Source organism: Amblyraja radiata, chromosome 11 (genome assembly GCF_010909765.2).
Source record: "Amblyraja radiata isolate CabotCenter1 chromosome 11, sAmbRad1.1.pri, whole genome shotgun sequence".
Classification (NCBI taxonomy): domain Eukaryota; kingdom Metazoa; phylum Chordata; class Chondrichthyes; order Rajiformes; family Rajidae; genus Amblyraja; species Amblyraja radiata.
Window position 1 is genome coordinate 918,493 of NC_045966.1, and position 72,089 is coordinate 990,581.

Genomic DNA, 72,089 nt, shown 5'->3' on the forward strand with positions numbered 1-72,089 from the left:
CCCTCTAGCTGTCTCCTCCCACCCTCCCATCCGCCCGCCCTCGGGCTCCTCCTCCTCCTCCCCTTTTCCTTCTTTCTTTCCCCCACCCCCCATCAGTCTGAAGAAGGGTTTCGGCCCGAAACGTCGCCTATTTCCTTCGCTCCATAGATGCTGCTGCACCCGCTGAGTTTCCCCAGCAATTTTGTGTACCTTATGCAGTTCCTTCCTACATATTGAGTATAGAAGTTGGGAGGCCATGTTGCAGTTGTATATGATATTGATGAGGCCACATTTAGATTATTGTATTCAGTTTTATTATCAATATGTTGTCAAGTTGGAAAGGCTGCAAAGATTTACGAGAATATTGCCAAAACTCAAGGGTCTGAGCTATAGGAAGAGGTTGAGCAGGCTAGGACTTTATTCCATGGAGCGCAGAAGGATGAAAGGTGATCTTATAGAGGTGTACAAAATTATGAGAGGAATAGATCGGGTAAACGCAGACTTTTTCCCAGAGTAGAGGAATCAAGAACCAGAGGGTATAGGCTCCATAGATGCTGCTGCACCCACTGAGTTTCTTCAGCATTTTTGTGTACCTTCGATTTTCCAGCAACTGCAGTTCCTTCTTACACATAAGTTTAAGGTGATGGGGGAAAGATTTAATAGGAACCTGAGGGGTAGCTTTTTTTACACAAAGGGTGGTGTGTGTATGAAACGAGCTGCCAGGTGAAGTAGTTGAGGCTGGTACTAGAAACATAGGAAATAGGTGCAGGAGTAGGCCATTCGGCCATTCGAGCCTGCACCGCCATTCGATATGATCATGGCTGATCATCCAACTCAGTATCCCATCCCTGCCTTTTCTCCATACCCCCTGATCCCTTTAGCCACAAGGGCCACATCTAACTCCCTCTTAAATATAGCCAATGAACTGGCCTCAACTACCTTCTGTGGCAGAGAATTCCACAGATTCACCACTCTGTAAAAAATGATTTTCTCATCTCGGTCCTAAAAGACTTCCCTCTTATCCTTAAACTTTGACCCCTAGTTCTGGACTTCCCCCCGCCGCCGGGGCCCCAAGTCATCTTCCCCCCCACACCACCCCTGCTGACCCACACTGAGCCCACGCCACCCCAGCAGGGGTTAGCGAGGGTGGCGTGGACCCAGCAGGGTTGGCGTGGGCCCAGCGGGGGTGGCGTGAGCCCAGCGGGGGTGGCATGAGCCCAGCTGGGGTGGCGTGGGCTCAGTGTGGGTCAGCGGGGGTGGTGTGGGGGGGAAGATGACTTGGGGCCCCGGCGGCGGGGGGAAGCAAGGGGAGCGGGCTCCGCCGCAGCGGCGTCTGGTGTTGGGGTTACAGCCGTTGGGTTCAGTTTCAGCCACTCCCGCCCGGGGACGGGAGAACAGAGAAATGGCCGTTTCCAGAGTGGGAACGTTGATTTTTTTTGTTTTTTTATTCCAAATCCTTTTTTTTTCCGATTTAAAAAAAAAAAATTTCTGGGTGACTTTTTTCTTAGGGAAAAAAGGGGGGTGCGGTCGCACCCAACGCACCACCCCTTCGGACGGCCATGCACACTCATCTCTCAGCTGCTATCAGGAAGAAGGTACAGGAGCCTGAAATCTGGTACGTCCAGGTTGAGGAACAGCTACTTCCCCACAGCCATCAGGCTATTAAACTCGCCATCAAACAAACTCTGAACCATAACAGCCTATTGCACTTTATCTGTTTATTTATGTATATATGGTCTATGCTACATAGACACACTGAACTGTTCTGTATTTATGCTTACAATACTCTGTGTGCTGCAGCAAGCAAGAATTTCATTGTCCTATCTGGGACACATGACAATAAACTCTCTTGACTTGAGTATACAAGCCCAGCCGCTCCATTCTATCAACATATGACATTTCGGGTGGAGACCCTTCTTCAGACTGATGTCAGGGGAGGTGACGGGACAGAGATAGAGACAGAATGTAGGTGGAGGCAGCCAGACTGGTGGGAGCAGTGGGGAGGGGGAGGGGATGGAGAGAGTGGGAAAGTCAGGGCTATCTGAAGGTAGAGAAGGCAATGTTGATACCGCTGGGTGTAAACTTGTGCTGGGCCTCACTCTGACAATGCAGGAGGCCCAGGACAGAAAGGTCAGGTCAGTGTGGGAATGGGGTGGATGAGGGTGGAGGGGGTGCAGGTGAAGTCTGTCGCGGTCCTTGGATGGAGTCGAGGGGGAGGGTGAAGATAGAGGGTCTCCCACCCAAAGACCCTATAGCGGCTATAAGATCTTTGCTCCCACCTGAAACGTCACGGTCACCCATTCCTTCTCTCCACAGACGCTGCCTGTCCCGCTCACACCACGTGCCGGGGGGGGGGGGTGCTGGGTGACGGCACCACGTGCCGGGGGGGGGTGCTGGGTGACGGCACCACGTGCCGGGGGATGGGAAGAGGACGCTGCGCGGGGCACCACGGGATCGTGGCGGGCTGGCGCTGCGCATTGTGGGAGTGCGAGGCCCACTCACCCGTTGGAGCAGCGGTTGGAGGTAAGCGAGCGGCGGCTGTGGCGGGGCGGGGGGGCGGGGATGAGAACCTCCCTCTGTCCAGGAAAACTCGGTGGAGGAGAGGAACTGTTCGGTGAAGATGGCGTTAGAGGAAATCCGCCTTTGGCTGAGGCGGGAGTGAGTGAGCGCGACAACCGGCGGCGCTGTGTAATGGCCGCTAGTCGAGCCGAGCCGAGCCGCCACCGCCATTTTGTGTCAGAGGAAAAAGCGCAGGAGCGGGGCCGGGGGAGAGAGCGGGGCCGGCGGGGGGAGTGTCCGGGGCAGGTGGCGGGAGAGAGCGGCCGGCGGCGGCGGTCCCCAGGGCCAGGGGCGGTTAGAGGGGGGGGGGAAGTGAGCGGCCTGCGGGGGTCCCCAGGCCAGGGGGGGGGGGGAGAGAGTGAGCGGCCTGCGGGGGTCCCCAGGCCAGGGGCGGTTAGAGGGGGGAGTCAGTGGGGCAGGCGGCGGGGGTCCCCAGGCCAGGGGGGGAGCGGGGTGAGCGGCCTGCGGGGGTCCCCAGGCCAGGGGGGAGTGAGTGGGGCAGGCGGCTCCGGCGCGGGGAGGCGGTCAGGAGACGGAACAACAAGCGGCAACGTTAAATTCAAATAAAGCGGATCCGCAAACCCTCGAGAATGCAGTATTGTCCCCGGAGAATGGGCTATTAAACCGTAAAAGGTAATAAATAAATCTGGTGGAATCTCATAATCCTCGGGGAATAAACAATAAATATATCGCCCACGAGCGGTCCGTGATGACAGAGAAGCGAAAGGATCTCTATATGAATGTTGGGGACTTCGCACACATTAGAGCTTTTGTTTTAAAACGTAATTGGCCAGATAATGAAGCTCTCCGGGAACAATAAATAAATATTTCCGAAAATCGAGCTTTAAGGTTAAAGGCAAACCGCAAAACCAATCAACAGTGGTTTTAAAATATGTAAATCAAAGATAGGCTCTCTCGTTGCTATGGTAATAAATGATAATCGCATGTTATCACATGGTGCAAATAAATTTTAATAGACCACTTTGAGAAGAATGGGAAATCATCCTCTGTACCCTTTCGGAGCTTAAAATAAATTTTGATGGTCAGAGTAAATGCTGTACTCTGCCCATCTACCTGCTCATTCCGATAAAAACAACGTGTTCGAATTTGGTGGGTAGCGCAGCATCTGTGAAGGCTTTGGGTAAGCAATGTTATAGGTGATGGGGTAGGTGATGCAGGGACTTTGCAGAAGGAATTGGACCGGTTGGGAGCTGAGAAATGGTAGATGGAATACAGCGTAGCAGAGTGTGGAGTCATGCATTTTGGCAGTAGGAATAAAGGCGTAGGCTATTTTCTAAATTGGGAGAGAATTCAGAAATCAAAGGGCAAAGGACGGTGCTGATGCTGGATTCCCAAAAAGTTAATTTGCAAGTCGAATCGGTAATAAGGAAAGCAAATGCAATGCCAGCATTTATCTCGAGAACTAGGATATAAAAAGAGGGATGTAAGACAGCCCTGAGCAAAACTGAGCAGTTTTGGGCCCTGTAACTGAGGAAGGGTGTGCTGGTGTTGAAGAGGGTCCAGAGGAGGTTTACAAGAATGATCCCAGGAATAATTGGGTTAGCATATGATGAGTTTTTGATGGCACTGGGCATGTACTCACTGGGGTTTAGAAGGATCGGGGGGTGGTATCTCATTCAAACAAACCAAATAGTGAAAGGCCTGGATAGATTGAATATGGAGAGGATGTTTTCACGAATGGGAGAGTCTAGGACAAGAGGTTGTATCCTCAAAATAAAATGACATGCCTTTATAAAGAAGACGAGGAGGAATTTCTTTGGTCAGAGGATGGTGAATCTGTGGAATTCATTACCACAGACAGTTGTGGAGGCCATTATAGGTGATGGATATTTTTAAGGCGGATATTGATATATTCTTCATTAGTATGGGGGTCAGGTGTTATAATATTGGAGTAGACTTGATGGGCCGAATGGACCAATTCTGATCTTACAACTCGGAGACATTTCAGGACCCTGGTGAATAGTTAGCTTGATAATATAAAACATTCCCCTTGTCACGCATTAAATGTTTTTGCATTGGTAGTAATTTAGTGGGTCTTTGAGTATTTTCATTGGTATATTGAGCACCATGCAATAGGACAAACCTTTTGCAAGAGCTGAATATTATTGTTCCACGTGCAACTTGCATTTATATAGACACTGTGCTGGAGTAACTCAGCGGGTCAGGCAGCATCTCTGGAGAACATGGATAGATGACGTTTCACAGAGTGCTGGAGTAACTCAGCGGGTCAGGCAGCATCTGTGGAGAACATCGATAGGTGACGTTTCACAGAGTGCTAGAGTAACCGGGTCAGGCAGCATATAACCATATAACAATTACAGCACGGAAACAGGCCATCTCGACCCTTCTAGTCCGTGCCGAACACATAATCTCCCATAATCTCCCCTAGCATCTCAGGAGAACATGAAAAGGTGACGTTTCACAGCTTGATGGAGTAACTCAGCGGGTCAGGCAGCATCTCTGGAGAGAAAGAATGGGTGACGTTTCGGGTCGAGGACCTTCGTCAGACATTGTATTTATATTGCATCTTTAAAACATCTATAACATTTATGCAAAATTAATATTCATAGAAGCCACAGAAATCTTGGTTGATGGATTTTAGGGTTGCAAGTGAGGAGGAAATTTGTTAATTTATAGAACCCTAATTCAAAGGTGAAGGATATGGACAAATGAAATGGCAGCAAGTGATGGTTCAAGGAAAGAGTGAGCCTGAGGAGAATGGCAATAGCTAATACACGTGGCATGCAGTCCTTGCCTTTCTCATATGCTTGTATATTGCCTATCATGCATGCTACTGAAATGGCTTGAAATCTTGGTAGACATCCATAATGATGATGATTCTCATGAGGTAAAATACAAATAAAGACTTGGTTAATGAGAAATCACTTTGGATAATTCTTCAATTGGTATTGGTGATAAAATTGGTCCTACACAGCGTTAAATGTTTCAGTGGACCTTTCCTCCTGCATTGAGAGGCTACAGCTTGTTATTTCATGCATGTGAATACAGTTGGCCCCATTACAACCAAAGAGAGATTCGGACTTGAACCTTAGAATTGGCTAAGATAAATTCGGGTGGATTTCTGATAGTGCTGTAGTGTAATTGACAATTGGTAGAAAAATCATACATTAGGAAGTAATTTAATTTGGTAATGCAAACATTCACGATGAATAAATCATTGTGATATGAAGCAAGGCTCATCTAGACCGTACCAATGGTTAAGCCACCATTTAGATTAAGTTTCATTGCAAGACACAAGTTGCCATCTAGTTGTGGGTTTAAAAGCTCGTTTTGAAACTCTTCATTTTTACCATTTGTCATTTCATTTGCTTAAGATGAAGATGAATTTGTTCCTCCTTATTTCTGCCCCATTCCTGGCCTCTTAAATTTGTATTGAATCACTGTGACCATGTTTCTAAATCATTATAGAAAGTGATTTCCATTAGCAAATTAATCCAAATGCAATGTTGCTTCATGTACATATTCTGCAAGGTGAAGATCATTAATTGACTGCATTTTAACAAATTGCCTGTCCCTTTATATCCATGATAACGTGGTCCTCTGCTATTTGAATCATATTTTTCAGCGCCTATCATATTCACCGTGGAGTATGGTCACTGTACAGCTTCTGTTATCAGAATGCCTGTAGAACTCCTGTTGATTTTATAGCCCATCAAGTCCACATGCACCACCCTCCACTGAGCACATCATTTTCTCAGCTCTATCAGAATGACTTGTTAAGTCTCTTTTTGTAAGTTGTGTTGAAAATCTTTTTGGGCCTATTTCCAGACCCTCCCCCCTTTCATCATGATGATGATTGGGCCATTGTTTCTTGCTGTCTTCGATCTCAAGACTATTAATAACTATATTTATTGCTTTCCATACATACCCCATCTTTATGGTCCACCTCTTATGCAATTGCTATCCTTCCTGGACCCTATCTGTGACAGTGAGTTTCCATACCCACTGCTGCAACTATGTGGAATCTGCTATTTTCCATCTTGCCGTCTGTAAACATTTCAGCTCTTTCTCTTTTTGAGTAACTTATATTTTGACAATTCCTATTCAAATGAGAGGTTGAGTTGTCAGCTGACAACTCCCTTCTGCACTGGATAGTGTTCTTCTGCTTCCAGTCCTTTCACGAGCAAGAAACTGTCAGCCATGCTCAACTTCTACCCCATTACAGATTTACACCATTATTTCTGCCATTCAACATAGATCATTTTATGGTGGCACAGGAGGGGGCCCTTTGGCATAGTGATCTCTTGTTGAATTTTTGTAGGTCTTGCACTAAATCCATTTCCTGTGTCTGCTTTCAAGGTAGAGTTAATACCCCTGGAAAAATTCTACCCCAGCATTGTAGGAGATGCACCACCTCTCTGCCATTTTCCACACGATTGATCATGGCCCTGCAGTCACCTTCTGTCTGAGATAGCAATTTGCATTATCTGATGTATGAGATAGTATTTGTCTCTCCACATTTGGGAGGGCAAATGAAATGCAAGTGTCTTGTTTGTTCAGCTTCTCTTTGTAGGTACAACCACAAGGGACTGCGGTCCATCACTTGAATTCCTCCTACAAATTCCATTTGATCTCTTCTTAGCCTGGATCCTTCCTCAAAAATAATCTGGAACAATTGTTTACTTCTAGAAATCCTTTAAATCTGTGATCATAAGAATAATTTCAGTAATTTCAAGTGTTATATATATTCTGATGGTCAAGTCTATTGTCATTTACCTCTCCCAGGTTTCCAAACCTTTCATTTTCTTGCACTTTCCTCTCATTTCCATACTGTTTACATACATGTATTTCTCTAATTGTTAGTAATTCTTTTACTTGACTTGGACTAGTTATATCATTCCATTCTGCCTGCTATTTGTCGTTATGCCAATTTATATATTTATATTCTCCCACTTTTCTTACCATATTAATATTCCTGTCGATCTTCTTTTTCAGTTCTGAAGAAGGTACAGGCCTGAAATATATCTGTTCTCTCCATGGATGCAGATTGACCTACTGTGTTTCAATTTCTTTACAGCCATCAGTACATGGAGTATTTTACTTTTTATCTTTTTATGTACTACTTAACCAAATTGGTAGTCATAAGTTGAACACGATTTACTCTATTTAGCTAGTCCTTCCGAGTTTTGCCAAGCTTTGATTTGATCAGAATACACTTTCACAATTTTTAAGTAATTGATTGCATAAGTTGTTTATATTGAGTTGGATGTGATTCCATCTTTTATTCAATCACAGATCAAAATGTCAAAAAAATGTGATTGTCAGGGTAGAGAACCAAATCGCTTCGGGTCACATTATGAATGCAAGGTCTTTACAGATCACTGAATATTTTGATTTTATTTGCTGCCTTTTGTTTGACTGTGAAAGTCCAAATTTTTTCCAATTATTCCCTAACAACTATTGAATTGGAAGCATTGTGTTCAAGGCCAATTTTGTATTCTTTGGAGAATTCAAATGTATAACATTTTGTTATATTTTCAAATGTTGTTGATGAGCTGTGAATTTTGTCAGAAGCTCTCCAGATTGTTATCATAGCTCTGGCAGAAATAACAAAGCAGAGCAGGGGATGGCCGAGTAAATGTAACTTCTGTAGCTATTGGAAGGTAGACACAAAGTGCTGGAGTAACTCAGCTGAACAGGCAGCATCTCTGGAGAGAAGGAATGGGTGACGTTTTGGGTCAAGACCCTTCTTCAGACTAGCTTCTATAGCTATTACAGTTTTTAGATTTTACAACGGTTTTATAAATTTTTGGTGTGATGGGAGAGGGGGCAAGAAACAGCACAGTCACAGAGACAACGTGTAAACTCCACCTAGGGTCAGGATCCTACCCATGGCACTGAAGCTGAGAGGCATTTGTCAAGTTCCAAATCAGTAAAATTGCTGAAATAACCAGATATCTTAATACAAAGATCTAGGCTGCATCATAACCATAAACCTGGCACGGTAGTTTTGGAATTGCCTTCTTTTCAACTGATTTGGCACATTAACATTGGCAAATTAAATTTTGGAAGCAATTTTCTCCATTTCCAGACTTGGGGAGTGAAAATGAAGCACAAATCTTGGTTTCATTTTTCTGTATTTTCTGAACATTGTTTCAGATTTATGGTCCATTTTGCCCATTTCTATGTATTCATGGAAAGGATATAATACATTTTTCTTTTGAAAGCAATTTTATTTCTATGAATATTAATAATTAAAAATCTGTCCTAAAGTGATCCTTACTGCAATATGTCAGTATTCCTTTGAATGTTGGGTGCCTAGACTTACACTGAATATTCTTACATTTGGCACCAATTACGTAAGTATAGGTTAGATGATATATTCTCACATTGCTCACTTCTCCAAAGAATAAATCCTCCATTAACCTTTTCAGTCTTTTGGGCAATTTCATGCTCATTAGATGATTCCTGCGATTCTACCACAAAAACCTTTTGTTCCTGAGCCCAGCTAACTCGTTCACTCTTGCTTGTCATCTGTTTAGATCACATTGTACACCAAATAATTTTTCGATACTCAGATGGTTGAAATGCAAAATCTGTTCTAGTATGAGTATAGCACTTTTTGAAGATTGCAACAGAAGTGTTGAATCTTTAAGCTGCTTAAAACTAATAATTTTCTCCAAAAATAAATGTACTCTGCAATGAGAGCCAACCCATGGGGATATGTGTCCCTTGCTTTTATCACCAATCTGATTACATATTACTTGTACATTCTCTCTTACTTTATACAATCAACCCAGTCCATTGAAACCAGCACAATCTGAATGTTCTAAACTTATTTCTGAACAGCTATGTCATGCACATTTTCTATAGATAATTCTGTATAGCCAAAACATTCGTTTACATTATGCTTGCTTTTGAGTTCATTCATTTCGCAGGCTCGTGCTTTTAAATCGGCTCCAATTTGTGGCACTGTTTACTGTTTTTCTACACAAAATCATGCAGTGATTTTATTACATTTTACATGCTTGGTGACCTGCATTGTAGGTCAAAGATGATATCTTTCATAAGATTAAATCTTATGTGGATAACGTGATGGAAAAACATAGAAACTAATGTTCAGTGGACTTCATTTATCTTTTCCTTTTTAGGACATCCAAGGTGAAATATTTTTGAATCTTTAATTTCTTAAGTAGAAAGAAAGAGTGGAATTTAATGTATTAATGGTACTTGTAACCATTGTTATATGCACATTGCATAGAACTTTGTTCATGCTCTGACCTTGATCAAGTTTCCAGGATACTTTTTTGTCGAGTTATTTTTAAAGTTTGGGTTGCTTACACTATTCATCCAACTGCTGTATAAATATTACTCTGAATCCTATTTTAAGCTGCATTCTACAGATCATTTTTGAATTTCAAAACTGGAAGGTGACTCTAATCTCTTTCCTTGCGACTCTTTCATAATTCTTGGCTCTAATGTTTTTCTTTTAACTTTCAGCCTGACAAAAATTCTTGGAGAAATTACATCTCTATAGTTTATGAAATCGGCCAACTTTTTGACCAAGTTAGACAGTGAAACAACCTGTTAGACCTTCTACTGCCCACGAAAGAACCTAGTCTGCTTTTACCGTAATTGGAACATACACTTGTGCCAAAATGGCAAGTTATGGCAGAGGCAATCAAATGCGTGCTAAGAGGAAGAGTCGTTTTCATGATGCAGAAGGTGGAGGTCATGCTGCAGGTCCGTCTTTGAACATCCAAGCAGCTCTTGGGACATTGTGCCAGAATCCACACTTGGCTGGCTTAATAAATTCTGGACAGGGTCAGAACTATGGCCCGCAGGGTGTGGGACCAGGTCAGAACTTTGGTCCACAAAGTGCTGGCCAGGGTCAGAATTTTGGCCTGCAAGGTGTAGGACAAAGAGTTAAAGGTTTGATTTCTTCAGCTGGTGGGCCCTCACGATACAGCGATACTGCTAGCAATAGTTTGCCTTCCTTGTTTGGAGTTAGAAATCAGAATCAACAATCTCACGCTCATCAGAAGCAAATTGATGCAGACAGGGCAAGTAACATTTTAGCTGCATTTGGTCTTTCATCCAGGGATTTGGATGAATTGAGCCACTATCCTGAAGACAAACTTACACCTGAATCCTTGCCAGAAATTCTTATGGAGATTAAAAGAAGAAGGGCTAATGAAGGAGCATCTTCAAAATACAACAGAGGTGATGGTTCCCTACGACATGACCGTTCCTATAGAGCCTCTCATGATGACTGGGAGGAAGAAAGACATTTTAGGAAACATAATTATGCCAGTCGTGACTCCAGTCTTGACTCAGTGGTTGAATATGGCCACGGTCATTCTTCTCGAGAGTCAAGTTCTAGATATGACCGGAAGGACTATGAACGTGAACGATTAAGAGGAAATGATGACTTTTCCAGAGAGGAAATGCATCTCTCTGAGTCTTCGCATAATTTTAATAAATTTGATTCTGATTATGGAAGATCTGCTCGTCTTCCTTCTCCTCGTACGCATGAAAGGTCTCTCTTTGAGAGAAAACGAGGATCTCCTTCGTTGAACAACATAAATGATTACCATGGTTTTTTGCCAGCAGTCTTCCCATACTTGTGTTCGCTGTGTGATCTAACCATTCATTCTGTACAGGTGAGTGACCTCTAAATTCTTTCAGTTACATTAGAAAGAAGTATAAATATTACAGTTGCTGCTCGCCTTGGACTTGGAAAACATCATTTGGTTTTAAGGTTGTCTCAAATTACGTTATGGATAACCTTGGCTTCTGATGCATTGTTTGCCAGTTTAAAAAAATATGATGGAATTAAATCTCCATTTCTACCCATTCTTTTCTTTGGGCTGAGAGGCATTCATACAATTGAAGTTCATATTGGATTTTGAGCTCATTATTGTGTTTCATCTATGTTTGGCTTCTGTACTCTCCTTGCTAAATACTTGAACTTCACTTAGTTCAAATTCCTTCAGGTTAGAAATTCAAAATGCCATATGAAGTTTTCTAAGTCTATGCTTTTGATTATTTGAAGGTTTGGTTTTGTTGGGTGGACAAATTACTGAATGGTCTTATTTCCAATAAAAACGAAAGGGCCATGTAGTCCATTTAAACTTTTTTTTTCTTTTTCTGTCAGATATGGCAGCAGAAATCATTTTAAAAACACAAGCATTTGAATTTTCCTGTGTAAATGAATTGATTCTGTTCATTCTCTTTCCTATTTTCTGGTTGTAATTCCCATCAATCTTCCATCTCTAATGATGGTATTTCTTCCTGTGCACATTAGCATAGGTGTAATTTCTTGCTAAGAGTTTCATTTCCACTAACTGATTCCATGAGGCTTTCACTGCTTTACCACAAATTCATATGTTTTTGAAATAGTCAAAGCTTTGCTGAAACAATCAGTCATATTCAAGACAGAATATTAAAGTTCACCACCAATGACTGTATTTCCACCGCACAAATTACATTTCTCGTGCGTTACAAATATAAAAGGAATGTTTGGGTTTTCTTGTTGCAATACTATTTTAACACCATATTTTTAACATTGACCATTGAAATTCAGCTGTATTTTCATTGAAACTTTTGAGAGCCTTTGGCGTCTAAAATTTAAATGTATACTGCCGAATCTTATGGATTGGTGAGGAGCCACTAGAAACGACAGCCTTTTAATGCGCTTATTGATGAAAATGTTAACGTTACAGTAACATTGAACCTATCAACAAAGAAAGGTGAGTAATTGTATTGCTCACTTGAAAAGGTAATTCATCAAACTTGATCTGATTTCATTTCAATTAGTGTATCTAAACACTATGGAACTGAACAGTGCATTGACTTGATCTTTATTGCCAAAACTGTTCCCCGCTAATTAAACAAGGTTATATATAATGAGTAGGAAGGAACTGCAGATGTGGCTTAAACCGAAGATAGACAAAAAAAGCTGGTGTAATTCAGGGGGACAGTCAGCATTTCGAGAGAATGAATGGGTGGTGTTTCGGGTCGAGACCCTTCTTCAAACATATGAGTATTTATACTCGTGTCTATTTGAAACGTATCACGGTTAAATATACTAGTGATATTTAAAAGACGTTACTGTCGTACCGTCAGAACAACTGCATTGTTCATTAATAGCCAAAATCCTGCGAAGAACAAGTAAATGTCAAAATGGAAGGTTCGTTTTATCTCTTAATTCCTTGCATTTTGCCTCCATTTATTTTCTTTATTGACACATTGCATTGGCATATTTTGTTTATTTCTCATCACTTAAAATTTGAAAATTACCCTGTAAAGCTCATGATATTTTTGATCTCAAATTATTTGTTTGCTTTGATTTTTATTTCCCTCGTGATTTTATACACCTCTATAAGATCACGCTGCAGCTCTAAGGAATAAAGTACTAGCCTGCTCAACCTATCACTATAGTTCAGGCTATAGTTCGGGTCCTTGCAATGTCTTGTAGATCTTCTATACGATCTTTCCAGCTCAACTATATCCTTCTTATAGCAGGGTGACCAAAACTGAATGCTGTATTCCAAATGCGGCTTCACCAATGTCTTGTACAACTGTAAATTAATACCCTGATCGAGGAAGGCCAATGTACTGAAAGCCATTTTGACACCATGTTCAGGGAACTATATACTTGCACTCCTAGATCCCTTTGCTGCACAACACTCCCCAAGGCCCAGCCATTCACTGTGAACATTCTGCAGTGTTTTAGACTTTGTAAAATGCAACCCCATGCACTTATCTGCATTAAACCCAATTAACTAGTACTCAGCCAACTTGCTCAGCATATCAAGATCCTGCTGTAGTTTTTGATAACCATCTTCACTATGATACCATCCATTTAGTGTCATCTGTAAACTTATTAATCAATAATTGTAGGTAGACAAAAATGCTGGAGAAACTCAGCGGGTGAGGCAGCATCTATGGAACGAAGGAATAGGTGACGTTTTGGGTCAAGACTCTTCTTCAGACTGATGTGGGGGGGGGGGGGGGCTGGAAGAAGAAAGGAAGAGGCAGAGACAGTGGGCTGTGGGAGAGCTGGGGAGGGGAAGGAGGGAGAAAGCAAGGACTCTCTGAAATTGGAGGTCAATGTTCATACCGCTGGGGTGTAAACTACCCAAGCAAAATATGAGGTGCTGCTCCTCCAATTGTGGTGGGACTCACTGTGGCCATGGAGGAGGCCCAGGACAGAATGGGAGGGGGGGTTGAAGTGCTGAGCCACCGGGAGATCAGGTTGGTTAATGCGAACTGTGCGGAGGCGTTGGGCGAAGCGATCGCCAAGCCTGCGCTTGGTCTCACCGATATAGAGCAGTTGACACCTAGAGCAGCGGATGCAATAGATGGGGTTGGAGGAGATGCAGGTGATCAATTATTGTACATTCCCATCCAAATCGTTGATATAGTGCACAAACCATAATGGGCCCAACCAATCACTGAGGCACACCACTAGTCACAGGCCTCCAAAAACCCTTCCACATTTTATCTATCTATCTATCTATCTATCTATCTATCTATCTATCTATCTATCTATCTATCTATCTATCACTTGCTAGGCTTTGTCCTGCCCCATCTCTCTTATAGTTTTCTTCCCCCTCCCACCATAATCGGTCTGAAGAAGGGTCCTGTCCCATAATATCCCCTATCCATGTTCTCCACATATGCTACTTGACCCGCTGAGGTCCTCCAGTGCTTTTATGTCTTTTTTTTCTTCTCTCTTCCACGACTGTTACCCTTTGCTCCCTTCCATAAGCCAATTCTCTATCCAGTCAGCTAGCTCTTCCTGGGTCCCTATCATGTGGAACCTTATCAAATGCCTTGCTGAAGTCCATGTAGACAACGGGTATTGATTTGCCCACCTCAACTATTTTGGTTACTTCTTTGAAAAATAAGATTTGTGAGACACAATCTCCCACGTACAAAGCCATACTGACTATCTCTAATCAGCCTGTCTTTCCACATGCATATATATCTTATTCCTGCAAATCCTTTTCATTATATCTCTGGTGACAAGTAAAGAATATGGAGTTATAACAACAGGTAAAACAATTTTGGTTCTCAGTATATTCTTTACAGGATTGACACTTTGACACCTCCAAACTCATTGTCATGTTTCAAGCTTAGAAAGAAGAATGTTACATGTCTGTTCTTCAGTAAAATGGTTATATCAATGACGGCTTGGTTTTGAATTTGAAATCAGTTGCAGTCTATAGTGCATTCATCGGCAGCTATCTGATCTGCTAAATCTTTCAATGGGTCTTGAACCCAGGCTTGATGTTGTACTTAATGTGTTTATATTTTGCATCTTAAAGTACATAAACTCTTTTTATAGCTCTGCTTTAGAATTTACTCAACACAAAAAATTTACAAGAAAGGTACAGCAACAGTGTTCCCCTTAATTGTTATTATAGGTTTTGGTGGAATGAATATGATTGGGTTAGTTATATTTTGTAGCAAGGTAACTTGGGGAAAACCCTGAAAATGCTATATTCTGCTGATGGGAAAGTCGCCTTAATTGCGAAGGAAATTTGAGTGGAACTTTGACTTTATAATTTCGATAAATATAATTTGACAACTACTGGTTAAATATAACTTTTATACTTTGATAATTTATTTTTAAAATATAATATTTTGTTTGTTGTCACGTGCACCGAGGTACAGTGAAAAGTTTTTGTTGCGTGTTAACCTGTCAGCAGCAAGACAATACATGATTACAATCGAACCATCCTCAGAGTACAGATACATGATAAAGGAAATCATGTTTAGTGCAAGATAAAGTCCAGTAAAGTCTAATTTAAGACAGTCCAAGGGTCCCCAATAGCAGCTCAGGACCACTCTCCAGTTATTGATAGAATGGTTTGGTTGCCTGATGACGGCTGGGAAGAACCTGTCCCTGAACCTGGCGATGTGCGTTTTCACACTCCTGTACCTCATGTCTGATGGGAGAAGAGAGTGGCCGGGGTGAGACTGGTCCTTGATTATGCTGCTAGCCTTGCCGAGGCAGCATGTATTATAAATGGAGTCAATGGAAGAGAGGTTATTTTGTGTGATGGTATGGGCTGCGTCCACAATTACGTCTAATTTCTTGTGGTCTTGGTTGGAGCTTTTCCCAAACCATGCATCCCGATAAAATGCTTTCCATGGCGCCTCTTTAGAAGTTGGTGAGAGTTGTTGGGGACAACTCCTGAAGCTAATTGTAAAATATTCTTTTAAAATGGACTGATGACAGTGTTTTCAAGTTACCTTAAACCAAATTATACTGTTAACTTCAAAAGACCTATACTTTACGGTGGGGTTTAAAAAAAAAAACAATTTAAGTAGACAATTTAAGGTACAGAAACTGTTCCCATCTGGTAGAGGAGGCAAACTGCAAACAAATTTATTCTTCCAATTACAACAGTAGTTGCTGGAAATCTGAAATAAAAATTGAAAGAAGTGCAGACCAGGTGGGTTTGGCAGCATCTGCGAAAAGAGAAACAGTTAGTGTTTCAGGTTCTTGACCCTAAGACTGCAAGGGCCATTCCTTCCCAACTGCATTTAACCATGGTACCGGCTTCTGGAACACGCACATTCGATCATTGTGTTAAAGAATCTTGGCCATAGTTGGAAAGGTATGGTTGAACCAAGAGTTCAAGAGAGTTTTATTGTCATGTGTCTCTGATAGGACAATGAAATTCTTGCTTTGCTTTAGCACACCAGAACATAGTAGGCACGAATAGTGAACAGATCAGTGTGTCCATATACCATTGCATAAATATATACACACATGAATAATTAAACTGATAAAGTGCAAATAAACAGATTATTGGCTACTAATGTTCAGAGTTTTGTCTGAGCCGAGTTTAATAGCCTAATGGCTGTGGGGAAGAAGCTGTTCCTGAACCTGGTTGTTGCAGTCTTCAGGCTCCTGTACCTTCTACCTGAAGGTAGTGGGGAGATGAGTGTATGGCCCGGATGGTGTAGGTCCTTGATGATGCTGCCGGCCTTTTTGAGGCAGCGACTGATAGATCTCTTCGATGGACGGGAAGTCAGAGCCGATGATGGACTGGGCAATGTTTACCACTTTTTGTAGTCTTTTCCACTCCAGGGCGCTCAAGTTTCCGAACCAAGCCACGATGCAACCAGCCAGCTTGCTCTCCACTGTGCACCTGTAGAAGTTATAGACAGTCCTCCATGACAAAACGACTATCCGTAATCTTCTCAGGAAGTAGAGGAGCTGATGTGCTTTCTTTATGATTGCATCAGTGTTCTCGGACCAAGAGAGATCTTCAGAGATGTGCACGCCCAGGAATTTGGAGCTCTTGACCCTTTCCACCATCAACCCGTTGATATAAACAGGACTGTGGGTCCCCATTCTACCCCTTCCAAAGTCCACAATCAGTTCCTTGGTTTTGCTGCTGTTGAGGGCCAGGTTATTGGTCAGTCGGTCGATCTCACTTCTATACTCTGACTCGTCCCCGTCAGTGATATGTCCCACAACAGTGGTATCGTCAGCGAACTTGATGATGGAGTTCGCACTATGACCGGCTACGCAGTCATGAGTATAGAGTACAGCAGAGGGCTAAGCACGCAGCCTTGAGGTGCTCCCGTGCTGATTGTTATTGTGGCTGATACATTTCCACCAATACGAACTGACTGTGGTCTGTGAATGAGGAAGTCGAGGATCCAATTGCAGAGGGATTTTTGCAAAGCACAAGCACAACCTGAGGAAGATTGAAAAGAAAGCCTGGGAGACAAAAGTTTGTGAAGAAATATTGGCAAATAAAATTAAGAAAAGCTTTAACCTATTTAATAAACACGAGAAGGAACAAAAGGAAGAAATCATTGTCTATTAGAGCCCAGAAGAGTAACTTAAGTATAGAGGTAAATAACATGTTACAATGTTGAAGTATTTAATCTGTGTTCACTGAAGAGGACTAATTCAATCATGCTGCGATCTCTACTACCTTGGGGTGCATTCATTATGTGGCCATTAATCAATCTTATAAGTGAATACCAGGTCTTGTGTAACCTGCTCCATCCAGTGTGTGTAGTTTTAAGAGTTGAGTTGGATCTGCTGCTAATTAAGAATCTCTTGCTTTGCCAGTTCACATCATCACCATAATATAATTATTACCCCAACCCTGTCTTTCCCTTCCTCTGGTAATGCTGCCTCAAACTGCTTTATAGTTGTGAACACAATTTCTCTCAGCTAGGCTCCTGTTGGATGGTGGATCAGCTTTGGCTTCCTGGGCATTGAAATCTGTATTTGCAAATCTGATCAAAGGTTTTCAAACTAAAGATTAATTGTTTCTCTTTCCTCAGGTGCTGCCGTCATTGACTACTTCCATCATTTTCTGTTTTTATTTCAGATTTTCAGTATCTGTAGCTTTGTTTTAAAGAAATCACTCACAAAGGCTGCAGGTGGAAAGAGGATGTTTTTTGTAGTAATAAAAAGGAACTGCATATGTTAATTTATACCAAAGATAGATACACAATGTTGGAGTAATTCAGAGGCACTGGAGAAAAATAATAGATTAGGTTTCGGGTCAGCACTCTTCTTCAGACTGATTGTATTAGGGAGAGCGAGGTAAAAGTATTGAATGCAAAGAGGGGGGTGGACAAATCGCAGCAGGCAACAGATGATTTCAGGCGAGGAGGTTCCCTGATAGCAAACTGTTGGATAGAAACAGGTGTGAACATTGCTGTGAAGCTAGTGAATTGTGTGCAGTTCTGTTGCTTGCCAGAATGCTGTCTGTATTAGGAGGTATTTAACCACAGGGAGAGGGTTGGACAGACTAGGATTGTTTCATTGCAACTCCGGTTCAATGATACTGCAGGGAGACCTGCTAGAAGTGTGTAACGACAGTCAGAATGGAAAAATCAAATACTAGAAGGCAGGGAGGCAGGCAGGCATGGGTTATTGATTGGGGACGATCAGCCATAATCACAATGAATGGCGGTGCTGGTTCAAAGGGCTGAATGGCCTCCTCCTGCACCTATTTTCTATGTTTCTAGATGACATAGCCTTAAGGTGTGAGGGGCAAGCTTTAAAGGAGATTTGCCAGCAACTTTGTTTACACAGGATTGTGAGTACCTGGACTGTGGTTGGTGGTTGATGCAGATAAGGTAATGGCATATAAGAACATTTTGGATAGGCATATGGATGTGCATGGAATGGAGTGATATGGATGATGTGCAGGTAAATAAGAGATGGTTTTAGACAATAGGTGCAGGATTAGGCCATTCGGCCATTCAATGTGATCATGGCCGATCATCCACAATCAGTACACTGTTCCTGCCTTCTCCCCATATCCTCTGACTCCGCTATCTTTAAGAACCTTATCTAGCTCTCTCTTGAAAGTATCCAGAGAACCGGCCTCCACAGACTGAGGCAGAGAATTCCACAGACTCACAACTCTCTGTGTGAAACAGTCTTTCATCATCTCCGTCCTAATGGCTTATCCCTTATTCTTAAACTGTGGCCCCTGGTTCTGGGCTCTCCCAACATCGGGAACATGTAAACCTACCCTGTACTCCCTCAATAGCAAGAATGCCCTTCCTCAAATTTGGAGACCAAAACTGCACACAATACTCCAGATGTGGTCTCACTAGGGTCCTGTACAACTGCAGAAGTACCTCTTTGCTCCTATACTCGACTCCTCTTGTTATGAAGGCCAGCATGCCATTTGCTTTCTTCACTGCCTGCTGTACCTGCATGCTTACTCATTGACTGATGTACAAAGACCCCCAGATCCCTTTGTACTTCCCCTTTTCCCAACTTGACACCATTTTGATAATAATCTTCCTTCCTATTTTTGCTACCAAAGTGGATAACCTCACATTTATCCACAGTAAACTGCATCTGCCCACTCACCCAACCTGTCCAAGTCACCCTGCATTGTCACAGCATCCTCCTCACAGTTCACACTGCCACACAGCTTTGTGTCATCTGCAAATTTGCTAATGTTACTTTGAATCCCTTCATCTAAATCATTCATGTATATTGCAAATAGCTGCGGTCCCAACACAGCCTTGCGGTACCCCACTGGTCACTGTCTGCCATTCTAAAAGGGACCCGTTAATCCCTACTTTGTTTCCTGTCTGCCAACCAATTTTCTATCCATGTCACCACGCTACCCCCAATACCATGTGCCCTAATTTTGCCCACTAATCTCCTATGTGGGACCTTATCAAATGCTTTCCGAAAGTCCAGATACACTAAATCCACTGGCTCTCCCTTGTCCATTTTCCTAGTTGCATCCTCAAAAAATTCCAGAAGATTAGTCAAGCATGATTTCCCCTTCGTAAATCCATGCTGACTCGGACCGATGTTTTGGCATCATGTTTGGCACAGACATTGTGGAATGATGGCCTTGTGGTCTACTGTTCTATGGAGAGTTCCAACTCCATCTTCAAATTTGCCAACGACACCACTGTTGTTGGACGTATTATAGATGCTCTTGATTCGGAGTCCAAATGGAAGATCAATCGACTGACCAAATGGTGCCAGAACGATAATCTTGCTCTCAACTCAGTAAAACCCACAAACCTGTCTTCATCGACGGTGGTGGGGAGAGTAAAAAAACTCATATTCCTGGGCGAACACATCTCTGAAGATCTGTCGTGGAACCAGCACTTTGATGTAATCATAAAGAAAGCCCATCGATGTCTCTCCCTTCCGAGAAGACAGGAGATTCGGTATGTCGGCGAATACTCTTGAGGATCTACAGGTGCCATTAGAGAGCATATTGACTGGTTGTACCATTGCCTGGTTCAGCAACACGAATGCCCAGGAACAAAGATGATTGCAAAAAGTGGTGATTCTCATAGACCCACACCACCCGAGCCACCTTTCCTCACTCCTGTCATTGAGAAGAAGATACAGGAGCCTGAAAACTGTAATGTCCAGGCTCGGGTGCAGCTTCTTCCCAACAACCATTAAGCTATAAAACATAACAATCTCCAACTAAGATCTGAACTGCATAGACATACACACTGAACATATTTGTTGTTTGTTCTGGTGTTTACAAGTACTGTGTTTCTATATCTGTTGTACGGCTGCAAGTAAGAATTTCATTGTTCCATTTCAGGACATATGACAATAAAACACTCTGACTCACCGCTATAAGGCATTAGGCTGCCAAAAATGAACATTAAGTAGTACCATTCATTGAGATACAGTGTGGATGAAGGTCATTTGGCCCATTGAGTTTGCTGAATACAAAATACAGAAAGTTATGAAGAGGTTGCCTGTGAGGCAGCTTTGGTTATGAGGAGAGAATGTTGAGGCCCAGAATAACAAAGTGAGATTTCATTGTAGAAAGATGCAGATTATTTTGGTGAAGAAATATTTCCCTTTATTAGAGAGAAATTCAGAATTGAATTTTGTACATTAAAGAGGAATGGAGGTCTGCACCCTTTTCTCTGAAAATGGTGGTGACAAGAATATATAAAAATGACAAAGTGCTGGAGTGACTCAACAGGACAGGCAGCATGTCTGGAGAACATGGATGAGGTCATGACCCTTCTTCAGACTTCAGATTCGAGAGGTGGAGGGGGGGACGGGGATGGTGGAAGATGGGAGAAAGGAGGACCTGTGCTAAGTCTGGCAACTAATAAGTGGAGAAACAAATATGTTCAGATGTTTAATCATACTGTAATTTATTCAATATCTATGTCAAGTATGTTTTGTTCATGTTATGTCGTGTACTCTACCTCATGGTCTCTGATCATTGCTATGTAGGAATATATACATATTATTGTGCCTTTTTGTGTTATATTGTAATGCACAAGAGTGACCAATTAAGCCATCATATATTCTAATGTTAAATGCTCTAACACAAGTGATATGTGAAAAATATCCTGAAATAAATTGTTGAATGGTGAGGAAAACATTGTAGATATTTCACACTTAATTTCCAGTAGCATTTTAATCAACAAGGTAATAAACTAGCACTTTACATAAAATGTTCAGTTCTTTTAATAGTATGCTTGTTAATATTATCTTTTCTCCTTATAGGATTGGAACCAGCACAACAATAGTTCAACTCACAGACGCCTTTGTGACCTCCTTGTGGAAATGTATGGAGATTTATAATTATTAAATGTGCTGTACAATATAACTACTAGATATGCTGGTTCACAAAAAAAGACACAAAGTACAATGTAGGCTTTCTTTATATCAGTGAGACTAAGTGTAGACTATGCGAGCGCTCAACCTGTTGCTAGTCGTTTTAGCTCATTCCCATATTGAACTTTCTGTCCTGGGTCTCCGCCATTGCCCGAGTGACAAACTGGAGGAACAGTACTTCTATTTCGCTTAGATGGTACACATACATCCTATATCCCCTTCATTTCTCCCACGTTTTTTCCTCTTCTTTTCCCTGTGCACCCATTTCTCCCCTTTCCCTATATCCTACCAAGATTCCTCCCTCTGGCTTCATATTTAGTGGCTCTTCTATCCATATCTCTCACTTTTTGTCTTTTCATCTGTGGCTGTCCAATCATCTGCCAATCAACCCCCCACTCATCATTTACCAAACTGACCCTCCCATTTCTCTACCAGCTTTCTCTGACATTCAGTCTGAAGAGATCCTGACCTAAAAAGCCACCTATCATGCTCTCCAGATGCTGTCTGACCTGACCCACTGATTTACTCCAGCACTTTGTGTCTTTCTTTACTCACTTATCTATTTATCAATCACATTAATGTTGACTCAGTAGTTAGTAAATAAAAACCGTAAACCTCATATTATTGTTATAATGTAAGGATGTTAAATTGTCTGGTAGAAAGTTAATAGTAAGCAATGTATACAATTGTTCACAGTGTTATCCCATGGTGATTTGCAGCGTTTCTTTAAAATTCCACAAGTGATGTGTGTATTTGGTAAAATGCATTTAATTTGCAGTAATAATTGAGGTTATTGCTCTGTGAATAATGATGTCCTCATTTCTAGATACCCAGAATGGAACCCAGATGTCTTCCCATCTCAAATGTAAGCGTAAACTATTTATATTCAAAAGCATTACATAGTGTGTGTTTAGCTCAGTCACAGTGGCCTCCATAATGTTAGGGACAAAGACCCATCATTTATTTATTTGCCTCTTGTACTCCACAATTTGAGATTTGTAATAGAAAAAAAAATCACGTGGTTAAAGTGCACATTGTCAGATTTTTAATAAAGACCATTTTTATACATTTTGGTTTCACCATGTAGAAACTGCAGCAGTGTTTAAACATAGTCCCCCATTTCAGGACACCATAATGTTTGGGACACAGCAATGTCATGTAAATGAAAGTAGTCATGTTTAGTATTTTGTTGCATATCCTTTGCATGCAATGACTGTTTGAAGTCTGCGATTCATGGACATCACCAGTTGCTGGGTGTCTTCTCTGGTGATGCTCTGCCAGGCCTGCATTGCAGCCATCTTTAGCTTATGCTTGTTTTGGGGGCTAGTCCCCTTCAGTTTTCTCTTCGGCATACAGTGCACTCAGAAAATATTCAGACCCCTTCACCTTTTTCCACATTTTGTTACGTTACAGCCCTATTTTAAAATGGACTAAATTCTTTTTTTTATCATCAATCTACACATGATCTGAGAGTCCTTTAAGTGTCTTTTGGCAAATTCCAAGCGGAGTGTCATGTGCATTTTACTGAGGGGTGGCTTCCGTTTGGCCACGACCATAAAGGCCAGAATTTTTTTTTATCACCAATACCCCAGAATGAAGAAGCAAAAACAGGTTTTAGAAATTTTTGCAAGGTAATTAAAAATAACTGAACTATCACATTTATGTAAGTATTCAGACCCTTTGCTTCAAAATTGAGCTTAGGTTCATCCTGTTTCCATTGAATTTCCTTGATGTTTTCACAACTTGATTGGAATCCACCAGAAGGACACCCATATATCTGCAGCACTCCATCAATCAGGCCTTTATGGTAGAGTGGCCAGACGGAAGCCACTCCTCAGTAAAAGGCACATGACAGCCCAGTGTTTGCCAAAAGACACCCAAAGGACTCTCAGACTATGAGAAACAAGATTCTCGTTTTCACCCAACAAACAGCTAACAATGGCCTGTTTCCTTTATCATCGTTACTTTTTTGCATACCTTTTATTCATTGTTTTTTGTCTCTCTACATCACCGTCTATATCTCTCTCATTTCCCTTATCCCTAACCAGTCTGAAGCATAGAAACATAAAAAATAGGTGCAGGAGTAGGCCATTCGGCCCTTTGAGCCTGCACAGCCATTCAATATGATCATGGCTGATCATCCAACTCAGTATCCTGTACCTACCTTCTCTCCATACCCCCTGATCCCTTTAGCCACAAGGGCCACATCTAACTCCCTCTTAAATATAGCCAATGAACTGGCCTCAACTACCTTCTGTGGCAGAGAATTCCACAGATTCACCACTCTCTGTGTGAAAAATGTTTTTCTCATCTCAGTCCTAAAAGATTTCCCCCTTATCCTTAAACTGTGACCCCTTGTTCTAGACTTCCCCAACATCGGGAACAATCTTCCTGCATCTAGCCTGTCCAACCCCTTAAGAATTTTGTAAGTTTCTATAAGATCCCTCCTCAATCGTCTAAATTCTAGCGAGTACAAGCTGAGTCTATCCAGTCTTTCTTCATATGAAAGTCCTGACATCCCAGGAATCAGTCTGGTGAACCTTCTCTGTACTCCTTCTATGGCAAGAATGTCTTTCCTCAGATTAGGAGACCAAAACTGTACACAATATTCTAGGTGTGGTCTCACCCAGACCCTGTACAACTGCAGTAGAACCTCACTGATCCTATACTCAAATCCTTTTGCTATGAATGCTAACATACCATTTGCTTTCTTCACTGCCTGCTGCACCTGCATGCCTACTTTCAATGACTGGTGTACCATGATACCCAGGTCACGTTGCATCTCCCCTTTTCCCAATCGGCCACCATTCAGATAATATTTTCCATTTCCATTTAAAAGAAAGGTTTGCAAAGCAAGGATAATCGTTCAATGACATCAGTGATAACCACTCTTTCTGAATGAAGCACTACCATTAGCCTCATTTCATATTTTTTGTGCATTCATTTTAAAAAGCTGAAATGTTATGATATAAAAACAATATATGGGCTTTGTTATCATTATAGTTATTTTAACATTAGAATGAATGTGGGAATGCCATTTCAGTTGACCTTTGTTCCTGATTGCTTGTGAGCTCTGTGTAAAATCCTTCGTGTTGCTTCTAGGGGCGATCCACTTGTTCTACAGTCAACAAATCTGGCCCCTGGTATTCTGGGGCCCCCGCCATCTGGCTCTTTTCTCACATCAAACCGAGGACTCGGAGGAATGGAATCGCATGGCGGTAATTTAACCAGATGTTAAAATATGGTTTTCAGTCTTGCATGTTGTAGGAAGGAACTGCAGATGCTAGTTTAAACCAAAGATAGACAAAATGCAAGAGTAACTCAGCAGTTCAGGCAGCATCTCTGGGTAGAAGGAATGGGTGACATTTCAGGTTGAGACCCTACTTCAGACTGTCAGGGGAGAGGGAGATACAGTAATAAGGAAGTGTAATGGGCCTGTTCCTCTTAGGCGACTCTTTAGGTGACTGCCAGGGTATAATTTTAATGGAATTCACCTACGACACCTGGCGACAACCTACGACAACACTTGCGTCAACCTACAACCGCAGAAATTGTCCCCACTGTCACCTGGAGTCGCCCAAAAAATTGCCTAAGTGGGACAGGCCCATATGGCGTGGAACAAGACCTAGGGCAGTGGTTCTTAACCTTTTCGGCCCCACGACCCCATCAGACATTCTTGGTCAGTACCATGACCCCCGAAACAAAAATTGGAGGAAAAAAAACAGCCCGATTTATTAAAACATGTCTGCCAATGCTCAGTCAAAGGGATGGCTGAAATTGTTTCGCAGCCATCAGGCAATCAAAACGAGGATGAATGCTTGACAGGCAGCACCTCATGTCAGCGTTGATCACAAGCCTATTGTTTCCAGAGTTACCATGGTTGAGAATCCAGCCTCACAGCGATAGGTTGAGGGGGATTGGACCAATAGGGTTGGGGCCCTCTTCGAAAGAACAGGACAGTCCTTCACTTTCAGCCAAAACGTGGCGAGCTCTTGTTCCATGAGTCACTCTTGAGCTGCACATCTTCACAAATTCGGTAAAATTCAACCTTCGCAGTCACGTCAGTATCGCTGATGGCACTGTCTTCAACAGAAAAGGGTCAAATGATCCACGAGAGCGATCGTCCAGTCCGGGGAAGTAACATTCGATGGCTTAGCTAATTGCCAGAAGGTGGGTTGAGATCTCTTCGTAGAAGTGGCAAACAGCATCTGGCGTAGCATCCAGGAGAGTCGTCATCTCAGGGAAGATAGTCGTGTCACCGTCCTGGTCTCTTCTCTGGTAAAGGTGCCTCCTGAACGCTAACACTTTGTCACGAGCCGTGTGTAGCATTGGGAGGTTTCCTTGAAGTGACAGGTTCAAGGAATTCACCTCGCGAAGAAGTCAGCCAAGTAAGCAACCGTCATCAAGAACAGTTCATCCTGCATCTTTTCATGAAGCTGATTCTCCTTCTCAGTACACCCTCTCTCCAAGAACAGCGCTATTTCCTCTCGAAGTTGAATCGCACGATTGAGAACTTTATCATGCGAAAGCCAGCACACCTCTGTGTGGAATAACAGAACAGTGAAATTGGCGCCCATTTCTTCACACATCGCTTTGAAGAATCTTGAGTTTGTTGCGCTCCCTTGGATGTGGTTCACAATCTTCACCCCATCTGAAAGCACTTATCGAAAACCAGGAGGGAGAGTTCATCACTAAAGCATTGCGATGTATCATGCAGTGGGTGAAGGAGTCATGGGGAGCAACATCCTTCCCGAACGCTTGGAAGCTGGATCTGCATCCGACCATGGAAGGTGCCCCATCTGAACACACCCCGACAAGGCGTTCCCAGCCAAGCTCATGTTTGATGAGGAAGGCTTCCAGCATTCTGAACACATCTTCTCCCCGAGTGGTAGTAGCCTGAACTTGTTTGACTGCTGTTCCCCCAGCTCCAATTTTGCTGCTTCGAGAAGGCATGGCTTGATAAACTCTTCACCGATGTTGTTAGGATTCTTAGTCTGTACGATTCGATAAGCAATCAATGAGGCTTCCAACGCTGCTTCATTTTGATGATCGCAGTGACCTGTCGATGTGGGAACCCTTGAGTGCGGCTTCTTTTCGTTTGAAATAGTCCACGCCCTGCCCCGCCAGGTTGCTGTGACAAGACTCCAAATGGATCCTCAGTTTGCTGGGCTTCATGCTCTCGTGGCTCAAAACCTTGGCACAGATAACACATTGCAGCTTGACCACGGATTTTTGAACAATGCTTGTGAAGACATGGTTCACAACACACACAGTTTGTGTGTGTATACGCAGGGCCTCAGATGAATTTTATCAGTGGGTACAGTTTCTTTTGGGCCCCCTTCCCTTCTCCATTAGTCATCCTGCTTTTATTCATTACGGTTTTATGCCATGCTCTGCTGATTTTCTGCATTTGAGGCCTTATGCTCCTATACTACCTCTATGATAAATATAAATAAATATAAATAAAATAAAAGGGTCAGAAGGCACATTTGTTTTCCTTCACTCCATCGATGCTGTCTCACCCGCTGAGTTTCTCCAGCATTTTTAATCTAACTTTGTTTTGAACATCTTTATTTATGCTACAATACAGATAAGGAGAAAGAATTCACATTGAAACATCCTTTTATATTTCAATGCAGATCAGATCATCAGAAGACATAATTATTAGTAAAAAGTAAAAGGTATTTAGTCTTAGGCCTTTTTTAGTGAATAATATCAAATCACAGCATGAAAATTTATTGTTCTGGCAATGTTTGATTCAATACTATTGATTCAATACGTTGACATCGTGGGGTTGTGGTCTGCGGAGCTTCTAGCCGCGGGCGTGGCGTGGACGTACCATCCGGAGCCTGGGATCCCTCGCCGGAGAAGAGCTCCGACCGCCGGCCTGCGGCCTATAACATCCTGAAGCCGCAGTCACCAGTAGGAAAGTGCCGAGTCGGACCTCCAAGTCGCAGAGTGTGTTTGTCCGTTCCGACGTCGGAGTTTGGATCATACTGACGAGAGGGCCTGTACATCGGGCCGACCATAGCGGTGACTGCGGAGGGTTCATGGTCCCGACTACAGGTGAACAATGGAGGAGGACCGGCTGAACCGTGTTGCCTTCCACCACAGTGAAGAATGCTGTGGTGGATGTCTGTGTTAAATTTTATTGTGTATTGTGTGTTCTTTTTAAGTGTATTTCTGCTGGAAAATTCATTTCACTGCACCTTCGGGTGTATGTGACGAATAAAATTGACTTTGACTTTGAATACTTAGCCTGGCCAAATCCACAAGACGTTCCTGAGACATTGTAGACCTTAAACAATTCTTAAACAGCTAAATGACCTCTCTGCAGAAGCTACTGTTGCTGGAATTGTTAATAGTATTCTTAAGCTGACACAAATATTTGGAAAGAGGTCACCAAGTCTATACTCTGTTAACAAGTTCAACAGATCTAATGGTTTTAACTGCATTTACAAAATTCAATCTCCCACTCAAACAAACAAACACACACACACACACACACACACACACACACACACACACACACACACACACACACACACACACACACACACCGACCCACACACCGACCCACACACCGACCCACACACCGACACACACACCGACACACACACACACACACACACACACACACACACACACACACACACACACACACACACACCGACCCACACACACACACACACCGACCCACACACACACACACACACACCGACCCACACCCACTCACCTATACACTCACACATACCCACCCACCCACACACACTGACCCACACCCCCCCCCCCCCCCCCCCACATCCCAACCCAGGCCTGAAACGGCCGCAGCTGCCGACTCTCGCCACCTCCCCAGGCGGGGCCACCGCAGCCACTGTCGCTGACCTTCACTGTCTTCAGAAAGTCACCAATGCTGCTTCCCATGGGCCTCCACCAGCGACTCCACCCACCGACCCTCGCCTCTCCACTGGCCGCCAGCGGCCAGAGCCGTCACCTCACCAGAGTTCCAGACGCAGCACCAGGCCCACAACCTCCACCATGCAGACAGCACGTGGTCTGTCTGCTCGATCCGAGTGCTCCCCTTCCCCCCTTACAGGGAAACCCCATCAGTAGCGATGCCTCTGTTGGGTCCTAGTGCTCTCCACTCCCCCCCCCCCCCCCCCCCCCCCCCCCCCCTACAGGGAAGACCCATCAGTAGTGGGCTCCATCCCATTCCCCCTCTTTTAATCAGGTTACCCCGACCATACACCCGCCAGTTAAAATTCCCCGCTTTATTATGGATCACAATTTCTACGAATTACGATATATAAAACTGTAGGCTCACACAAAATGTGAATGCCAGTCTTCGCAACATCTATGCAAACATTTTCTGAGATTTCAGGAAATTCCCAGCCCCCGCCTTCGGCTCCTAGGCCCCCTTTTGGACTCCGGGCCCTGCACCCCCCTCTCATAGGCCCTGTGTATACGTATGCGCATACGTGAACAAAATACCGTGTGTGGTATGTGCCTTTGTTAGGTTCTTAAAAATGGGTTCAACAAATTGATGTTATTTACAACCCCTTCATGGCCCCCGGAAAAACCCCAAACGACCCCCATGGGGGTCACGACCCCCAGGTTAAGAACCTCTGACCTAGGGGATGGTATCAAGGAAAATGTAGCATAGATCATTGTTAGCTAGGAGAAGGTAACAACAAAGCAAACAGAAATAAAATGTAAATGAGGACAGTCAAACTAGTCGGGGAACTGGGAAGGGGGGAAAGATGGAGAGAGGGAAGGCAAGCATTACTTGAAGTTAGAGAAGTCAATATTCATACTGCTGTGGTGTAAGCTGCCAAAGCGAAATATGAGGTGTTCCTCCAATTTGCGCTGGGCCTCACTCTGACAATGGAGGTCCCAGGACAGAAAGGTCAGTGTGGGAATGGGAGAGGGAGTTAAAGTGTTGAGCTACTGGGAGATCAGGTAGGTTTAGGTGGACTGGGTGGAGATTTTCAGCAAAACAATTGCCGAGCCTGCGCTTAGTCTTGCCGATATATAGGTGTACACACCTGGAACAGCGGATACAGTAGATGAGGAGGTACAAGTGAACCTCCACCTCACCTGAAAAGACTGTGGGGGGTCCTTGGATTGGGTCGAGGGAGGAGGTAAAAAGACAAGTGCTGCATCTCCCGAGGTTACATGGGAAAGTACCTGGGGTTTGGGTGGGAAGGGGCGAGTTAACCAGGGAATTGCAGAGGGAATAATCTCTGCAGAAAGGGATGGAGATGGGAAGATGGAATCACGTTGGAGGTGGCGAAAATGCAGGAGGATTGTGTTGTAGGCTGATGGGGTGAAAGGTGTGGTCTAAGGGGACTGGGTGGAGGGGGAAACAAGAGCGGAGCTGCGGGTTATTGAGGAGACCCTAGTGAGTGCCTTATCTATGATGGAAGAAGGGAATCCCCATTCCCTAAAGAATGAGGACTTCTCGGATGTCCTGGTATGGAACTCCTCATCTTGGGAACAGATGCGGTTTTGACAGACAAATTGGGAGTAGGCGATGGAGTCTACAGGAAGCAGGTGGGAAGAAGTGACATCTAGATAGCTATGGGAGTAAGTGGGTTTATACTATTTTTCAACGAGAGTTGGTCCTGGCATCGTGTTGAGCATTGATATTGTGGGCTGAACGGCCTGATTCTGTGCTGGTTCTAGTTCCTTAAGTAACCTTTTACAAAATGCAATGGAAGACATACTATTTATATGAAGGCAGAGCTTAATATCTGATTACTCACACATTCATGGATTATGATATTTTATTGTCTTACACTTAACAGCAGTTAAAATGTACTTTAGTCCCTTGATCTGTTTATGCTTAAACAGGCAATGCCAAGCAATGCAGGCATTTCAGTTGTGACAGTTGACATTATTTGCTTAATTTTCAGCCAAGCATTCTACATTATGGTACATTATTTCAGAAGTATAAAAATGTAAGCGGGGAAATAATTGAGTAGCAATTAAAAGAACAATAAATATTGTTTGATCTTTTTGTTTCAGCATCAAATAGGAAAGGTCCCATGGATAACAAGCAAGGGAACAATATTCAGAGGATAAAGAAGCCACTCAGAATGGTTAGTGTTTTGCACTCTTATGAACCATGTTTTAAAGTTCAAATTTTATAGCGGGCTTAACTAATCATATGATATATTAGCAAAATTGTAGTCTTTCAGTATCTATAGCGGAATTGTATTGAATTCAAGCCAGTGGGTATGAATGAAATATCTGCAGATATATTGCCGATATATTTACATAGAGGGTAGGGTGGTGGGTACCTGGAACACATTTTGAGGCAGATATGATAGTGGCACTTTAAGGTAAGTACACGGATATGCAGAGAACAGAAGGATATGGGTTATGTCGAGGCAGATAAGAGTTGTCTTGCCATTGCCTTGATCCTGTTCCATGATATTGAAATGGTACTAATGTATCTGATTGTTGTGATATCTATAGGTTAAATCTCCATTCTTTTTTCAAAATTAGATGCTCAGTTTAATGCTTTTTAACAATTAAATGTTGTGTGAAGCAGCAAGAAGCCAGGGGGGTTGCACCGTTCCATGTATGGATGGAATTCATAATCATAATCGTAATTTATTAGCCAAGTATGTTTTGCAACATACGAGGAATTTTATTTGTAAATGTACTGTTAAGCAGTCCAGGAAAATAAGCAAAACAAATTTATTTCATTGTTCAAGTGGCAAGGAATATCTCCAAAACAGGAAGATAAAAATAGGACAATAAAGAGTCTTTCAATGCCGATATTTTTATCGTATATTGAATCAATTCAAATTGTGTTCGAATCTGGTACATTTTGACTAATCAGTATTAAATTGAGAAATTTCAAATTTAAGAAAATAACGTCACAATTGTCAGTCCCATCTGAAGTTCACTTACCTTCTGTATTACTACTTTAATTTGCATATTTACTATAAGGTTAAAAGAAGTCAAGGGGTTGCATTGTTGCATGTATTGATGTGGCATGGTGGCGTAGCAGTAGAACTACTGCCTTATAGCACCAGTGACCCGAGTTAGATGCTGACTACAGTGCTGTCTGTAAGGAGTTTGTACATTCTCTCCTTGACCTGTGTGGGTTTTCTCCGAGATCTTCGGTTTCCTCCCACACCAAAGATGTACAGATTGGCTTGGTAAAAATGCAATATTGTCCCTAGTGTGTGTATGGTAGTGTTAATGTGCGGGGATCGCTGGTCGGTGCAGACTTGGTGGGCGAAAGGGCCTGTTTCCGCACTGTATCTCTCAATTTAAAAAAAAGTACTTTGTTTGAAGCAGCACATAGGTCCTGAGAAATAGTGATCTAAACATTACATAGCATTAGGAAGCATAATGTGACTTCACTAATGCATGGTTGATTTGCCTGATGACGATTAATAATTGTTGCTGCTTGAACCCGAGCTATGCTTTTTAATGTAGGATTCTGAATCCGGCCTCAATGTGCCATTGCAAATATGGACGTTGTTTGCCCAAGTATGTTTATTGATTGAAACATACGTAAATTAGCATTACTTTGCACTCAGTCATAATGTATGAACTTTACAGCTGATGCTTGTTTTTCTCTTCAGAATGTAAATGAAGATCCTGGGCGAGTGGTTCACATTAGTGAGTTGCAGCGAGGTAGATGTATGAATCGTGACTTAATCAAACTGGCTGAACCATTTGGAAAAGTTACTAACTTTTTGCTTATAAAGTCAAAGGGTGAGGTAAGCACGTATGAAAAGGTAATAGATATTACACGCTCATGTATATTATGTTAGCGTCAAAAACAGATTTGCAAATGAACACTCCCTCAAGAAATTTGTCATAGTGCGAGTTCCATCATCAAGTTCGCTGACGACACCACTGTTGTGGGACGTATCACTGATGGAGATGAGTCCGAGTATAGAAGTGAGATCGACCGTTTGACCAAATGGTGCCAGCACAATAACCTGGCTCTCAGCACCAGCAAAACCAAGGAACTGATTGTGGACTTTGGAAGGGGTAGGATGGGGACCCATAGTCCCGTTTATATCAACGGGTCGATAGTGGAGAGGGTCAAGAGCTTCAAATTCCTGGGTGTGCATATCTCTGAAGATCTCTCCTGGTCCGAGAATACTGATGCAATTATAAAGAAAGCACATCAGCGCCTCTACCTCCTGAGAAGATTACGGAGAGTCGGTACGTCAAGGAGGACTCTCTCGAACCTCTACAGGTGCACAGTAGAGAGCATGCTGTTGCATCGTGGCTTAGTTCGGCTACTTGAGCGCCCAGGAGCGGAAAAGACTGCAGAAAGTTGTGATCACTGCCCTGTCCATCACTGGCTCTGACCTCCCTACCATCGAGGGGATCACAGTCGCTGCCTCAAAAAGGCTGCTAGCATCATCAAGGATCTACACCATCCTGGCCACTCGCTCATCTTCCCACTGCCTTCAGGTAGAAGGTACAGGAGCCTGAAATCTGCAACATCCAGGTTCAGGAATAGCCGTCTTCCCCACAGCCATCAGGCTATTAAACTCAGCTCAAACAAAACTCTGAACATTAATAGCCCACTGCACTCTGTCTGCTTATTTATGTGTATGTGTATATATATTCAATGGTATATGGTCACACTGATCTGTTCTGTATTTATTTATGCCTACTATATTCTGTTGTGCTGAAGCAAAGCAAGAATTTAATTGTCCTATCTGGGACACATGACAATAAACTCTTGAATCTTGATCCTGTCCTCGGGTGCTGTCTTTGTGAAGTTTGCATGTTCTCCCTGTAGCTACATGGATTTCCTCTGGGTGCTCCAGTTTCACCCCGCAAAACATGGAGGTTTTGTAGGTTAATTGGCCCTTGTGTGTAGGGAGTGGATGCGAATGTGGGATAACATAGATCTTGGGTGAGTGGGTAATTAATGGTTGGCGTGGACTCGGTGAGCTGAAGGGCCTGTTTCCATACTGCATCTTTCAGTTAATCAATTAATTAATCATGCGTCAGTTTGCAATCAGTGTTTTTGTTTTTAATTACAGGGATTTGTGGAGTTGGCCTACCCTGAAGCAGCTCAAGCCATGGTGAAGTTTTACCAGATGAAACCTACTTTTGTGGATGGCAATTTTATTAGAGCAGAACTGTCTCAAAAATATAAAAAGTTGACCATAAAGGTATCTGTACATAGTACTAGGAGAGAATTATTGAATCAGTTTTATTCACATTTATACAATTTCCCTGACTGGGCACTCAGACTGGCAGCTGATTCCATCAGCCCTACCCACGGCATCTGACACTCCAGAGAAAACAATCCATGTTTGTCCAACCTCTCCTTTATAGCTAGTATCTTCCAATTAAGGCATCATTCTGGTTAACCTCTTCAAAGCTTCCACATCCTTCCTGTAATAAACCTGTTTCTGTGCTGTACTATATTCTATGTTCTATATTTTAATGGGACAACCAGAACTACACACACTACTTCAAATGTGGCCCAGCCAAAGTAGTATAATATTGCACCATGACTTCCTAAAAAAAAGGCACGGCTGGAGAATGGGGATAGGTGGCGTTTCGGGATGGGACTCTTCTTCAGACTGATTGTGGGCGGGGAGAAAGCTGACACAGTGAAGCAGCAACAAAAGGCGTGGCAGGTAATGAGTGAACACAGGCGGGAGCGGGGGCGGGGGGGGGGTTGATAGGCAGATGATTGGACAAAGGCAGAGATGAAAAAAAATGTGTGAGACAAAAGGATTGACGAGTTGCAAGTTATGAAGCCAGAGTAGACTCGGCGACTGCTTCACCCAAAACTTGCGCTCGGTCGCCAAGGTCTCTACTGGATCTCCCAGTTACTTATCATTCTAACTGCCTTCCTTCCCATTGTGACCTGTCTGTCCTGAGCCTCCTCCACTGCCAATGTGAGGCCACATGCAAACAAGAGGAACAGCATCTCATAACAATCTCACGGCTGTTCCTTTTGTTTGCCTGTGGCCTCACTTTGGCAGTTGGGTAGCAGGCTCCAATATTTGGTAACCTCTAATAAACCCCTTCCCCCCCTATGCCCCACCTGGACTCGCACCCATTTCATCTCTTCCCCCAACATTCCTAATCTTGGTTTTGCTAATGTGCAGGAGACCCCTTTGGGAACACCGGATGTTGTAGATATCCCAGCTTTTCAGCTCATTGCCCTGACCGATGAAAGCAAGCATACCGTGTGCTTTCTTCACCTCTCGACTGGTGTTTCCACTTTCAAGGAGCTATGGGCTTGGATCTCTCTGTTTATTAATGCTGTTACGGGTCTTGCCATTTTTTGCGTACATTCGACCTCCAAAAGTGCAACACCTCGCACTTGCTCAGATTAAACTCCACCTGCCATATTTATGTCTGTTTCTGCAGCTGGTTTATCCCACTATTGTTTATCCCAATATTTTGACAACCTTCCTCGTTGTCTGTAACTCCACCAATTTTGATGCGATCTGCAAACTTGCTAACTAACCTATCCACATTTACATCCAAGTGGTGTGAGGATTTAGACCCAGAAATGATGATTGAATAATAAAATATTTCCATCCAGCATGAGATCCCCCTCGGATGTGGAGTACAAGGTACAAATTACTTTTGGACTTCAATTTGAACTGCTATGACTCGTTCCAAACCTAATCAACCACTTTGTTATGTTCATATAATAAAGATGATATACTGTTGTGATAATTTGTACCTGATTTGCCCTTATTTAATGTATTTGGGATTGTTCCACTTATGCATTTTCACCCATTTACTTGTAGGGCAAAGAAAGTGAAGACCGCTGCCGAGTGGTCCACATCAGTAACCTGCCCTCTGTTGGTTACTCTGATTCAGATATTGTGCGCCTTGGTACACCCTTTGGCAAAGTGACTAACTACCTACTGATGAGAGTTAAAAATCAGGTACTGAACTATTTGAAATACTAGCAGTAATGTGAAATACTTCTACAAGTACAGTTACATTCATGGTACAGCCTATTGAGTTTTCTCAGGTTAGGTTCAGTTTGAAATATTGACATATAAATAAACTAGACTAAGTGGAACCCGTTGGGTCCCAGCATCACACGGGAGGGTTGTTCCCCCAACGCAATATTCCACCTCTCCACCAATTCCAATATTGGCGGCCAGTGGGGGGGGGGCTTTCTGGAGCGCTAGTATGGGTGTTGTGTGCTGAAGGGACTGATTCCCAGAGGGCTAGTATAGACATTATGGGCCGAATGGATTCTTGGGCTGGCGGCTCAGTCACTCAAGCCGGTTGTGCTAGCAGCTCATTCACTCACGGCTGGTAGGCTGGCAGTTGACTCACGGCTATTCCTTGAAATTCCAGTTCAAGCAGGGTGCAAGGCCACCAAATTCAAGTGCAGTTTCATACCATTTCAAGCAGGGTGTAAGGCCACTAAACACAGCGAGTCGTGACCTCTCCCTCCCACATCTTGCAGAGACTGAGCCACGCCCACACTTCCGGGTTTTATAGTCCTCCCCTCCCACCAGAAGGGGCGTGGCCTTCATGGCGTGATTGACAGGAAAGAGAATCTCAACATTTTTTAAACACTAATAACTTTTATTTTTCATCAATGGGAAAAATCCTCGGTACCTGATGAGCGGAGGGGGACTCTGAGTACGATGCCCAAAAATCACAGCCGTACGTGGTAGCGATTTTTCTAAAATCAATATAAAGCGCAAACAGCAAGTGGCCAAGATTAAACTTTTAATTATATATAGAAGGCAAGGCAACTTTAATTAGGCAAGGCAGCTTTAATTAGGCAAGGCAGCTTTAGCACTTTCAAACCAAAGGCAACACAGCTTTAGCACTTTAAAACCAAAGGCAACACAGCTTCAGCACTTTCAAACCAAAGGCAACGCAGCTTCAGCATTTTCAAACCAAAGACAACACAGCTTTAGCACTTTCAAACCAAAGGCACACAGCTTTAGCACTTTCAAACTACATTTTCAAACTACATTAAGGGCACTGACAGGTCAGTAAAACCACTCACAGTTTAGTAGACATGTGTTCAGTGTTATTCACAGCTCAGACTGAGAATTGCGACCTCTCGCTCCCCCATCTTGCAGAGAACTGAGGCACCTCCACACTTCCGGGTTTTATAGTCCCCCGGAAGGGGCGTGGCTTTCAGGAGAGAGAATCTCAACATTTTTTAAACACTAATAACTCTTTTATTTTTCATCGATGGGAAAAATCCTCTTGTCCTGTGCAGCGGAGGGGGACTGAGTGGGATGGCCAAAAATCACAGCCGTAAGTGGCATAGTTTTTTCTAAAATCAATATACAGAACAACAGGAAGTGGTCAAGATGAGACTTTTTGTAATATAGATAGCAGCGAATTCCACTTACTGACTGAGAAAATATTCTTCAATGCTGTGGCGTAAATTCGGCAACATGCAGAAAACATTTTCTCTTACTGGTGGCCTCCAAAATGTTTGTGCTATATTGTGAGTTTCTTAGTTTTGGTCCTACACGTTGTTAATAATTATATGGTTTGAATCATTTGGATAGTAATTCTTTAATGTGCAAAGGCATTTGGTTTGATTCAGCATTTAGTTGCTATTTTATGCTTTCAGCTGACAAGGCTGTTATTTTCAGGGTGTATTTAACTGTTGAGGACTGCTTGCAATTCTGGTGGTTGTGTCACCGGAAGACTGTGATTGCATTGGAGTGGGTGAAGGGGATTTTGGAAGTTGTTGCCAACAGAAAAGATTGGATAAACTGGGGCAGGTTTCCTTGAAGCAGAGAAGGCATTTCAAAGAAAATAATCATTTTAAGAGATTCAGGAGAGGAGTCTAACACTAAACACAAATTGAACTGTAATGTGTAGGAGTGCCACCTGCTGCACTGTTATATATGGATCCCTAATCATTGACTTCAAATGGCAAGATGGTTTGAGTACAAAAATTAAAACAGCTTCCTTCGATCACATAGGATCTTGGTGAATCCACATCTGGAGCATTGTGTACAATTGTGATGTCCTTATCCCAAAAACATGGCACACCTGCTATGGAAGGAATGCACAAAGAATCACCAGTTTGGTTCCTGAGATGGCAGATAGGTCATAGAAGGGGAATTGAGTGGATTATCTCTATTCTACCGAAATGAAAAGAATAAGATCTGATCTCATTGACATGCAATAATTTCTTAAAATGCTGACAGTCAGATTCAGGGAGGATGTTGGCGTGACTAACCATCTAGGCCAGGGGTCGGCAACCTACTGCCCCTGGGCCGAATGCGGTCCATAACCCGAAATCATCCGGCCCGTAGGCGTTTTTTTCCCCATAATTATCCGGCCCACAGACTTCCATCATCTCCGGTACCTCCCGGGCCCGAGACTGCGGCGCCCAGGCACGGTGAAGCAAGGAGGCCTGCGCTGGCAGCCGCAATGGTGGAGCCGCCAAGCAGCACCAAGCTCTGGCTGTACCGCATCCTGCGCAAAGCCACCTTCTGTGTTTGGGTTTTCACTGTCGGGATCGGGGTTGTCAATAGGCGGGGACGAGTGAGTGTGAGCCTTCACGAAAGAGCCAAGGCAATGTTGGTGAGCGCCCGTAACTAGGGGCTAGTGCTCCGGGGTGGCGTCTTCGAAGGGGCGGGATCTACGTGAACATGTGATTTAATGCCTGCGATCAGGGGCAGGATGGGGACGGGATAGATGTGGCCTGCCAACTGCTCACAGACATGCGTCCTGGCTCCTATGCAGAACCAGGTTGCCGACTCCTTATCTAGGCCATGGAGGGCTGTCTCAAAATAGTTACTTAAGACTGAAACGAGGAAAAATGTCTTCACTTGATGAGTTTTTGAAATTCTCTGTTCCGGCATTGCTTATGTTCACAAGAAATCATTAGATTTCTGAATATTAAAGGTATTAAATAATATAGGGACGTAGCAGAAAAATCCTGTTGGTAGAAGTATTAGTTACCATCTTGTGCAGTGATGCGGCAGGCACTAGAAGTTGAATGTCTAATATCTACTACACTATTCCTATTCCTTATGCTTTTGTTTTCTTTGAAAGTTTGTTAAATTTCTACCTATGGATTTATTATGTGACGTGGGACCCAGTAATTGAATTGAGCCTTAATTATGATTTCTGATTATCCTTGTATCGATTAATTACAGGTTTTCCTAGAAATGGAAACACATCATATAGCGATGACCATGATTGAGAAGTTCAAGAAAATCCCTCTGATGTTCCATGGCAGAGAACTGAAAGTGTACTTGTCTCAAAAATATAAGAATCTAGTGCTGAGAGTAAGTCATGTGATCAGGATTATGTTTTCACCATGACCCAGGCAGTACTCACATTTCAAAATGCTTTTATAATTTAAATTGTTATTCTGATATCATTCCCATTAACCAAAGTACCTTGAGCTGTTTGTTACCCGAGTAAAATCTTTCCTGAAGCAAGTGAAGAACTGGGTGTTTCTTTAAATAGCTGAATTAGCTGCTTCTGATGCATATTCACAGTTTTTCAGACTAATTTTATCGTGCGTGCACATTGGCTGCCTCTTGCCATTTGTGAAAAGCCTAAAGGTTATGGTTACATTTGATGTGGGATATCAGTCTTTTCAACAATAAAAATAACAAACTGTAATAAGAGAGTTCCTATTTAAATATGTTAGATATTACTACTTGACAAATTCCTTTCTATATTTGAAGAATTGTTGATGGTTCCAGAAAGAATTGTAATGATTTAATTCCTCTTTCAGAAACAAGGTAGGGGTGTAGACGAACTGCTCGGAATCAAAGAGCGAGAAAACAGGTAGGTTCCGCGCTAAAAACGATACATTTGAACACTGTTCAATTTACCTGTGCAGACTCTACAACGAATTGAAAATCCACTTGGGCTACAATGTAAAATATTTATGCGTAGGAAGATGTAATATATTTAGGCAATTTCAGCCATAAATACAGTGCCCTCCATAATGTTTGGGACAGTCCCATCAGTTATTTACTCCACAATTTGAGATTTGTAATAGAAAAAAATCACATTTTTGTTGCATATCCTTTGCATGGAATGACTGTTTGATGTCTGCGATTCACGGACATCACCAGTTGTTGGATATCTTCTCTGGTGATGCTCTGCCAGGCCTGTATTGCAGCCATCTTTAGCTTATGCGTGTTTTGGGGGCTAGTCCCCTTCAGATTTCTCTTCAGCATATAAAAGGCATGCTCAATTGGGTTCAGATCAAAGGGTGATTGACTTGGCCACTCAAGAATTGACCATTTTGTAGCTTTGAAACGCTCCTTTGTTGCTTTTGCAGTATGCTTGGGATCACTGTCTTGCTGTAGAATAAACCGCCGGCCAATGAATTTTGAGGCATTTGTATGAACTTGAGCAGATAGGATGTGTCTATACACTTCAGAATTCATTATGCTACTACCATCAACAGTTGTATCATCAATGAAGATAAGTGAGCCAGTACTTTCAACAGCCATACATGCCCAGGCCATAACATCCCCACCACCGTGTTTCACAGATGAGGTGGTATGCTTTGGATCTTGGGCAGTTCCTTCTCTCCTCCACACTTTGCTCTTCTCATCACTCCGTTATAAGTCAATCATCATCTCATCTGTCCACAAGACCTTTTTCCAGAACTGTGGTTGCCATTTTAAGTACTTCTTGGCAAACTGTAACCTGGCCATCCTATTTTTGCGGCTAACCAGTGGTTTGCATCTTGCAGTGTAGCCTCTGTATTTCTGTTCATGAAGTCTTCTGCGGACAGTGGTCATTGATAAATCCACACCTGACTCCTGAAGAATGTTTCTGATCTGTCGGACAGGTGTTTGGGGATTTTTCTTTGTGATAGAGAGAATTCTTCTGTCATTATCTTCCTTGGCCTGCCAGTCCCTTTGCAATTAGTAAGCTCACCAGTGCTCTCTTTCATATTAATTATGTTCCAAACAGTTGATTTTGCTAAGCCTAAGGTTTGACTGATGTCTCTAACAGTTTTGTTCATGTTTCTCAGTCTCATAATGGCTTCTTTGACTTTCATTGGCACAACTTTGGTCCTCATGTTGATAAACAGCAATAAAAGTTTCCAACGGTGATGGAAAGATTGGAAAGACTAGGTGCTGAGAGCTCTCATATACCTGCATTAAGGAGGCAATTAAACACACCTGAGCAATTACAAACACTTGTGAAACCATGTGTACCAAACATTATGGTTCCCTGAAATGGGGGGCTATGTATAAACAGCTGTAATTTCGCAACGGTGAAACCAAAATGTATAAAAAATACCCAACAATAAATTCTGACAATGTGCACTTTAACCACATGTGATGTTTTTTCTCAAATCTCAAATTGTGGAGTACAGGGGCAAATAAATAGACAATAGTTGCAGGAGTAGGCCATTCGGCCCTTCGAGCCAGCACCGCCATTCAATATGATCATGGATCATCCACAATTAGTACCCCGTTCCTGCCTTCTCACCATATCCCCTGACTCCGCTCTCTTTAAGAGCTCTATCTAACTCTCTTGAAAGCATCCAGAGAATTGGCCTCCACTTCCTTCTGAGGCAACGAATTCCACAGATTCACAGCTCTCTGGGTGAAAAAGTTTTTCCTCATCTCTGTTCTAAATGGCCTACCCCTTATTCTTAAACTGTGGCCCCTGGTTCTGGACTCCCCCAACATCGGGAACATGTTTCCTGCCTCTAACGTGTCCAATCCCTTAATAATCTTATGTTTCAATAAGATCCCCTCATCCTTCTAAATTCCAGAGTATACAAGTCCAGCCGCTCCGTTCTATTGACAAATGACAGTCCCGCCATCCCGGGAATTAACCTTATGAACCGACGATGCACACCGTCAAGAATGTCCTTCCTCAAATTTGGAGACCAAAACTGCACACAATACTCCAGGTGTCATCTCATTAGGGCCCTGTACAACTGCAGAAGGACCTTTTTGCACCTATACTCAACTCTTCTTGTTATGAAGGCCAACATGCCATTTGCTTTCTTCACTGCCTGCTGCACCTGCTTGCTTACTTTCAGTGACTGATGAACAAGGACCCCAGATCTCCTTTTCCCAACTTGACACCTTTCAGATAATAATCTGCCTTCCTCTTTTTGCCACCAAAGTGGATAACCTCACATTTATCCACTAAAACTACATCTGCCCACTCCCCCAACCTGTCCAAGTCACCCTGCGCTCTCATAGCATCTTCCTCACAGTTCACACTGCCACCCAGCTTTGTGTCATCTTCAAATTTGCTAATGTTACTTTGAATCTCTTAATCCAAATCATTGATGTATATTGTAAATAGCTGCGGTCCCAGCACCGAGTCTTGCGGTACCCCACTAGTCACTGCCTGCCATTCTGTAAGGGACCCGTTAATCCCTACTCTTTGTTTCCTGTCTGCCAACCACTTCTCTATCCATGTCAGCACTCTACCCCCAATACCATGTACCCTAATTTTGCCCACTAATCTCCTATGTGGGACCTTATCAAATGCTTTCTGAAAGTCCAAACACACTGGCTCTCCCTTGTCCATTTTCCTAGTTACATCTTCAAAAAATTCCAGAAGATTAGTAAGCATGATTTCCCCTTCGTAAAACCATGCTAAATCAGACCGATCCTGTTACTGCTATTAAAATGTTCGGCTATCTCATCTTTTATGATTGACTCCAGCATCTTCCCCACCACTGATGTCAGGCTACACAAAAATGCTGAAAACCTTCGATTTTCCAGCATCTGCAGTTCCTTCTTAAACACTAGTTTAATTGTGATCATGGCTGATCGTCCCCTATCAATAACACGTGCCTGCCTTCTCCCCATATCCCTTGACTCCACTAGCCCCTAGAGCTCTATCTATCTCCCTCCACTGCCCTCTGTGGCAAGGAATTCCATAAATTCACAACTCTCTGGGTGAAAAAGTTTTTTCTCACCTCAGTCTTAAATGACCTCCCCTTTATTCTAAGACTGTGGCCCTTGGTTCTGGACTTGCCCAATATTGGGAACATTTTTTCTGCATCTAGCTTGTCCAGTCCTTTTATAATTTTATATGTTTCTTAAAGCACACGGTATTGGGGGTTCAGTATTGATGTGGATAGAGAATTGGCTGGCAGACAGGAAGCAAAGAGTAGGAGTAAACGGGTCCTTTTCAGAATGGCAGGCAGTGAATAGCGGGGTACCGCTAGGCTCGGTGCTGGGACCCCAGCTATTTACAATATATATTAATGATTTGGACGAGGGAATTGAATGCAACATCTCCACGTTTGCGGATGACCCGAAGCTGGGGGGCAGTGTTAGCTATGAGAAGTCACCTTGCAGCCTCCTAACATCCTCTTAAGGGGCTGGACAGGCTAGATGCAGGTTGATTGTTCCCGATGTTGGGGAAGTCCAGAACAAGGGGTCACAGTTTAAGGATAAGGGGGAAATCTTTTAGGACCGAGATGAGAAAAACATTTTTCACACAGAGAGTGGTGAATCTCTGGAATTGTCTGCCACAGAAGGTAGTTGAGGCCAGTTCATTTGATATATTTAAGAGGGAGTTAGATGTGGCCCTTGTGGCAAACGGGATCAGGGGGTTGGAGAGAAAGCAGGTATAGGATACTGAGTTGGATGATCAGCCATGATCATATTGAATGGCGGTGCAGGCTAGAAGGACCGAATGGCCTACTCCTGCACCTATTTTCTATGTTTCTATGTTTTGATTGAGTGCCAATATTCCATTCGCCTTCCTAATTATTTGCTTTACCTGCATGCTAATTTTTATGTTTCACGTACAAGGAGCCCCAGATTCTTTTGTCCTGCAAAATTTCACAATTTTACTCCAATTAAACAATAAATTGATTTCATTCTTCTGATCTCATTTTGCTCATTTTACGCTCTTTTTGTCAATTTATCCAATTTCTGGACCTATCCATATATCTTTGCAAGCTTTATGTTACCATTCGTAACATTTTGTATTTTCAGCATTTAAAAAAAATCTTAGTCTTCATTATAGTAGATGAGTTATTTTTGATTGACAATGCAGAGATGAACCTTCTGGCCTTTTTGTATTTATTCTGTTAGATAGTCATGTCTCTATTCACACCACCTTATTATCTCAAACCCCAAGCATTCTTCTATGTTGACCTGCTATGTGGCACATTATCAAATGCCTTCCAGAAATGCAGGTACATAGTGTTTCGTGCTTCCTCTGTATCCACTTGGCTACATTTACAAAGATCAGGAAGTTTATCAAACATTTTATTACTTTCATGTAACCATTTTTCTCTGTTTCAATCAATTTTTCCTCTGAGAAATCCTTTCATTCTAGACTTCCAAAATCATAATTATCTGATTCAAGTTATCATTGCTTCGAAACAAATATTATACCGTCAGAGTTTTGATCATTTTCGTTAAGAAATCACATAGTGTTAAACTTATATAAATATTTTAACAATACTGATATTTACATTTTTTGATTTGATTTTAGGAAAAGGGGTCGTTCTCACAGTCCTCCTTCCAAAAGAGCACGGTCCCCCACCAATAAGAGAAAAGCTCAGGAAACATTGGACACTTCAAAGGAATCCGATCAAGACAGTGCACAGATGGGTTCGCCTTCGGGTGAAGAGGAAACGGATCAAAAAGAGATGGACGGAGTGAATGTGGAAAATATAAAATCAACAAGTGGTCCTTCCACGGGCACTGAGAACTGTGAGGAGCTGGATGGGTCAGTGGATTTACTGACTTACCACGAGTCAATGAACATCGAGTCTGATCTTAGTGGTAAAGAGGGTGACAAGGAGGTGGAATCGGAAAGAGAAATAGAAATTGGGCACTTCAATGATGGTGAAGTTAATGATGCAGAACCAAGCTCTCAGAATACAAAACCATTAAACGAAAAGGTAGGCATTATAGTCATTATTCCAGCAACCATTATTTAGGAACTTTCTAAATTCTAATGTAAAATCTTAAGAATCATACAAAAGAAAAAAAATAGTGGTTTGTAAATTCATGCCTTTTTTTAAATTTGTTTCACTGCATTCAAATGTACTGATGGGGGATGTTTGTAAAATAATAAGAATAGTATTTTACAAATGTTATGAAACAGAATGCCCAGCTTGTTGCTTACCTTTGGGTACATAGTGTTCACCTGCTTAATCAATCAATCAATCAATCAACCTTTATTGTCATCTTGCAAGCAACAGTTGTACAGTGCAAAATGAAAAGACGTTTCCCTGGGAATACCGGAGCATCGCACATGAAATTTAAAAAATTTCACACATAATAACACTAAAAAACAATCCAGTCCCTGATGGAACAGTATAAATAGTTAAAAGCAGGTAAAACACAACGTTAAAATACAATAAACCAATCATAAAAATGTCCGGGGCAGCTGATTTGAGTGGCCAGTGCCAGTTATTAAAGTGGCCAGTGCCAGCCGCAGAATCAAGTGACTGTGAGTACAGAGTGACTGTTTAGCAGCCTCACAGCCTGTGGCAGGAAGCTGTTTAGCAGTCTGGTAGTCCGGGCTTTGATGCTTCGATATCTCTTGCCTGATGGCAGGAGATCCAGGTGTATGTGGAGGGGGTGCAGTTTGTCCTTAGCACTTCTCTGAGCTTTTTTCAGACAGCGGCTCTGGAACAGTTCTTGTACCGATGGTAGGGAGACGCCAATGATCCTCTCTGCTCCCCTCACTACCCTCTGCAGAGCCTTCCTGTCCGAGCAGTTGCAGGTGGAGTACCACGTATTTATGCAGTACGTGAGTACAGACTCCACCGTACCCCTGTAGAAAGTCCTGAGGATGTTGGTGGGGAGTGAGGCCTGTTTTATTTTCCTCAGGAATTGGTTTCACCATGTAGAAATTACAACAGTGTTTATACATAGTCCCCCCATTTCAGGGCACCATAATGTTTGGGACACATGGCTTCACATGTATTTGTAATTGCTCAGGTGTGTTTAATTGCCTCCTTAATGCAGGTACAAGAGAGCTATCAGCACATAGTCTTTCCTCCAGTCATTCCAGCACCTTTGGAAACTTGTATTACTGTTTAGCAACATGAGGACCAAAGTTGTTCCAATCAAAGTCAAATAAGCCATTATGAGTCTGAGAAACAAGAATAAAACTGTTAGAAACATGAGCCAAACCTTAGGCTTTCCAAAATCAACTGTTTGGATCATCATTAAGAAGAAAGAGAGCACTGGTGAGCTTACTAATCGCAAAAGGACTGGCAGGTCAAGGAAGATGATGACAGAAGAATTCTCTCTATAATAAAGACAATTCCCCAAGAGAAGGCAGGTACATGATACTGAGTTGGATGATCAGCCATGATCATATTGAATGGCGGTGCAAGCTCGAAGGGCCGAATGGCCTACTCCTGCACCTATTTTCTATGTTTCTACCTGTCCGACAGATCAGAAACACTCTTCAGGAGTCAGGTACGGATTTGTCAAGGACCACTGTCCCCAGAAGACTTATGGGTGCTGAAGGTACTGGCTCACATCTTCATTGATGATGCAACTGCTGATGGTAGTAGCATAATGAATTCTGAAGTGTATAGATGCTATCTGCTCAAGTTCAAACAAATGCCTCAAAACCCATTGGCCGGCGGTTCAGTCTACAGCAAGACAATGATCCCAAACATACTGCTAAAGCAACAAAGGAGTTTTTCAAAGCTAAAAAATGGTAAATTCTTGAGTGGCCAAGTCAATCACCTGATCTGAACCCAATTGAGCATAACTTTTATATGCTGAAAAGAAAACTGAAGAGGACTAGCCCCCAAAACAAGCATAAGCTAAAGATGGCTGCAATACAGGCCTGGCAGAGCATCACCAGAGAAGACACTCGGCAACTGGCGAATCATCAGTCATTGCATGAAAAGGATATGCAACTAAATACTAAACATGACTACTTTCATTTACATGACATTGCTGTGTCCCAAACATTATGGTGCCCTGAAATGGTGGAACTATGTATAAACACTGCTGTAATTTCTACATGGTGAAACCAAAATGTATAAAAATGGCCTTTATTAAAATCTGACAATGTGCACTTAAACCATATGTGATTTTTTTTCTTTTACAAATCTCAAATTGTGGAGTTCAGATGCAAATAAATAAATGATGGGTCTTTGTCCCAAACATGAAGGGCACTGTAAATATCTCTAATAAATACATTTAGACAAAGTAAATATAATAATAATAATAATAATAATAATAATTTTATTTATAAAGCACTTTAAACAACTGCAGTTGCCACAAAGTGCTGTACATGAGAACTCATGGACAAAAAGCTATTACAAACCATTAAAAACCGTAAAACGAAGGACTATAAAAAACACACTAAAAATTAAAAGACATTAAAAGCACTAAGAACAGGAGCAATGCCTCAGCCAGTGTCGAAAGCCAAAGAATAAAAATGTGTTTTTAGGGAGGATTTGAAGATGGACAGTGAGGGGGCCTGTCTGATGTGCAGCGGCAAGGTGTTCCAGAGTGCCGGAGCAGCAACAGAAAAGGCTCTATCCCCTCTGAGCTTCCGCTTAGACCTTGGTACCTCAAGGAGCAGCTAATCAGCTGACCTGAGGCACCGGGCAGGAGCATATAGTGTCCTAGGTCAGTCAATCACCTGCATGACACAGGAAAGGAAATTGGTGTTCTGTTGTAGAATTCAGTTCTGAGTTGCATGGATCACAAAGGAGATCAGGTGCTGCCAACAACCTCTTTCTGTAATCTACACAGTTAGGAAAGAAAGGCTAGTGGCCAGCGAGAGAGAGATTGTGTAATTACAAGTGGCACAGTGTCATGCACACTTGTGTGAAATAGATTTGTTTAATTAAATAATAGTTCTATCTCTCCTCTCTTACAAATGCAACAATGTTCTTCTGGAGTGGTGAGCAGCTAACCCTAAGGGGCCTGTACCACTTGGGCGACTCTTTAGGCGACTGCCAGGGACTAGTTTTCATGGAATTCACCTAGGACACCTGGCGACCACCTACGACAACACCTACGTCAACCTACGACAGCATATGGCAGCAAATAGGTGAATTGTCACCACTGACGCTGAAAAATTGTCAACGTGTTAAAAGATTTTGCGGTGGTCACCTGTAGTTGCCCTAAAAATTGCCTAATTGGGACAGGGCCATAACCCAAATGCCCTCAAGATCCTTTGACAAATGTAAGCATGCTGAATCTTTCATGAACCCGTATACTTCACAATATCACATCTCTTGGGTATGACACAAAGAACCTCTACTTTTTAGAGAAATTCAAGCGCGTTATGGTCACAGCTGCTTATGCTTAGGAAAAAAAAATCTGATTTTAATTTACTTCTTTTCGGAATGACTGAAATTTAATTCCAGAAAGTAATCATTTTAGTTTATCGGCAATTGCATCTTTTGGATTATCATTTTTAGTGACTCAGTGGCCTCCTGAAATGCAGTTACATCCAAAAGCTCCTGCCTAATTTCCCATTGACTAACAATGTTGAAGCTTTTGTAGAATATATACAACATGTAACCAATCTCTATATTTGATGCAATCCTTTCACCTTACAGGCGATAATGCCATAACTACGTATTATTAATATATCCATTCTTCTGTTGCCTTAGATGAAAATATTAGCCCAAAACATTTGGCTGCTAAGCATCTCCATCAGTGAAGCTTCTACACATTGCAAACTTTAACATTTCATGAGTGGTTTTGTGAATTTTTCCCTTCAGAGATCAGGTGGCATACATTGTCCAGAATATACGGAGGAATTATTTGCTCACGATGAGATAGATGATGAAAATTCTGTTCTTTCTAAGAAAATAAGATCTATGCAAGGAGACAAAGTTGATGCTAATTTGGTCAAAGAAGACCAAGATGTCAAAACTCAAAGTTGCGATACAAGATGCACCCTGGATGAAAAAGCTGAACCTGATATTCAAAGTGGCGATGGATTAATGAAAAGCAGTCCCAAATGTGTTGAACTGACAACTGAACAGATCCAGGTGCTCTCTCCTCTACCTGATGAATACAAGCTTGGGCCATATAAACCCAACAATCCTGTAGGTAAGATGACAAAACATTTCTAAAATGATTGGTGCAAAGTTTTTGTTGGATTCTCATTGTTATTCCAATACTGTTCCATGCCAAATGACATTTGGTAGGTCTTCCAAATTAAGTTTAGTTTGTTTTGAATAGTTATAGATATTTTTGAAAACAAAAGAGAGAGGTCATTTAATCCCCTTGAGCCTATGGTAAATCTGGGACCTAACTACCGACACTTATCTACCTTTGTTCATCTGGTTTATCAGAAGAGTTTAGAAAAGCATTAATTTATCAAGCAACAATTGCTGTTTGTGGAAGAGAACTTCAACCAGTTGCAGTCATAGAGCTATACAAGATGGAAATATGCCCTTGTACACAGCTTGTCCATGCCAACCTTGTAAGTCACAGGAGCAGATTCGGCCATTCACGTTCACAAGTTATAGGAGTAGAATTCGGCCATTCGGCCCATCGAGTACAGCCATTTAATCATGGCTGACCTTCAAGACCATCAGGCTCTTGAACTCTAAACACTAACAACAAAACAGTCTGATAGAAAATAGGTGCAGGAGTAGGCCATTTGGCCCCTCGAGCCAGCATCGCCATTCAATGTGGTCGTGGCTAATCATCCAGAATCAGTGCCCATTTTCCTGCCTTCTCCCCATGACCCTTGGCACCTGACCTAATCAAGAATTTGCCTATCTCTGCCTTGAGAATATCCACTGACGGCCTCCACAGCCCTCTGTGGCAATGAGTTCCATAGATTATCTACCCTCTGACTAAAGATGTTCTTCCTCGCCTCCTTTCTAAAAGAGCGCCCTTTAATTCTGAGGCTATGACCTCTGGTCCTAGACTCTCCCACCAGTGGAAACATCCTTTCCTCGTCCACTCTATGCCTTTCATTATTCTGTAAGTTTCAATGGGGTCCCCCCTCAACTTTCTAAACTCCAGCCCAGTGCTGTCAAACACTCATCATATGCTAACCTACTCATTCCTGGAATCATCCTTGTAAACCTCCTCTGGACCATCTCCAGAGCCAGCACAACCTTCCTCAGACATGGGGCCGAAATTTGCTCACAGTACTCCAAATGCGGCCTGACCAGCGCCTTATAGAGCCTCAACATTACACCTCTGTTTTTGTATTCCAGTCCTATTGATATAAATGCGAGCATTGAATTTGCCTTCCTTACTACCGATTCAAATAGCAAATTAACTTTTTGGGAGTCCTGCACCAGCACTTTGCACCTCCGATTTCTGGATTCTCTCTATTTAGAAATTAAATCTGCGCCCTTATTCTTATTACCAAAATATATGACTCCGCACTTTGCTACACTGAATTTCATCTGCCACTTCTCTGCCTACTCTCCTAACCTGTCCACATCCTTCTGCAGAGTCATTGCTTCCACTACACTGCTTACCCCTCCATCTATCTTAGCATCATCTGCAATCTTGGCCACAAAGCCTTCAATCCCCTTATCCAAATCATTAATATACAACATAAAGAAAAGCGGCTCCATTCGGCCCATCGAATCTACTCCGCCATTCAATCATGGTTGAACTATCTTTGCCTCCCAACCTATTCTCCTGGCTTCTCTCTGTAACCTTTGTCACCCTTACTAATCAATAACCTGTCATTCTCTGCTTTAAAAATACCCAAAGACTTGGCTTCCATGGCCATCTCTGGCAATGAATTCTACAGATTCACCACCCTCTGGCTAAAGAGATTCCTCATTTTGTTTCTAAAGGTAGTCCTTTTATTCTGAGGCTGTGCCCTCTGGTCCTATGCTCTCCCACTAGTGGAAACATCCTTTCTACATCCATTCCAAGCCTTTCATTATTCGATAAGTTTCAATGAGGTCTCCCCATATTCTTCTCAAGTCCCAAGTACAGCCCCAGGGCCGTCAAACACTTTGGCCCATCTGACTTGTGTTTGACCCTTATTACTCTGTCTTGATAATCTAATTGTATCTGCTTCTAAAGCTTCCCCTGGCAGCTCATTCCACATGCGGAATACCCACTGAGTGACAATGTTTCCTTTGGGGTCCCTCTGTGAATACGTGTTCCTGATTTCACACTTGAAGGCTTAGGTCCAGCTTGTGGCCAGTGGAGCAGCCCTAGTCCTGAATTGCTCAACCAACATAAATACCTTTGTTCCATTCTGCTAATTAGTTTCCTTGATATTTTGAAACCTTTAGGTTAAATCTCTTTCAGGTCACCCCATTACAGGAAGGATGTGGAAGCTTTGGAAAGGGTGCAGAGGAGGTGTACCAGAACAATACCTGGATGAGGGGGGTGTTAGCTACAGGGAGAGGTTGGACAGACTTGGTCTCTGCTTTCTTTGATTGTTTTCTCTGGAACATCGGAGGGGAGACCTGACAGAAGTATATACATTTATGAGAGGCATAGATAGGGTAGAGAGCCTTTTTCCCAGGCTGGGACCCGAAACGTCTCCAGAGATGCTGCCTGTCCCGCTGAGTTACTCCGGCGCTTTGTGTCTATCTTGGAAATATTAAATACTGGAGAACATAGCTTTAAGGTGAGCGGGGCAAAGTTCAAAGGAGATGAGCCGGGGCAAGTTTTTTAATGCAGAGAGTGGCGGGTGCCTGGAATGCACTGCTGAAGTTGGTGATGGTGCCAATTAGGAATGGTTTTGACAGGCACATGGAATGCAGGGAATGGAGGGATAAGGTTATGTGCAGGCATGTACTGTTCTATGTGATAGAATCCAGTGTTTGTGTTTTAGATGATGTAGGCATTCAGCAGGACCCAGTTAATTTCCTTAGAGCAATATCACATTGTAGTGATGTTAGATCTCGGAGCATTGTATTGGTCATTTGTCTTATTGTGACGTATTGCTGGGTTGGATATAGATCATAACTAAAGATATTTAAGAACTGAATCAAGATTAATTTAAAGACAATTCAAATGTTTTTTCTTTAGTTCAAAATGTATTAGCCATTAAAGCAAAGGAATTGCTCGTAAAAGAGAACTGTGCTATTTGTACATCATATTTTGTCTTGCAAGATGCCAACTAATTATTAATTTATGTGTTATTCTGTTTCTGGACATTTCTGAGACCAATGTAGGTTTTGTTTGTACATGTGTTGCGTTAGCTGTGAACTCCATCACTTCTAGAGATTCTATCTTAGGAAAGAAAAGACTGACACACTATGCTTCCTTTCAGGATTAGATTATGTTGTTCCAAAAACAGGCTTCTACTGCAAACTCTGTTGTCTCTTTTACACAAGAGAGGAGACAGCGAAGCAGACTCATTGTGGCACAATTGAACATTACCAGAGACTTAAGGTAAGCTTTTTTTTTAGCTATACTTCGGAACCTACCCCTTTCCAAGAAAGTCTTCTGTTCGGCAATAGTATTAACAACAAGAAACATTAAGATAGAATATTGATCAGTTTGTGTTCTCAGTAATGCAGTTTAGCAAGGAGTAACATTTAGTCATCTCGGAATGTGAAATGTCACTTTCTTTGATTGCCTTGATGTTCTTGAGCACCGTTGACTCGTGAATATCAGGCACATTGCTAGTGTCTTCCACTGTGAAGACTGGTGCAAAAAAGTTATTCAACTCCTCTGCCGTTTCTTTATTTCCCATTATCACTTCTCCAGCATCATCAACGTCCACTCTTGCCTCTTTCTTACTCTATATATATATATATATAACTGAATAAACTCTCTCAATATCCTCTTTTATATTATTGGCTCGCTTACCTTTGTATTTCATCTTTTCTCCCCATATTGCATTTACAGTTACCTTCTCTTGTTCTTTAAAAGCTTACCAATCCTCTGGCTTCCCACTAATCTTTGCTATGTTATATGCCTTCTCTTTAAGTGTTATACTGTCCTTGACTTCCCTTGTCAGCCACGGTCACCTATTCCCTTGTCAGCCATGGTCACATCTATATTTAAGAGGGTGTTAGATGTGGCCCTTGTGGCTAAAGGGATCAGGGGGTATGGAGAGAAGGCAGGTACAGGATACTGAGTTGGATGATCAGCCATGATCATATTGAATGGCGGTGCAGGCTCGAAGGGCCAAATGGCCTACTCCTGCACCTATTTTCTATGTTTCTCCCCTTGAACCTTTCTTCCTCTTTGGAAAGAAAAGGTCCTGCATCTTCCGGATTATTCCCAGATATTCCTGTCATTACTGTTCCAACGTCACCCCTGCTCGGGTCCCTTTGTAGTCAACTTTGTCCAGCTCCTGCCTCTGTAGTCTCCTTTGTTCAGCTGCAAACCGACACATTCAATTTCACCCTCTCCCTCTCAAAACTTATGTTGTTTAAGAGTTTGAAGAAGGGTCTCGACACGAAACGTCACCTATTCCTTCGCTCCATAGATGCTGCTTCATCTGCTGAGTTTCTCTAGCATTTTTGTCTAAAACTTATGTTGTGGGTCGCTACCTCCTAATGGTTCCTTTTCCTTGTGTTCCCTTATCAAACCTGGTTCATTACATAACACTAAATCCAGGATTGCCTTTTCCCTGGTGGGCTCCACTGCAAGCTGCTCTAAAAATCCATCTCGGAGGCACTCTATAAATTCCCTTTCTTGGTGTTCAGTACCAACCTGATTTTCCCAGTCTACCTGCATATTGAAATGTCCCATGACCACTGTAGCATTGCCTTTTTTACATGGCAGTTTTATCTCTGGATGCAACTTGTACCCTATATCCTGGCTACTGTTTGGGGGGCTGTAAATGACGCATTAGAGTCTTTTTACCCTTATAATTTCCCGCCTTGTCACCCCTTGCTAAGGACTGAATTTCATTCCTTACCAACAGAGCTACCCCACCCCCTCTGCCCACCCTTCTGTATTTTTGATAGGACGTATAACCCTAAATATTCAGCTCCCAGCTCCGATCCTCTTGCAGCTACATCTCCGTAATGCCAACAACATCACACCTGCCCATTTCCAACTGTGTTACAAGCTCATCCACATTGTTCCTTGTGCTACGCACATTCAAATATAATTCCTTCAATTCGGTTTTGACCACCCCTCCTCTCACAACCACCTGATTTTCCTCTACCTTACTGTATTTTTCGTTTTTAAACTTTCTGTCCTGTTATTTCCAGAGACCTTCCCTGCACTCTCCCTCATGTTAACTCCATGTATACGCTTCCACGTTGTTGACCTCCCCCCACTATTTAGTTTAAACCCACCCGTATAGCACTAGCAAACCTGCCTGCCAGAATGTTGGTCCCCTCCAGTTAAGTTGCAACCCGTCCCTTTTGTACAGGTCACCCCTGCCCCAGAACAGATTCCAATGATCGAGAAAACTAAATCCCCGTCCCCTGCACCAACTCCTGAGCCACACAATCAGCTTCCCCATCTTTCTGTTCCTACCCTCACTAGCACGAGGTACTGGAAGCAAACCAGAGATAACTACCCTGGAGGTCCTGCTTTTCAGCCTCCTACCTAATTCTCTCTATTCGAGTTGCAGAATCTTTCCTATATCGTTTGTATCCACATGCACAACTACTTCCAGCTGCTCCCCCTTCAGGATGTCCTGCAATCGGTCTGAGACATCTTGGACCCTGGCACCAGGGAAGGCAACAAACCATCCTTGAGTCTCGCCTCGTAGCCACAGAATCTCCTGTCCGCATCTCTGACGATAGGCACCCACCACTATAGCTCCCTACTGGACTGGATGATTGGAGCACTCGCTGAAAGAGTGACAAATGAAAAGCACCATGTTTTGTTTTGTGTGAGGGCAGTAGCTTCCTTCTGGGCTGTCGATTCCTTTTATCCTCCAATCGTCATTGATTACAGCACCATTCAAGTATTCATGCATCATTCAGATATTTTGGTAAAATCTCATCCATAGAATTGCTTTTGGAGTGTACCGATAGTGGGGCAAATATAGCATAGCCACCACCATTCAATATGATCATGGCTGATCATCCAAAATCAGTACCTCGTTCCTGCTTTTTCCCCATATCCTTGATTCCTTTAGCCCAAAGAGCTAAATTGGCCTCCACTACCTTCTGTGACAGATAATTCCACAGATTCACAACTCTGCGTGAAAAGGTTTTTCCCCATCTCAGTCCTAAATGGCCAACCCCTTATTCTTAAACTGTGACCCACAATTCTATAACTTAATGATCATGTTTCTGACTTTGTTATTGTAGAGTCGGCTTGAGTTTTGTACCAGTCTGAGAGGATAGATCTTTTGTTGTTAACATCTTTTACTTTGCATTTTTACAGGAAGTGCTGGATAAACAAGCTGTGGGGTACTGGAAAGAGAAACAGCAGCAAGTCATTCCGAGTGACTGAACAAGCGCCTACAACCACAGCCCAGTGAGAAGCATCTTTTCAGTATTACTGAAGATATTAACCCTGGGGACATGACCTTTTAATAATTTGGAACTGGAACATTTTACAAGAGTCTTGTGTTCCAATGTTCAAAAACTTAGGGCTGCAAAACATTTTGAAACATTAACAATATGTCATAACTTTTCATATTCATTGTTGTTGTTGGTGTTGAAGCCATTAATTGTATCCCCACTTGTAGCGGGCTATCTAATCTGACATTCAGTTACCAGTGGCTCATCCTGATCTTTCATTAAAACCCCAAACATTTACTCTGGTCTGTTTCTCATCGTACCTATATTTTCAAACTTCAGTAGTGGAAATATGGTTCAAAATCTTTTTAAAGTGTGGACATTGCATCGTCACAAAAATAGCCCATTGCATCAAAAGCTTGTAGCATGCAATATTGATTCTGTTTAAACACCTGAAATTTGTTTGTGAAAGATGAACTTTTAACACTCATCGCTGGCCATGTTTTTTCAGATTAATTGATAACATTGTAACTGATAGTGATGGAGTGAATATTCTTCTGAAAGTAATCCATTTTAAGAAATGAAATGGTAATAAATGTAAGGTTAAAAGAAAATTGATCACATCCATCAGTGTTCCTTGCTAGTTAAAATTACAGTTGTAGTTCTGTTATGTTTACAACCATAAATGGGGATTTTGTAATCTGGGTTTGTAATACATTGGACCAACACTAATATCCATCCATCTCAAACCAAACTAAGTACACTTTTTTAGGTTTCCTTGAGTGTGTGGAAAAATGTACCACATGGTCTGCTTTCTTAAAATACTCCTTTATTTATACATTTTTCAGTCTTATATAAATAGGAAATATTGTCACCTGTAAACAAAGTGTCAGTGTGTAAATGTACAAAGTGCATTTGAATTTGATCTCACCATCTTCCCAACATAAATTACCATAAAGTGTTGTGTAAATCTATTTCTCTCCCCAAAAGATTAGTTATTCCGTGAAAGCAATCAACTAGTTTAGTTTTGTAAGCATTTTGAAAAACCATATTCCATTCTTCTTGTGATATTACAAATTAAACAAAAAAATTGCAGATATCACTTGTATGATTTTGTTTGTACCAGAAAATGTACAACTCTTACTGACTGACCACTGTCACATGCAGTGTCATTAGGACCAAGTGTTTAGTTAATGTTATGGTTAGATGTTATGGAAATAACTATGGTTGTTAAGATTTTAATTGCAGAAATAGTTTCTTTTTAATATTACTGTTGTTGTATTAATTTTAAATTGTAACTTGAGGCACTGTAGTCCCTGTGAACTTGTCAAGTCCTAAATTGACAAAAGGAAGGTTTAACAAATCTGAATGACCAACCAACTGATTCTCAATGCAAGAATAAAAAAATGTATCTTGAAAGTCCCCAACAATGTTGTTTATATTTTTAGACTATTGTAGACTTGGGATATTGTTAACAACCTCTATTGTGTGTTCACTCTTTTTCGCTGCCCACGATTTTCTACTTTAGTCAAATATATTGAAGAGCTCAGTGAAGTCAGGACTTTTATACAACATAATGGCTCTCGGGAGTTTAGATATTTGCATCATACCTGCATGAAAACACAAAATCTGGAATGGAATGGTGGGGTTTCTTTGAGTTTATTCCCACTGTTGTCTTTGCTGCATTCATTTTGAGCCATTATAACCTTTCAAATGGATAATTAAGAGGCAGGAATTGCAAGTGTTGCTTCAGATCTTGCATATTAACAATATAGTGTAACCGTATATTATATATTTGCATAAATTATGCATGTGCAGTCATGCATGCATGGATTCAAAGGCACTGTGTACACATTTTAAGGCGATTCGAGGTATTTTTTACATTAAAAAAGATAGTATTCCATAAAAATCCAAAGCTCAATTTTCACAGAATTGATCAATTAAAAAATCCATTTTTTTTCCTTTCATTAATTGTACATTTTCTCAATATCAATATGGAGTATTTAGAAAGTCCAATATATAAAGCACAGATATTTTACTGTCTACATGGAACATATACAGTGGCAAAATGAACATTTCAAAGAAATGCTCCAAAAGCTATGGGTTATTGTGTTCTGCAGCTGGTGTTAAAGATAAGGTGAGGGGTTTCTGTTTTCGCTGTCCTAAATATACACATGAAGTGGTTTGTTATTTTAAGTTGGCCTGTCAAAATTAGATCTTTGTCTTCATCCGCATTTAACTCAAATTCTTGCTTATGTGTTTCTTAAAGCAAGCGTGCTTGTCTTCTAGAACTAAGAGTGTACCCAGTAGACCTCTGAGATGGTATTGGTATTTAAAGTATTCAGACATATTAAATCATTGCCCATTATAACTGTGATGTATTCTTGTTTAAATCTGTGGTCTTTGGACAGATATCGTTTTGTATTCAAACTGTTTAAGCATTGTTCCTTGATTTTGATCTATAATGAACCAAATACAAAACAATGAAGCCTTGATACATCACTTGCCTTCCAAACAAGGGTTTAGAATTAGTGCGGAGGATTGCGATGCCGATTACTTGCTTGACGGAGAGTGTTCCCAGTTGCTGTGCAGGTGTGGTTGCACACCAGTTCTGCTTGGGAATGTCAGATGGCTCATCGAGCTTCAATGTACCTTCCAAGTAGAAAATAGCTGAAGTAGATGCTGCAATAAGCAGCTTGGTCAGCAAGTTACTCATTGAAAAATGGGTAGTGAAATATGTCGACTGGCTTCCTTACATTTCACATTTGACTTTGTTGTTTTAAATTGTTTGCTTTTAAACCATTTCTTCTAACCTTGATGTGTCTAGAAACAGTTGGAAATGTTTTAAATGATAAAATGTGAAATTGTTGGTTTATTTTGTTTGTTTAAAATTGTGCTGTTGAAAAGGTTGGCTAGAATGAAGAATCTGTCATACCTGAACACTAAACAATAAAAACTTTTATATTGTTATTGGTGAAAGAAGTTGTTGAAAGAATCAAGTCTTTGAATTAGAAACATAGAAAATAGGATCATGGCTGATCATCCAAAATCAGTACACCGTTCCTGTTTTCTCCCCATATCCCTTGATTCCGTTAGCCCTAAGAGTTATATCTAACACTCTCTTGAAAACATCTAGTGAATTCAGTGGCAAGAGAATCCAAAACATCAGAACTCAATTCCAATTGAAGATCATCAACCTAGAAAAAAAGGTCACCTGTTCTCTCTCTCACTCCCTCGAGATGCTGCCTGACCCATCAAATATTTCCAGCACATTCTACTTTTGTTATCCAAAACGCATTGCTTGATTAGTTATGGTCAGGTGCCAATCAAAACTGTCAGTCCATATAATTAAATAAACAGTTCAATAAATTAGAAATTACACAAATCATGGGCGTGCATTAGATAAATGAAGGATGGATGGATGTATTCAAAGATAGATACAAAAAGCTGGAGTAACTCAGTGGGTCAGGCAACATCTCAGGAGAAAAATAATAGGTGACATTTTGGGTCGAAACCCTTCTTCCAACCTGAAAAGACACCAATTTCTTTTCTCCATAGATGCTGTCTGACCCGCTGAGTTACTCAAGCTTTTTGTGTCTATCTTTGGTTTAAACCAGCATCTGTAGTTCCTGCAAGACCAGTTAAATTTAAATATATGTACAAACAAGTGGAACAAATGAATCTGAATTATTTGCTTGTAGTCGAGTTCCTATTTTGACACTTCTCGATCTGACTGCATTCCAAACTGAAGCTTTGATTGTATTTTGTTGCCTGTGTTTATGAGCATAAATTAGAAACTGAGCCAGGCATGGAATGCAGCTGCTTCCTGTGTTATCAATGTGCATTATTAGGAGTAGATGCAAATTATTCATAGTTGAAAATTGCCAAAAACATTCCAATCTACATTGTGGGGGCCGAGCCCCTTTGGTCTTGAACAATTGAGCTCAAGCACTCGCGTGGACCTGCCGTGATCTGGGCCCACAGCTGGCAGGGTGCAGCGGATGACGGAGTTAGTCTTCACAGTCAACACATTAACACACACACCTTGCCCTTTTTACTAATTGTTGAGCTGTGTTTGAATATTAAACTGAGTGTTTATACACGTGAACCTCTTCATCCTGATTTTAAATGACAAATAATGTGGAGAATCAGTTGTACATTTGTTAGTTTAAATTCATGTTTTATTTAAGGAGTCTTCACCAAATTATTGTGATGAACCTCTTTGAACAGTTATGAGGTACAATGAAATAGAAACTGATCAAAATCTCTTGTTGGGGTTTGCCACTTTTCAGTAGGGTGTATTAAATATCAATCTTCTTGCGTAGGGCATGCACAGCCTAAAATTGTAAGTCAACTTGTTTTTTGATCTATATGTCGGGTTAATTGCATTAGTCGAAACGGTGGGACCACGTGAAGGTTGCAATCTCCCACCCCAGTGATTGGCCTCACTATTCACCTGATGTTCTGGCATCAAATCCACATTTAAAACAGTTTCATTTTAGTTAAATAATTCAGCTATTAAAAGAAGTGTGTTATGGAGTTAGCTATGAAAATTACATTTCTACAAAGAAGTGATTAGAATAAGCAAAGGCAGAAATAAAAGCTGAAATAGCAAAAATGTGTTTAATGATTCCAACTTTATTTTAGATGAAAGCAAATGAGAGGGTAAATAATTAAATCAAAAATTACAGTTGTGCAACTTTCATTGGACTGGATCCAAAACTGAACCTCTGATGTTCCATGTAAAATCTCTCCACATTTGTCCAGCTCATTTTTGTAGCTAATACAATCCAATCCAGGCAACTTTCTGGTGAACCTCTGCTGCACCCTCTCCAAAACCTCCACAGCTTCCCTACAGTGCATTGACCTTTCAAATGCTGTCATATTGATTGCAGTACATTGTGGAAATGTAATAACATGACAATTGTGCATAAAAAGGATTTGATAGAAATGTTATAACCATATAACCATATAACAATTACAGCACGGAAACAGGCCATCTCAGCCCTACAAGTCCGCGCCGAACAATTATTTTCCCTTAGTCCCACCTGCCTGCACTCATACCATAACCCTCCATTCCCTTCTCATCCATATGCCTATCCAATTTATTCTTAAATTATACCAACGAACCTGCCGCCACCACTTCCACTGGAAGCTCATTCCACACCGCTACCACTCTCTGAGTAAAGAAGTTCCCCCTCATGTTACCCCTAAACTTCTGTCCCTTAATTCTGAAGTCACGTTATATATATAAAAAGTGGACATGCATTTCAAAGGTTGGTAAGGTCTGGTAATCATCATTCGTTTTGATAATGTACTGAATTCAACGTGTACTGAGTTTGGAAAGTTGGGTTAGTTAACCTAAAATCATTGGAATGTCTCAACCCAGAGTCAACAACACAAGTGTTGCTGATTGCCCCCTAATCCAGCAACTCAAGCCCATGAGTTGCTGATGTGCAAAGTTTAAATAAAATCTCACTGTACAAGCTGTGGAAGAAGCAAGTACAAATGTTATGCTATCTTAATAAAACTTGGGCACGTGAAAATGTTTAGAGTGATACAGCCTGGAAACAGGCCCTTCGTCCCAACTTTCCCACACCAACCAACATGTCCCACCTGCTTGCTTTAGCCCATATCTCTAAACCTGTCCTATCCATCTACCTCTGTCTGTTTCTTAAAAGTTGCAATAGCCCCTGCCTCAACTACCTCCTCTGGCAGCTTGTCCCATACACCCACCACCCTTTGTGTGAAAAGGTTACCCCTTAGATTCCTGTTAAATATTTCCCCCTTCACCTTAAACCTATGTCCTCTGGTTCTCGATTGCCCTACTCTTGGCAACAGACTGCATCTACGCGATTTATTCCTCTCATGATTTTATACACCTCTATAAGATCACCCCTCATCCTCCTGTGCTCCAAGGAATAGAGTCCCAGCCTTCTCAATCTCTCCCTACAGCCCAGACCCTCGAGTCCTGGCAACATAAATCTTCTCCGTACCCTTTCCAATTTGACAACATCTTTCCTATAACATTGTGCCCAGAACTGAACACTTTACTCTGAAGCTCTTGACCCAAAGCGTTAACTATTCCTTCTCTCCAGAGATGCTGCCTGACCTGCTGAGTTACTCCTCAACACTTTGTGTCTACAATACTCTAAATGATTAATGTTGATACTGGGTCCACAAATCCCCTTGCACCTTCGAATAAGTTTAATGTTCTTATCTGTATTCCTTCGCCCGAGCGTGTTAATGACATTACTTGATAGAAACATAGAAAATAGGTGCAGGAGTAGGCCATTCGGCCCTTCGAGCCTGCACCGCCATTCAATATGATCATGGCTGATCATCCAACTCAGTATCCTGTACCTGCCTTCTCTGCATACCCCCTGATCCCTTTAGCCACAAGGGCCACATCTAACTCCCTCTTAAATATAACCAATGAACTGGCCTCAACTACCTTCTGTGGCTGAGAATTCCAGAGATTCACCACTCTGTGTAAAAAATGTTTTTCTCATCTCAGTCCTAAAAGATTTCCCCTTTATCCTTAAACTGTGACCCCTAGTTCTGGACTTCCCCAACATCGGGAACAATCTTCCTGCATCTAGCCTGTCCAACCTCTTAAGAATTTTGTAAGTTTCTATAAGATCCCCCCTCAATCTTCTATATTCTAGCGAGTACAAGCCAAGTATCCAGTCTTTCTTCATATGAAAGACCTGACATCCCAGGAATCAGTCTGGTGAACCTTCTCTGTACTCCCTCTATGGCAAGAATGTCCTTCCTCAGATTAGGAGACCAAAACTGTACGCAATACACCAGGTGTGGTTTCACCAATACCCTGTACAACTGCAGTAGAACCTCCCTGCTCCGATACTCAAATCTTTTTGCTATGAATGCTAACATACCATTCGCTTTCTTCACTGCCTGCTGCACCTGCATGCCTACTTTCAATGTGTTCAAGAAGGGGTTCGGCCTGAAACGTTGCCTATTTCCTTCGCTCCATAGATGCTGCTGCACCCGCTGAGTTTCTCCAGCTTTTTTGTGTACCTGCCTACTTTCAATGACTGCTGTACCATGACACCCAGGTCTCGTTGCATCTCCCCTTTTCCTAATCGGCCACCATTCAGATAATAGTCTACTTTCCTGTTTTTGCCACCAAAGTGCATAACCTCACATTTATCCACATTATACTGCACTTGCCATGCATTTGTCCACTCACCTAGCCTATCCAAGTCATCTTGCAGCCTCCTAGCATCCTCCTCACAGCTAACACTGCCCCCCAGCTTCGTGTCATCCGTAAACCTGGAGATGTTGCATTCTATTCCCTCGTCCAAATCATTAATATATATTGCAAATAGCTGGGGTCCCAGCACTGAACCTTGCGGTACCCCATTAGTCACTGCCTGCCATTCTGAAAAGGACCCGTTAACTCCTACTCTTTGCTTCCTGTCTGCCAGCCAGTTCTCTATCCACATCAATACTAAACCCCCAATACCGTGTGCTTTAAGTTTGTATACTAATCTCTTATGTGGGACCTTGTCGAAAGCCTTCTGAAAGTCCAGATATAACACATCCACTGGTTCTCCCTTATCCACTCTAGTTACATCCTCGAAAAACGCTATAAGATTCGTCAGACATGATTTACCTTTCATAAATCCATGCTGACTTTGTCCAATGATTTCACCACTTTCCAAATGTGCTGCTATCCAATCTTTAATAACTGACTAGCAGTTTCCCCACCACCGATGTTAAACTAACTGGTCTGTAATTCCCCGTTTTCTCTCTCCCTCCCTTTTTAAAAAGTGGGGTTACATTAGCTACCCTCCAATCCTCAGGAACTACTCCAGAATCTAAAGAGTTTTGAAAAATTATCACTAATGCATCCACTATTTCTGGGGCTACTTCCTTACGTACTCTGGGATGCAGCCTATATGGCCTTGGGGATTTATCGGCCTTTAATCCATTCAATTTACCCAACACCACTTCCCGACTAACCTGGATTTCACTGAGTTCCGTCATCTCATTTGACCCCCGGTCCCCTGCTATTTCCGGCAGATTATTTAAGTCTTCCTTAGTGAAGACAGAACCAAAGTAGTTATTCAATTGGTCTGCCATGTCCTTGTACCCCATGATCAATTCACCTGTTTCTGATTACAAGGGACCTACATTTGTTTTAACTAATCTTTTTCTCTTCACATATCTATAAAAACGTTTGCAGTCAGTTTTTATGTTCCCTGCCAGTTTTCTTTCATAATCTATTTTCCCTTTCCTAATTAAGCCATTTGTCCTCCTCTGCTGGACTCTCCCAGTCCTCTGGTACATAGAAACATAGAAAATAGGTGCAGGAGTAGACCATTCGGCCCTTCGAGCCTGCACCGCCATTCAATATGGTCATGGCTGATCATCCAACTCAGTATCCTGCCTTCTCTCCATACCACCTGATCCCTTTAGCCACAAGGGCTACATCTAACTCCCTCTTAAATATAGCCAATGAACTGGCCTCAACTACCTTCTGGTAGGCTGCTTTTTCTGGCTAATTTGTATGCTTCATCTTTTGTTTTGATACTATCCCTGATTTTCCTTGTTATCCATGGATGCACTGCCTTCCCTGATTTATTATTTTGCCAAACTGGGATGAACAATTGTTGTAGTTCATCCATGCAGCCTTTAAATGCCTTCCATTGCATATCCACCGTCAACCCTTTTGAGAATCAATTGCCAGTCTATCTTGGCCAATTCACGTCTCATACCCTCAAAGTTACCTTTCTTTAAGTTCAGAACCCTTGTTTCTGAATTAATTATGTCACTCTCTATCCTAATGGAGAACTCAACCATATTATGGTCACTCTTGCCCAAGGGGCCACACACAACAAGACTGCTAACTAACCCTTCCTCATTACTCAATACCCAGTCTAGAATAGCCTACTCTCTCGTTGGTTCCTCTACATGTTGGTTTAGAAAACTATCCTGCATACATCCCAAGAAATCCTCTTCCTCAGCACTTTTACTTTTCACCTTGCTACCTATTGCTTCCGCCCTCATTTTACACCCCTCTGTCTCTCTGCTCACACATTTAAGTTTGATCACACATTGATCAGTTACAAGTTCTTGTTGATGCTATATCCCCCCCCCCCCTCCCGAATTGAAAAATGCTGCTTGCAATTTGTACGGTCCAGCATGATAGTGAGTTCTTAAAGATTCCATCGCATTGCACCACACGCGTTTCCTTCAGAAATATTGTTCCTGTTCCTAAGCTGAGCTGAAAAACCGCACTTGTAGTCCATCAGCAGGGTGCACGATTGGCACCAATAGCATCTTGGGAAAGGTCCTGGTGGTTAACTCCCAATGACTGACGCTGACCAACTCAATCGCAAAGACTTTCAGGATGAGTTTTGCAAGCTCTTTACCAACGCATCGTCTAACACCATCTCCAAAAGGCAGGTAATGGAAGCGAAGGTTCTTGCTTTCCATTTGGTCTTCGTCAAATCTATCTGGATTGAATACTTCAGGGTCCTGGAAGATGGGAGAAGTGTTGTGTGTGTCACGAATGCTGTACAACACACTCCATCCTTTGGGGATCTGGAAACCCTGTCAGAAATAATGCAAGTCTTGATTATATATTTATTCATCCCTTTATCTCTGAGGGTTGTCATCAAACTTCATTACCACAACACAATAATTGTCCCGAAAGTCTCAGTCCTGGGTGGTTGCTCGATGGGGGTGAATTTAGAGATCTGAGAAAAAATTAAGGAGAGGGCAGAACAGAATCAAGGTCTGGACTGTTTGCAATTGCATAGATGCTGCTGCACCCGCTGAGTTTCCCCAGCAATTTTGTGTACCAAGGTCTGGACTGTTGCGCCAGCAATGTACAACCTGTGCATCGCTCATCTACTGCCGAAGATCACTCCCCGCTCCCCACGCACTCAACTTCCTTGCTGAGGGAGAGTGTTCAGGGACTAGTTCGGTTGAGGAACTTAGTTGGCATGAACTAGTTGGGCCGAAGGACTGGATTCTGTTGTCTCTGACTCATTGCCTTTAATTCCAGCAATTCCTACATTTCAAAGGCACATTAACCTGATGAAACTGCCCTAGATGTGTAACTCAGCACAGATAATTCGGAGAGGTTGACAACTCACCGCTAGCTCGAAGGTGTGCAGGGCCACCCGGTAGCCGCCGGATACAGGGGGCAGCATCCTCAGCACCTCTTTCACCACGTTGTCCAGGTACCGCAAGCGGCTGATGTCTCTAAGCAGCGCGCCGGCTCCGAGTGCTCGTGTCTGCAGCTCCTCCCTCAGCTTGGCCACCACGGCCGGATGTTTGATCAGTTGCAGGACCAGTGAGGTGGCGGCGCTGGCCGTCGTGGCGAAGGCAGCGAACATCAGCTCGACAGCGGCTTCCTGCAGGTGACCAGAGAGGGGAGATACTGCAGCAGCAAGACGGCACAAATACTCATGTGGGGACGTAATGGGCGATGAGAGAGATGTCGGTGGGAGGGAGCGTTGAGGAAGTTTCTCCGGGAATGTCGTCGCTCCGATCCTCACCAAATATCATAGATCTTTGCTCGTCACTGCAAACACGGCAGCGGTGAGACCCACCGGGGTTCACACACCGTTCAAACCGCAGCTGTGGAGGCGATGGGGGGGGGGGGGGGGGGTAACAGGGGAGGGGGGGGGGGGGGGGAGAGGTTTCACGGCAGTCGGGTCACGACCTGTGACCCGTACTGTTGCCACGCAACGCCTTCTGGAGTACAAGTGGTGAAAGCCGGCAGGCACGGAAATCGCGATCAAAACATGGGGGGGATACAATTTCTTGGCGGCCGCGCACGCTCACACACGCACACACACACACGCACACGTACGCACACACACACACACGCACACGCTCACACACGCACACTCACACGCACACACACACACACGAGGCTTCAGACTGCGCCCTATGGACGGTAAATAGTGACAGTGCCGGCAGTCGCCGAAAAAATCGCGTAAGGCCCACAGCCAGCGCGAAGTCGCGCTAAATGCAGCTCAACTCTGCCTGTCTCGCCGGGTTAAGCTACAGCCCTGCCTGCACTGACGGGACGTCCCACCAGTCCGGAGCCGTGGAGCTAGCGCTGCTTCTCCGCGCTGGTTGTAAACCTGGGCCATCGTTGGTCGGCAGAGTTGACTGGCAGAGTTGAGCTGGATTTAGCGCTGCTTCTCTGCGCTGGCTGTGTGCCTGGACACACCGCTCCCGTCTGCCTCCCGACGTCTCTGGCCACCCCCGGGGATCGGGTGGGGACGGGGATGGCCCAGTGGCGGTTCGGCAGTGGTTGCAGCGCCAGAGACCCGGGATCGATCCTGGCTGCGGATGAGGATCAGGTCTGTGTCCAGGGATGTCTTTGTGATCCTATGACCTGGGCACGTCTACCTCCTCCAATCATCGCGCTGAATTATCATAGAAACATAGAAACATAGAAATTAGGTGCAGGAGTAGGCCATTCGGCCCTTCGAGCCTGCACCGTCATTCAATATGATCATGGCTGATCATCCAACTCAGTATCCCGTACCTGCCTTCTCTCCATACCCCCTGATCGCCTTAGCGACAAGGGCCACATCTAACTCCCTCTTAAATATAGCCAATGAACTGGCCTCGACTACCCTCTGTGGCAGGGAGTTCCAGAGATTCACCACTCTCTGTGTGAAAAAAGTTCTTCTCATCTCGGTTTTAAAGGATTTCCCCCTTATCCTTAAGCTGTGACCCCTTGTCCTGGACTTCCCCAACATCGGGAGCAATCTTCCTGCATCTAGCCTGTCCAACCCCTAAAGAATTTTATAAGTTTCTATAAGATCCCCTTTCAATCTCCTAAATTCTAGAGAGTATAAACCAAGAGATCCAGTCTTTCTTCATAAGACAGTCCTGACATCAGTCTGGTGAACCTTCTCTGCACTCCCTCTATGGCAATAATGTCCTTCCTCAGATTTGGAGACCAAAACTGTACGCAATACTCCAGGTGTGGTCTCACCAAGACCCTGTACAACTGCAGTAGAACCTCCCTGCTCCTATACTCAAATCCTTTTGCTATGAAAGCTAACATACCATTCGCTTTCTTCACTGCCTGCTGCACCTGCATGCCTACTTTCAATGACTGGTGTACCATGACACCCAGGTCTCGCTGCATCTCCCTTTTTCCTAGTCGGCCACCATTTAGATAATAGTCTGCTTTCCTGTTTTTGCCACCAAAATGGATAACCTCACATTTATCCACATTATACTGCATCTGCCAAACATTTGCCCCCTCACCCAGCCTATCCAAGTCACCTTGCAGTCTCCTAGCATCCTCCTCACAGCTAACACTGCCCCCCAGTTTAGTGTCATCCGCAAACTTGGAGATATTGCCTTCAATTCCCTCATCCAGATCATTAATATATATTGTAAATAGCTGGGGTCCCAGCACTGAGCCTTGCGGTACCCCACTAGTCACTGCCTGCCATTGTGAAAAGGACCCGTTTACTCCTACTCTTTGCTTCCTGTTTGCCAACCAGTTCTCTATCCACATCAATACTGAACCCCCAATGCCGTGTGCTTTAAGTTTGTATACTAATCTCTTATGTGGAACCTTGTCGAAAGCCTTCTGGAAGTCCAGTTACACCACATCCACTGGTTCTCCCCTATCCACGCTACTAGTTACATCCTCGAAAAGTTCTATAAGATTCGTCAGACATGATTTACCTTTTGTAAATCGATGCTGACTTTGTCCAATGATTTCACCACTTTCCAAATGTGCTGCTATCCCATCTTTAATAACTGACTCTAGCAGTTTCCCCACTACCGATGTTAGACTAACTGGTCTGTAATTCCCCGTTTTCTCTCTCCCTCCCTTCTTAAAAAGTGGGGTTACGTTTGCTACCCGCCAATCCTCAGGAACTACTCCAGAATCTAAAGAGTTTTGAAAGATTATTACTAATGCATCCACTATTTCTGGAGCTACTTCCTTAAGTACTCTGGGATGCAGCCTATCTGGCCCTGGGGATTTATCGGCCTTTAATCCATTCAATTTACCCAACACCACTTCCCGGCTAACCTGGATTTCACTCAATTCCGCCAACTCCTTTGACCCGCGGTCCCCTGCTATTTCCGGCAGATTATTTATGTCTTCCTTAGTGAAGACGGAACCAAAGTAGTTATTCAATTGGTCCGCCATATCCTTGTTCCCCATGATCAACTCACCTGTTTCTGACTGCAAGGGACCTACATTTGTTTTAACTAATCTCTTTCTTTTCACATATCTGTAAAAACTTTTGCAGTCAGTTTTTATGTTCCCTGCCAGTTTTCTTTCATAATCTATTTTTCCTTTCCTAATTAAGCCCTTTGTCCTCCTCTGCTGGTCTCTGAATTTCTCCCAGTCCTCCGGTATGCTGCTTTTTCTGGCTAATTTGTACGCATCATCCTTCGCTTTGATACTATCCCTGATTTCGCGTGTTATCAACAATTTTTGTAGTTCATCCATGCAGTCTTTAAATGTCTTCCATTGCATATCCACCGTCAACCCTTTTAGAATTAATTGCCCGTCAATCTTGGCCAATTCACGTCTCATACCCTCAAAGTTACCTTTCGTTAAATTCAGAACCATTGTTTCTGAATTAACAATGTCACTTTCCATCCTAATGAAGAACTCAACCATATTATGGTCACTCTTGCCCAAGGGGGCATGTACAACAAGACTGCTAACTAACCCTTCCTCATTACTCAATACCCAGTCTAAAATAGCCTGCTCTCTCGTTGGTTCCTCTACATGTTGATTTAGATAACTATCCCGCATACATTCCAAGAAATCCTCTTCCTCAGCACCCCTGCCAATTTGATTCACCCAATCTATATGTAGATTGAAGTCACCCATTATAACGGTTTTGCCTTTGTCGCACGCATTTCTAATTTCCTGTTTGATACCATCTCCAACTTCACTACTACTGTTAGGTGGCCTGTACACAACACCCACCAGCGTTTTCTGCCCCTTAGTGTTTCGCAGCTCTACCCATACCGATTCCACATCCTCCAAACTAATGTCCTTCCTTTCCATTGCGTTAATCTCCTCTCTAATCAGCAACGCTACCCCACCTCCTTTTCCTTTCTCTCTATCCCTCCTGAATATTGAATATCCCTGGATGTTCAGCTCCCAGCCTTGGTCACCCTGGAGCCATGTCTCCGTGATCCCAACTATATCATAGTCATTAATAGCTATCTGCACATTCAACTCATCCACCTTATTACGAATGCTCCTTGCATTGAGACACAAAGCCTTCAGGCTTGTTTTTACAACACTCTTACCCCTTATACAATTATGTTGAAAAGTGGCCCTTTTTGATTTTTGCCCTGGTTTTGTCTGCCTGCCACTTTTACTTTTCACCTTGCTACCTATTGCTTCTACCCTCATTTTACACCCCTCTGTCTCTACGCTCACACATTTAAGAAACCCTTTCCCTTTAACTCCATCCTCCACTATCCCATTCGACACCCCACCCCCCTTATTCAGTTTAAAACCACCCGTGTAGCAGTGGCAAACCTGCCTGCCAGAATGCTGGTCCCACACCTGTTAAGATGCAATCCATCCCTTTTGTACAGTTCCCCCTTACCCCAAAACAGATCCCAGTGATCTAAGAATCTAAATCCCTGCACCATCTGCACCAGTTCCTCAGCCACACGTTCAGGTCCCGTATCTCCCTGTTCCTGCTCTCGCCAGCACGAGGAACTGGAAGCAAACCGGAGATAACAACCCTGGAGGTCCTGCTTTTCAGCATTTTTCCGAGCTCTCTAAAGTCACGTTGCAGAATATTCATCCCCTTCTTTCTGACATCGTTTGTGCCGACATGCACTACCACTTCCGGATGTTCACCTTCGCCCTTGAGGATTTTCTGCACTCTTTCCGTGACATCCTGGATCCTGGCACCAGGAAGGCAGCACACCATCCTCGCATCCCGTCTGTTGCCGCAGAAACCCCTGTCCATACCTCTCACAATGGAGTCTCCCACTACAATGGCGTTGCCTGCCTTAGGCCTTTTTGGTTTTGGCTCAACAGCCCTATTCGCATCACAAGCCAGTCCGCCGCCCAGTGTAAACACCTCTTCTGTCCCGACAGCTTCTAAGTGGGTGAACCTGTTCACAAGAGGTACAACACCCGGGGACGTTGGCATTCCATGCTTCCCTCCCGTTCTCACTGTCTCCCACCTTCTCTCTTCCAGTACCTTAGGTGTAACAATCGTACTGTAGGACTTGTCGAGGAACGACTCCCGCCCCCGTTGCCTGCTGACCGACGTGTCTCTCATCAGTCAGTCCCACCTCCACTGTCTTCCGGAAAGGAAGATTTCACCGGGTTTTAAAATCCGGATTACAAAAAATGTGACCAGTCCCCCATTTCTCAAAACGGGGGGGGGGGGGGGGGCATGGCCCCCCTGGGATTTCCACCCCTGATTGAGGCTCAGGTAAAGCCCTTACGATTGCTTCCAGTACAGCGGGCCCTTCTTCTGTCCCAGCATCCTGACCACGTTGACTGGTTCCACACTCGCGGACCCCTGGCCGTCTGTTCCCGCGGCCGGGGGTGGGGCTGCCGCTGCAGCGCGGTCAGTGACTCCGGGTGAGCGGAGGGACCGGACTGTCGCCAACTCTGCTGCAGCTGACGGGGACGTTGCCGGGTTTACGTCCCCGTGTGTCCCCGCTGCCTAGAGCCGTGGTCCCGCCCCACCCGGCCCGGCCCTGCTCACCCAGCCCCGCTCCGCCCCACCTGGCCCCGTGTGGGCGCTGCCGACCCACAGCCCGTGACAGTGCGACCGCACAGAGGGAGACTGGGTGGAGGGCGGCCGTGGCCTGACAGCGCTGACCCCGGGGGGAGAGTGAGGGCTGTCCCGAGGGATGCGCTCCTTGGGCCGCTTACACCCTGGTGCTCGGGTTCAGAGCAAAGATAATCGAGCATTTGGTTCACAGTCACCCTCCACAATTATTGACCATTCGGCGGTTTTTAACAGGTAAGAAAGTATGCGTTTCGTGAGTTAACAGTGAATGCCGGAGGCTGCCATGTCCTCCAGAAGGATTGAGCTGCTCCGTGCGTCACGCCCTTTGACCCGATGACCTTACATGCAACCCCGCTATATGGGTCGTTCTGTCGGCGTTAGTGGGGTGTGATTGCGGGTAAAAGTCCCCACTCACCGTCAACTCCTGCACCCCCATGTCCATCCCCTGCTCCTTGCTGCTCCTCGCCAGGATGCCCAGCGCCCCGGGCTGGTCTTCACACCCACCCGCCTGGCGTCTCGCCTCTATGACTTTCCCAAGGTATTGGTGGAGTTTGTCCCGAGCCCGGATACCCTGTAATAGAGACCAAAGCATCGCGTTCCTGCAGCGAGACTGGTCTGACCGGTCACCTCAGGATGGGTGTTGACCCGAGACAGCGTCACAGCCGCGGGCAGCCTCCACTTATAACCAAGCCCCCCGACCACTTCTCTTCACCGTCAAACTCCCCCTCACTGGGGTCACTCCCCCCCCCCCTCCCCCCCACCCCCCCACCCCCCCCCCCCCCCCCACACACTGAGGGAGCGCTCCCCCCCAACACCCCCCACCCCCCCTCACTGTGATGGGGTGGAAGGTGAGGACAAGGGGGACTGTCCTTGTTACGAATAAGGGAGGGGGAGCAAGAGAGAAGCTGCAGGATATCGAGTAGACCCCGGTGAGAGCCTCATCTATAATGGAAGAGGGGAACTCCCGTTTCCTAAAGAATTAGGACATCTCCGATGACCTGGGATGGAACACCTCATCCTGGGCACAGATGCAACGTAGACGGAGGAATTTGGAGTAGGGGAAAGTCTTTACAGGAAGCTGGGTGGGAAAAGTGTAGTCTAGATAGCCATGGGAGTCAGTGGGTTTGTAATAGATGTCCATCAATAGTCTGTCTCCTGTGATGGAGACGGTGAGATCTAGAAATGGTAGGGAGATGTTGGAGAAGGTCCAAGTGAATTTGAGTGCAGGTTGAAAATTAGTCGTGAAGTTGATGAAGTCCATGAGTTCTGCACGGGTGCAGGAGGTAGCACCGATGCAGTCGTCAATGTAGCGGAGGTAGAGTTTCTGGGATAGGGCCAGTCTACACCTGGAACAGGGATTGTTCGACGTACCCTACAAGAGGCAGGCATAGCAGGAGCCCATGCGGGTGCCCATAGCTAC

At 43.2% G+C, this 72,089-nt stretch overlaps 2 protein-coding genes across 4 annotated transcripts in view; one reads left to right on the plus strand and one right to left on the minus strand.

The window, feature by feature from the left end:
- The first annotated feature begins 2,398 nt into the window (after positions 1-2,398).
- Positions 2,399-57,893, plus strand: LOC116978207 (matrin-3-like). 3 transcript variants are annotated; one of them, XM_033029184.1, is made up of 15 exons: positions 2,399-2,502; positions 10,021-11,183; positions 21,545-21,606; positions 22,482-22,520; positions 24,758-24,873; positions 30,683-30,756; positions 32,260-32,397; positions 33,688-33,819; positions 35,425-35,565; positions 38,782-38,913; positions 39,372-39,424; positions 44,087-44,498; positions 48,312-48,645; positions 51,806-51,927; positions 54,838-57,893. In XM_033029184.1, exons 2-15 carry the CDS (start codon positions 10,179-10,181, stop codon positions 54,904-54,906), a joined length of 2,829 nt encoding a protein of 942 aa, XP_032885075.1. In that variant the 5' UTR covers positions 2,399-2,502; positions 10,021-10,178; the 3' UTR covers positions 54,907-57,893. The 3 variants fall into 3 exon arrangements, with proteins under 3 accessions (XP_032885075.1, XP_032885077.1, XP_032885076.1); XM_033029186.1 differs by having other exon boundaries at positions 48,399-48,645; XM_033029185.1 differs by lacking the exon at positions 2,399-2,502 and adding an exon at positions 3,056-3,171.
- A 6,264-nt stretch (positions 57,894-64,157) lies between these two features.
- LOC116978757 (cytochrome P450 26B1-like) overlaps positions 64,158-72,089 on the minus strand; it is a 14,883-nt gene continuing 6,951 nt past the window's right edge. The window contains exons 4-6 of the mRNA XM_033030062.1: positions 71,085-71,240; positions 65,045-65,305; positions 64,158-64,496 (exon numbers count right to left, since the gene is read on the minus strand). Coding sequence (XP_032885953.1) covers positions 64,158-64,496; positions 65,045-65,305; positions 71,085-71,240 — 756 coding nt within the window. The remainder of the gene's footprint in view (positions 64,497-65,044; positions 65,306-71,084; positions 71,241-72,089) is intronic.

What these genes read in the sequence shown, in the direction of transcription:
- LOC116978207 (XM_033029184.1), top strand. Translation starts at nt 10,179, where the DNA reads ATGGCAAGTTATGGCAGAGGCAATCAAATGCGTGCTAAGAGGAAGAGT. An exon ending in TGTGACCTCCTTGTGGAAAT is followed by an intron (nt 21,607 to 22,481) that starts GTATGGAGATTT and finishes CCTCATTTCTAG; the next exon opens with ATACCCAGAATGGAACCCAG. An exon ending in GATGTCTTCCCATCTCAAAT is followed by an intron (nt 22,521 to 24,757) that starts GTAAGCGTAAAC and finishes TGTTGCTTCTAG; the next exon opens with GGGCGATCCACTTGTTCTAC.